This window comes from Podarcis melisellensis (assembly GCF_964234715.1).
Source record: "Podarcis melisellensis genome assembly, chromosome: 12".
NCBI lineage: Eukaryota > Metazoa > Chordata > Lepidosauria > Squamata > Lacertidae > Podarcis > Podarcis melisellensis.
Window position 1 is genome coordinate 52,696,515 of NC_138544.1, and position 71,702 is coordinate 52,768,216.

The 71,702-nt window shown below is 46.1% G+C and overlaps 1 protein-coding gene across 1 annotated transcript; it reads left to right on the plus strand.

Annotated features, from left to right (window-relative positions):
* Positions 1-23,496: 23,496 nt before the first annotated feature.
* On the plus strand, positions 23,497-52,005 carry GARS1 (glycyl-tRNA synthetase 1). Its single transcript, XM_081882784.1, has 17 exons — positions 23,497-23,866; positions 29,591-29,692; positions 32,459-32,561; positions 33,777-33,918; positions 34,645-34,733; positions 36,593-36,669; positions 38,117-38,262; positions 39,443-39,592; positions 40,316-40,478; positions 42,208-42,372; positions 42,496-42,603; positions 43,215-43,360; positions 45,071-45,156; positions 46,631-46,740; positions 47,743-47,836; positions 49,254-49,444; positions 51,707-52,005. Exons 1-17 carry the CDS (start codon positions 23,579-23,581, stop codon positions 51,830-51,832), a joined length of 2,286 nt encoding a protein of 761 aa, XP_081738910.1. The 5' UTR covers positions 23,497-23,578; the 3' UTR covers positions 51,833-52,005.
* Positions 52,006-71,702: the final 19,697 nt, after the last annotated feature.

Sequence of the window (71,702 nt, forward strand, 5' to 3'; positions counted from 1 at the left end):
TTCATTGCGCTGGGTGTCCAGTCTATGTGAGAATGGTCCAGCCATTATGGCACATGTTAAGGATTTGCTGAACTGAGATTGCCTTTAACGCAAACACAGCCACAGCCTGGAAAGAATAAAACATGTACAAGTGTTTGGGAGGGACCTTCTGTCGACCGGTGTGCACCTGTATGTTTAGGTCTTAATTCTCTCCCCTTCTGCTCTCCGAGATGATTTAAAACAAAATGATGGTTGTTCCTTAAGATGCTGGGTTTAACATGTTGGAAATGTAGAAGAAGAAGAGTTTGGATTTGATATCCCGCTTTATCACTACACGAAGGAGTCTCAAAGCGGCTAACAATCTCCTTTCCCTTCCTCCCCCACAACAAACACTCTGTGAGGTGAGTGAGGCTGAGAGACTTCAGAGAAGTGTGACTAGCCCAAGGTCACCCAGCGGCTGCATGCTGGGTTTAACATGTTGGAAATGTAGAGAGAAAGAAGGTACCTTTTTTCACATGTGGTGGACGTGTCCCAAGGTAAAAGATGTCAGAGGCTTAATGCTGTCCAGCTGGCCAGAGATAAGACTCCGGGCTCCCAGCCAGTTCCAAACAATTTGATTTATTTGACAAAGTTCAAACGTACATCTCCAGCATTTCAATTAGCGTCCTTCCCCTTGTGCGCAGTTGCTGCCTCTAATCTTTCTTCTTCCTTTTCTGCACCCAGCATGCAAGTCTGCGAAAACTCCTCCCCTTACTTCCTCTGTGCACAGAATGACTAGTTCCCAGCTCATCCTCCTCCCCCTCTACGTCAGACCCACTGTCAGACGAGAAGCCGCTGATGATCTCTTTAGGCTCTCTATAACTGCTGGTTTCTGTCCTTTCATCTTTTCCCGTTTGCCTCTCCCTGACAAAAGACTTCTGGGAAAAGATTTATAATGAATTGAAAAAAATGTTGACAAATACATTTACAGTGGTACCTCAGGTTACATACGCTTCAGGTTACAGACTCCGCTAACCCAGAAATAGTGCTTCAGGTTAAGAACTTTGCTTCAGGATGAGAACAGAAATCGTGCTCCGGCAGCGCAGCGGCGGCAGGAGGCCCCATTAGCTAAAGTGGTGCTTCAGGTTAAGAACAGTTTCAGGTTAAGAACGGACCTCCGGTACGAATTAAGTACTTAACCACTGTATTAAGAAACCAGAGGCCTTTCTACTTGGAATAATAGGAATGGAATTGCCCCACAAAGATGTTAAATTATTTTTGTATGCCACTCCAGCGGCAAGACTGCTGTTAGCTAAAAATTGGAAATCTCAAGAAATCCCAACGGTGGAAGAATGGCAGATGAAGATGTTGGACTTTTTGGAGCTAGCCGACCTGACTGGAAGAATCCGCGACCAGAAAGAAGAAGATTGGAAGAAATTTAAGGACTATTTGAATAAATATTGTAATATAAATAATTAGAAGTCACTTGAAAGTACCAAACAGGCCTAGGATTAAAATAGGACTTAATTGTAAGTAAGTTGGATTTAGAACAGTAAGAAGAGAGAACAAGATAGTTAATTGCTGGAAATAATTTTAGTTTAAGAATGATATTGGAGAGCTGTTATATGCAGATACAATGAAATTCAGAAGGGAGGGATCTGAGGAAGTCAATTAACAATGTAAGAAAAATTGGGTTTTCAAGGGATATGTGTTTAAAACTTCTTTCTCGTTTTTCTTTTCTAGTATTGTAATGTGTTTTCTCTTGTGTGTTTTCTTCTTTTTTCAATGTCATATTTGTTATAATTGTGAAAAATCTAATAATTGTTTTTTGGGGGGAAGATGCTGGGTTTATTCCCCTCCCCTCCCTTTCAACATGCCCAGGAATGACATCTAGGCTGGGAGAGTGGAAAGGGCCAAACGGCTGGCATGGGTGGAATGAACATTTTTGGGCGTACGAAGGGTTCTGCTGTCACCCGTCCAGAGCTGAAAAGCGTCCTGTTACTGCGGCCGGCCGTGTGGTTTGGTTGTAGCCGGGGAGGGGAAGAGCTGAGCTGGGCCGAGCGCTAAACTAGCTCAAACATCTGGGGGCCTCATAGAGGGTTTTGAGCGTAAGCACACCGAGCCAGCCAGCAGCGAGGACATCTTGTTTGTGTTTTTCTGCAAGAACGCTCCCAGTGGGTTATGTCAGAGGTGAGGAATGCAGGCCACCCTCGGTCATGAGATCAGCCTCGTATTTTTAGGCCGTTCAAGTTACCATACTCTCCGAACAACAAAACACTCCTTTGCATTTAGGAGGCTGGGGCCCAAGAGCAAGGAAGGATGAATCGATCCAGTTTGGGTTCTCCTGGTTTCGGAGTTTGCCAGGCTTAAGTTCATTTCCCCACGGTTCATAGCTGCAGATTTGAAAATAAGGGACCAGCAGCCTCGAAAATAAGGGATCAGCAGCCAAAATAAGGGATTTTGCTTAGCTTATACAGAAATCCGACACTGATGGAGCCGTGCTGCTTTGGCTGCGACTGACTTTGTTTTGCAGGGGGTTGGACTAGATGATCCTAAGGATCCACAACTCCCACCAAAGAAGAGTGGCAGACAAAACTGATGAACGACGTCGAGATGGCAAAGCTTACAGGCAGAATTAGAAACCAGGAAGAGCACCTCCTTATGGGGAAAGTTTATAATTTATTTGAAAAGCTGTTGTAAAGAGTTACATACATTGGTAGGATTGACAAAAAACGTGTAGTAAAATTTTGAACTATGGATGGACAAATGATTTATAAAAATAGAGTTATGAAAGGGATGCAGAGGGGGAAATCACTACATTGCTGCACTGGTTGGAAGGTATGCTAAGCATCACGTCGGGGCTGCTGTCGTCCTGCCGCAAGGAGTTCCATCGGCCCTTCCCCGCCCGAGAGAGAGGGAGGGAGAGAGAGAGACTCTCACCCACGCCATCTGCGAGCCTGGCATGAGGCGGTTGCGCCGCCGTCCTTCTGCGTCCCTCCCCACCCCCTCCTCTTCCTCCTCTCTCAGGCCACCTCCTCAGCCGCAGCCGCTGCCACCTCTGGCTTCCCCTGGCAGCACAGCGGAAGTCTCGCAAGAGAGGGGCTGCCTGCCCGCCCGCCGCCACCCGTCTCCTCACCCACGCCACCTGCGAACACCGGACGCAGATGGCCACAGCGGTGGTCTAAACCACTGAGCCTCTCACCGACCTCAGAAGGTCAGTGGGTCGAATCCCTGTGATGGGGTGAACTCCTGTTGCTCTGTCCCAGCTCCTGCCAACCTAGCAGTTTGAAAGCATGCCAGTGCAAGTAGATAAATAGGTATCGATGCAGCGGGAAGGTAAACACTGTTTCCATGTGCTCCAGCTTCCGTCACGGTGTCCCATTGCGCCAGAAGCGGTTTAGTAATGCTGGCCACATGACCCGAAAAGCTGTCTGCGGACAAACACAGGCTCCCTCGGCCTGAAAGTGAGATGAGCGCCACAATCCCATACAGTGGTACCTCACAAGACTGAATTAATTGGTTCTGCGAGTTTTTTCGTCTTGCGAATTTTTCGTCTGGTGAAGCACGGAACTGCACCTCTTCAAGCAATGCACCCTGGGTATTAACGGTTTTAAGAAAAAGGAAACAAACTTGCAAGACGTTTTCGTCTTGCGAAGCAAGCCCATAGGGAAATTCGTCTTGCGAAGCAACTCAAAAAACGAAAAACTCTTTCGTCTTGCGATTTTTTCGTCTTATGAGGCATTCGTCTTGCGAGGTACCACTGTAGCTGCCTTTGACTGGACTTGACTGTCCAGGGGTCCTTTACCCAGGACTGCCTTAAGCATATGTGGCACCGCGGTGCAAAGATCCGCCTGGTGCCCCTCCCAGGTTGCCCAGTCCCAGGCCCACAGGAGGGTGGAGCTGGCCTGCCGCCTCAGCATCTCGCTGGCTCAGTCGCCCCCAAACTCGTGGTGCAGAGCCACCCACAGCAGAAGAGTCCGCTGCGGCGCTCTGACCAACGGGCGGGCTCTTCTCTGGACTCAACTCTCAGACCCCGGACTCTCGGCTTGGTACCCCTGAGAGCCCAGCACCCGGGTGCCCCGCACCCCTAGAGCCTATGGGTAAGATGGCCCTGCCTTTACCTTTTTTACCTCTCCCTTGCCTATTGAAGACTTCCGTCCCACCCAAACAGCCTTTTAAGTGAAGATCGTTATCCCAGCCTGTCTCTGTATTGGACTGGAAACAGTTTTCACATAAGAGTGTGTTTTTGTGTATATGTGTATGTGTGTGTGTGTGTTGTTCCTTTAACATATGGAATTATTTTTCATTGTTTTTACTGTTGGCGCTTCTGCTGCGAAATCTTTCCGAGATGTTTTGTGGGAAGTGTTTCATAAATAAACTGAATCAAACAAATAAAAGCAAATTCCAACCAGCTGCAGGCGATGTGGTTGCGCTGGCGAGGGAACTGTAGTACAAAACATGGAGGGTGCCAGTTTGGGAAAGGCAGGTACTGTATGTATACCCCACCCATCTGGCTGAGTTTCCCCAGCCACTTTGGGCGGCTCCCAATCGAGTGTTAAAAACACTACAGCATTACATATTAAAAACTTCCCTAAACAGGGGTGCCTTCTGATGTCTTTTAAAAATAGGATAGCTGCTTATTTACTTCACAACTGAAGGGAGGGCGTTCCACAGGGCGGGCGCCACCACCGAGAAGGCCCTCTGCCTGGTTCCCTGTAACCTCACTTCTCACAATGAGGGAACCGCCAGAAGGCCCTTGGCGCTGGATCTCAGAACAATACAACAATAAAGTGCAATGCTCAGCTGTAGACAAATATTGCTTTACCATCCCATTTACAACCCACAGCGACTTTATTTCCTGAAGCAGCTTAGGATATACCGACTGCAATTCAGTCAGTAAAACGATAAAAAGTTCACCTTAGGTTAAACAACGTCAAAACATTGCGGAAGAGCTGCAGAGATTGCAAAGCACCGCTTGAAAACGTTCATTCAGAACGTTCATTGTTTCACAAGTCAAAAGAACTCTTGGAAACGAACAGTACAGTGGTACCTTGGTTCTCAAATGCCTTGGTACTCAAACAACTTGGAACCCAAACAGTGCAAACCCAGAAGGAAGTGTTCTGGTTTGCAAACTTTTTTCGGAAGCAAAACATGCCCTGTGTTTTGAGTGCCACACTTCCATTTTGAGTGTTATGCTGAGGTCTGTCTGTTTTTGCTATTTATTTTGTGTTTTTGTGGCTCTTTGTGTGTGTGTGACTGTGTGGAACCCAGTTCAGCTACTGATTGATTGACTGTGTGACTGCAGTACATTGTTTACTGCTTTCATTTTATGGCTCAATGGTCTCCTTAAACAGTAAAATTCATGTTAAATTGCAGTTTTAGGGCTTGTTTTTCAAAGTCTGGAACGGATGAATCCATTTTACATTCCTTTCTACGGGAAAGCGCGCCTTGGTTTGGGAAGACTTTGGTTTTGGAGCAGACTTCTGGAATGGATTAAGTCTGAGGACCAAGGTACCACTGTATTTGACACTTTCATCAAATCCGCAAGTTACCTGGGGCAGGTGACCCCATCTGAACAGAACTTAAGAAGAGCCTTGGTGCCGGGTCAGCCCAAATGTCCATCTAGTCTGGTGTCCTGTTTATCGTAGTGGCCCAGCACGGGTCTGGATTAAAAGCGAAAATCTGATAAATGGATTACACGGGATACCATTCTTGTGGTGCAAAGGGATTCGAACTCGGGTCCTTCCAATCCAGCACAAAACCTCTCTCTGTCGGGCCACGGGGCCTCTTAGGCTGCTGTGTTTCTACCTGGGAGGAATCGCCACGGAACTTGTTGACTCAGTGCGATTTACTTCTGAGCAAATGCGCACAAGGTTGCACTGTAAACCTATCACCATCATCGTGACTTGAGATTTCAAACAGTTGTGTGTCCTTTCCCCCTGCATTTATTTGTGCAGCTCCTCTGAAATAAAATTACTGCGTCTTTCTTTATGTCAGACTGCTTCACTTGTTGGTTTGTAGTTCCTCCTCGCTATCAGGGCTGGATTAACCATTAAGCCAAATAAGACCACAGAAATTTCCCATTGCCGGATTTTTAACATTCATGGCCACAGATTTCTCGGCTGAGCATCCCTTTTCCCAGTCGAAGTATATTAAAAAAAACCGCAACAAAACAACTGTGCAACAAGGCAGGCTGGGTGCCTCCTCTCTACTAAGTATAGAAGCAGAAGTGTTACATAAATTTAGTTTTTAGGATCTGATCAAAGATTTGGCAATTAGAAAAAGGAGGAGAAAACATTTTCAAGTGGAAATATACCAAAATAAACTTTATTTTCCTTCTTACTTTTTTGTTTTGCTTCATTTCGAAAAACAATAGTTTATTTTACGGTTTATTATTTATATTTTGAATTCGATATATATGGGGGCACCCAAAACTTTTAAGTGCATAGGGCCTATAAAGGTCTTAATCCGTCCCTACGCACTAAAGTGGTACCTCGGGTTACATACGCTTCAGGTTACATACGCTTCAGGTTACAGACTCCGCTAACCCAGAAATAGTACCTCGGGTTAAGAACTTTGCTTCAGGATGAGAACAGAAATCGCGCGGCAGCAGCAGAAGGCCCCATTATCTAAAGTGGTGCTTCAGGTTAAGAACAGTTTCACGTTAAGAACGGGCCTCCGGAACGAATTAAGTACATAACCTGAGGTACCACTGTATCTAGAATGCAAATTTGCGTTCGGTTCACTTTCCCTCTTGAATTAAATTTCATTTGCTTTGACTTGATTCCCTGCTTTCTTTTTTTGCAGGTGCAAGACAGCCCGCTGCCGATACCTTGTCCCCCTGAGTTCTATCACCCAGTACACTCGTATAATTTTCTCTCCCTCAATTTCTTCCCCAAGCACCGAAACCTGATTTCATTATTTACTGCTGTCTCTGTAGCCTAGGAGATAAATGAATGCCAATGTGATTTATGAACTGGGCGTTTGGAATACTTTTTTTTTGTAAGGGTTGTCCAAGTTTGGTGTAAACAAACAGAGAGGAAATTTGTGAAACGTAGGAAAATTCAGGAGCAGAAGTGGGAAGAATTCGATTGGGAGGCAGCTACTGTGTGGTTGGACCCAACTCCTACCAACCCCAGACTGTGTGGCCAAAGATCAGCGATGACATACCCTCCACCATTTCTCCATTGAAAATAGGGACTTCTTATTCCATAATGATAATTTTACAAATTGTACCCCACATATCTTACTGGGTTGCCCCAGCCACTCTGGGCAGCTTCCAACATATATAGAAACATAATAAAACATTAATATGTTTTTAAAAACTTCCCTATACAGGATTCCCGTTGTCTTTGTCCATGAAGTTTTCTTGGCAAGGATACTGGAGTGGCTTGCCGGTTCCTCCTGCAGGTGGATCACGTTTGGTCAAAACTCTCCACTATGACCTGTTCATCTTGGGTGCCCTGCTCGGCATAGTTCATAGCTTCTCTGAGTTCTTCAAGCCGCCACGGCAAGGCAGTGATCCATGAAGGGGAGAGTCCCATGGACTGCAAGAAGAACAAACCAATCCATTCTTAAGGAAATCAGACCTGAGTGCTCACTGGAAGGACAGATCCTGAAGCTGAGGCTCCAATACTTTGGCCACCTCATGAGAAGAGAAGACTCCCTGGAAAAGACCCTGATGTTGGGAAAGATGGAGGGCACAAGGAGAAGGGGACGACAGAGGACAAGATGGTTGGACAGTGTTCTTGAAGCTACCAGCATGAGTTTGACCAAACTGTGGGAGGCAGTGGAAGACAGAAGTGCCTGGCATGCTCTGGTCCATGGGGTTACGAAGAGTCGGACATGACTAAACGACAAAACAACAACAGACACTTTTAGGACTGTACTGAAAATACCCTTGTAAATACCCTGTAAATGTGATCTTTTCGAGCCCCACACGAGCCCAGAGTGTCACAACACAGTTCCGTGCTTTATCTTCTGTGCCTGTGAACTAATAATTTTTCCTTTAATTTTTTTCCTTTCCTTTTTTAACTTCCCTTCCCTCTCCATTATTGTCACCCGCGTGCAATCAACCATAAGTTCAAGGCTTTATTTCAGGCAAGACTGAGACGTATTTTTCTATCTCAAGGGCAGGACTCGCGATGCAGAAGGCTTTTAAAGCAGGGAGGGGGATAGAACAATTCTGAGAGACGGGAAGAAAGCAGTCAGGGGAGAACGGGAGCTCTCTATTTTTGCGGCGCCCTCTTTCATCTGTGTCTCTCTGCATGCGCTGTGTGCTCTGGTCCTTTTAATCTAGCCGTAGTCTCTTCTGCGGACGATTTGCATGACAAGCTTTTCAATCTGACAGCCGAGCTTTCGCATTAAAAATAGGCACTTCCACATGGCCAAAAATAAAAAGTAAAAAATGCAACTTCATTTCTCCTCTGCTTACGGGTTTGGAGCAAGGGACTGCTGAGAACAAAAGCAGATCAGGTGAAAAAAGATTATTATTATTATTATTATTGCCATGTGGAAACAGGATTACGGGCACACCAACATACTCTTAGGCACGGGTTCAGAGACAAGAATCATCATCTAAACCAGACACTGTGAACTGAGGCCTGCATCTTCCTCAGATACTTTTGACTGGCAAAAATTAGTCCTCAAACTGCAGGCCCTCCAAGTGTCCCTATTTTCCAGGGACAGTCCCAGATTTACAGAAGCCGTTCCAGTTTCTGATTTGATCATGGTATGTCCACTTTTCCTTAGGACACCTGTATTTTCCTTGGAGAAATGTTGGAGGGGATGGAAAAGGATGTCCTTATTTTAATTGGAGAAACGTTGGAGAGGATGGAATAGGATGTCCCTATTTTCACTGGAGAAATGTTGAAGGGGATTGAATAGGACCTCCCTATTTTCCTCGAAGAAATGTTGGAGGGTATGGAGTTATGCGACCCCCAAGCCATCTGAAGGCAATCCTGTATTGTTGTTGCCCCAGCACTCAGGGCTGATTTCCTTCAGAATTGAGAGGTTTGATCTTCTTGCAGTCCATGGGACTCTCCAGAGTCTCCTCCAGTACCGTAATTCAAAAGCATCCATTCTCCGGCGATCAGCCTTCTTTATGGTCCAGCTCTCACTTCCATACATCACTACTGGGAAAACCATAGCTTTAATTAAAAGTGTCTACTCAGAAGTAAATCCCATTCAGTTACACTTATGGAATGGCCTACAGAGATAAACCATGGAAATAAATTTGGATTCACACACCTGTTCACAAAGGCTGCACTGGGAGGGGGTCAAGCCATTGTCTCTCCCTACACTGGTACATTTCTTATCTTTCCTGATAACTCGCAGGTGGTACTGAAATTGGTCACAGTCTTATTTTTAGAAAGCTAAGATATTATCTGTTATATGTATAGGCATAAAGCAACTGACAGTTGGACCAAAACCATTTCAAAGGTGCCTTAGCCAAAAACCGTTAATGTGGGGTGGTGTTTTAAATTAGTTTTAATACGCTTTGCAAGGCATCCACTGTGGGTGCAGGGAATAAAGAAAGGACCTTCAGCATTGCATCTTCGGATTTCCTGCATTAAAGAGAATTCAGATTTGAATTCCTCGCCATGTGTGAGAACTTGGAGGCCGGCCAGTCTTACTATTAGGCTGTGCTTCACCCACATCATCAAAAAGACACCAAGAATGAATAAAAGATTTACAAAGCAGAGTGCTCCTTCGAGCCGAACCCTCGGAGGATTGCTGCTAGACTACACACTTTATGGATTCCGGATGTCCAACAAGACAAGGACATCTTTCGGGATTAAACTTCAGGCTCCCCAGAGTTAGTTAATTATAGACTCTGGACTTCATACTTTTGAGGGAACTGCCATAACTCAGTGGCAGAACAGTTGCTTTGCATGCAGAAGGTTGCAGATTCAATCCCCAGCATCTCTAGGTAGGTGTGGGAGACAACACTGCCTAAATTCCCAGAGAGACACTGCCAGTCAGTGTAGGCAATACTAAGCTCGATGGTTTGACTCAGTAGAAAGCAGCTTCTTGTGCAAAGGGTCCCTTTCTTTAGATGGCACTGTGCACTTCTAAAAGGTAAAGGGACCCCTGACCATTAGGTCCAGTCGTGGACGACTCTGGGGTTGTGGCTCTCATCTCGCTTTATTAGCCGAGGGAGCCAGCGCACAGCTTCCGGGTCATGTGGCCAGCATGACTAAGCCTCTTCTGGCCAACCAGAGCAGCGCATGGAAATGCCGTTTACCTTCCCACCGGAGTGACACCTATTTATCTACTTGCACTTTGACGTGCTTTCGAACTGCTAGGTTGGCAGGAGCAGGGACAGAGCAACAGGAGCTCACGGGGATTTGAACCGCCAACCTTCTGATCGGCAAGTCCTAGGCTCTGTGGTTTAACCCACAGCAGCACCCGCGCCCCTGTGCATTTGTACTTCACTTCAAAACATGGTGAGCCGGAGCTGCTGTATGGGATTGGGTGGGGGGGCTGGCATGAGGCGTTTCCGTGCGCTGCTCTGGTTCGCCAGAAGTGGCTTAGTCATGCTGGCCACATGACCCGGAAGCTGTACTTGGCCAATAAAGCGAGATGAGCGCCGCAACCCCAGAGTCGGCCACAACTGGACCTAATGGTCAGGGGTCCCTTTACCTTTAAGGTAGTCTCTATGTGAGTATATTGTATTCAATTATGGGGTATCAGAGTTTTTAGGGGCTAACCAGGCTGGGATAGTTGGGATAGCAGGCTTGTTGGTTTTTGAATGTCTGATGTTGATTTTTTCAATTTCGTTGTTCTGTATGGGACAATGACAATAAAGATTATCATATTGTATTGTATCTCCAGCTGCCCACAAAGGACATACCAGATACCCAGTCGAATTCTGAGCTGGTGTTGTCACCTCCTCCACCACCTAGGGCACAAAGATGCCAGCACTGTCTCAACCATAGAGCCAAAGACATGAAGAGTTGGAAGTGAGCCCAAGGCTCCAAACCCCTGCAATCTCAGCTAGATCATCCATAACAGATTGCCTTCCAACCTCTACTTGAAAGCCTCCAGTGAAGGAGAGTTCACCACCTCCCGAGGAGACCATTCCATGGTTGAACAGCTCTTATCATCTAGAAGTTCTTCCTGATGTTTAGTCGGAATCTCCCTCCTTGTAACTTGAAGCCATTGGTTTGCATCCTACCCTCTGGAGCAGGAGAAAAACTGCCCTTTAGATATTTGAACATGGCTACCACATCACCTCCCAGTCTCCTCTTCTCAACATACCCAGCTCCCTCAACTGTCCCTCCTAAGGCTTGGTTTCCAGGTCCTTGATCATTTGGGTTGACCCCCTCTGCACATGTTCCAGCACAGACCCAGCCCACCAGGAGTTCCCGTTTGTTTCCACACACTTTTGGCCTCTGGCTCTGCCTAGCAGGGCATGTGACCCTCAGCCAGAAAAAAAAAAACATCCCCCATCTCTGCTCTCAATGGACAATTAAAGTACAGCGGTACAGTCCTACCTCCGGTTACAGACGCTTCAGATTGCGTTTTTTTGGGTTACAGATGTGCTGAAACCCGGAAGTACCAGAATGAGTTACTTCGGGGTTTCGGCGGTCGTGCATGCGCAGAAGCGCTAAATCGCACTTTGCTGGGCGGAACTTTGCACTGTACCTCGGTTTAAGAACAGTCTGGTTTAAGAACGATTTGGTTTACAAACTCCACAAAACTGGAAATAGTGTCTTGGTTTGAGAACTTTACCTCCGTCTAAGAACGGAATCCAAGCGGTGGAAGGGCACCGGTGGCGGGAGGCCTCATTAGGGAAAGCGTGCCTCAGTTTAAGAATGGTTTTGGAACTGTAGAGGTTGTCTGGTTGGGCTATGATTCATGTCATTAGGGTTGCAGCTGAGTTGGAGGAATGTGGGTTCAGATCCGCTGCTGGTGACATCATTTGGGGGGGGGGAGCCTAGCTCACAGCAGAAGCCGAATCTGGATTTCATTTGGAAAACGGATTTGAGTTTTGATCTTCAGCGGACCAAAGCATTAGAACATAAATTACCAAGTTTTCATCAGATGTCCAGAACTTCTCACCGGGAGCTCATTCTTACCATTGAAAGCAGCTGGTCGAGAGTCAAAGCATTAAGGTAGAAGCTGAACATTCCTCTGTTCCATAAGGCCTTGGCGAAAAGCCTGGGGAATCTGTTTGTGAGCCAACCCCTCCATTCTTGGCAAGGTCCTTCATTTCCGCACAGGATAGTCCACGGCTGTGTGTAAACATAACAGTTCGATTATGATTCTGCAGCCTGCCCTATGGCTAGGCTTGATGGAAGTTGTAGTCTGATACATCTGGAGAGATGCAATAGTCAAGACAGTGCAAGTATGATGATGGGCAATTGTCAAGAGTAAATCTAGATGAAATATACTCGGAGTCAAGAGTGGATTTCATGCTCTTTATTCAGCTCATAGTGGTGAGGAGGAATGGAAGTTCCCCCAGAATGTCTGCTTTATATACATTATTTACACAATGGGCCTCACATGATTGGCTAATTCCGGGATTCTCCTGTAGGCCAATCAGGTTGCGGATTCACTTCCAGCTGGAGCTGGATTGGGTGGCTCCTGTGGACCAATCAGACTGCTGCATTCTGGATCCTATTGTTCTAGGACCAATCAGACTGCTGCATTCTGGATCCTTTTCAACTCAGTACATAACACCAGGAGTGATGTGAGATCTGATTATCCGATAATCAGAACAGGGAGAGTCAGAAGCAGAAGAAGAGCGCCGACTGGATGAGGCCAATGGCCCATTCAGTCCAGCACCCTGTTCTGACAGTGGCCAAGCCAGGAGTCAACACTGATTGGCTTGTGAGTCAGGAAGAGGATTGCCCCCAGTGTTCCAGCTCAAACAGGAAGCCAGTCTTAGTGGATGGAGCAAGGCTGAAGCCTAAGGACACTACTCAAGGATCTGCACCCAGCTACAGGCCTGGTGGGCAACCATGAGAGTTAGAGGATCCCCACATCTCTGAGCCCAATGACTCCTGATGTATGCTATGAGATAGAGAGTCAATAAGATAACTCTCCTTCTCTCTTATATATGTGTGTGTGTGTGTGTCAGGGAACTGACATCGGAGCCAGAAGTGGAGGCAGAGCTCCCAAGCGATGCCGGAGAAGGGCCAAGCAGGAAGAGAGGTGACTCATCAGCTGGGGAAGGAAATCAGCGTAACACCAGGGATAAAGGGGGGTGGATGGGGGAATCGGAGAGAGGGTTCCAGGACTCTTCGCTGGAGACCAGCGGGGAGAGCACAGGTCCTCCGCTACCCACACCCACCCTGCGCAGAAGACTTCCGCGCAGGGAAAGTAGGCGTAGACTTGGCGTCAAAGAACGTCTTTGCTGGAAGAAGTTCAAGAAACGCCCACTGACGGATTCTGCTAGCGACTGAACAGCCAAGAGGTTAAGGGCTGTCCAGCCAGGAAAGGTTTAACCAGGCTACCTAGCCAGGAGTGGCGGCAACTTACGCACGAGCAACCCCATATAACCATTACAATATATATATATATATATATATATATATATATATATATATATATATATATATATATATATATATATATAATTTACATATCATTCCCAACAACCATATAACATAATTTCTTATATTATACAGTATTTTAGACTTCCATCAACTAAATCTGAAGATTTTTCCGTCTTTATCACTTAATCTACATTTCTTAATTTCCTTATTACTTTTAATTGTCCTTAACTCACAATTCTCTTCATGATCTTCTCTGCAATATTTCGCATAATCCTCCTTACAAAACTTCTTGCAGTCCTACTAGCGTAATCTGTTTATTACAATTGCTTTTCAAATAGTTCAAATATTTACTCCAGTCCTCTGAGAATCTCTGGTCCCGCAGGTTTTGGATCCTTCCTGTCATCTTATCTAGTTCTGCATAGTCCATTAATTTCATCTGCCATTCTTCTTTTGTCCTCCATTCTTCTTGTTTCCATTTCTGTGCCAATAATACTCTTGCTGCCCTTGTTGCATATAAAAACAATTGACTATCCTGTCTGTTAATATCCTCCCCTGCAATGCCAAGTAAAAATGCTTCTGGTTTTGTTTTTTTTAATAAATGTGTATTTCAACATCTTTTTCATCTCATTATATATCATTTCCCAGAAGCTTTTCACTTTCTTACATTCCCACCACATGTGGTAAAAAGATCCTTCTTTATCTTTACATTTCCAACATTTATTACTTGTTTTGTACATTTTGGCTGATTTCACTGGTGTAACATACCATCTATACATCATTTTCATCACATTTTCTTTCAAAGCATTGCATGCTGTAAATTTTAATCCTTCTTTCCACAGTTTCCCCCAATCTTTTAACTGTATATTATACCCAAAATCTTTGGAAGATAACCCTCCTTCTCATAGTCTCTCCTCCTCCCTGCTCTTGGCTTACTGTCTGACCTTGACTCCCGCACACAATCTTTTGATATCCAAAGGCAACGCTTGACACCCAACAAATGACACATAGGGTGAATATCTGCACGCCCAGAGTGAAACTGGAGAATTCTCATCCTCAAAACTGAGTGAGGGCATCCTGGGGTCAAATCAGTTCTTTCTTTTGGTCTACTGATTTCCTTCTCTTCACCATACTTACTATAAATGCCCCTTTCTTACTTTTAAAGCCATGGCCTGCCCAAGACAATTTGCTGCCCGAGGCAAAAGTCAAGGTGGTGGCTTCACCAACATACGTAGAAAAGCCAACCAGACTGGCAACCGAATCTTACTGGTGATGATGGGTCGGCATCCACTGCACTTGGCAGACAGCTCTGTCTGCTCCCCAACCCCCTGAATCTGCCGCCTAAGGCAGCATCCTCACTCTCCCTAATGGTAGAGCCGGCCTTGTTGAAAGCTCGACGTCACGCTCCTTCCTTTCACTCCTCTTCTATTTTTCGCTCAAGTGCCCTCTTGTTCCCTTCTCTCTGCTCCATCTAATATTCGATTAGGCCTTCAATTTCCGTGTCTTTGACCTCTCCCTGCAAACACTGCTCTCTGCCTCTTAATAAAAGTCTTACCTCTACTTTTCAAAAGCTCCTTCAAGCCCTCTTCTTTGGTTCCGAGTTTCCTTCTACAAACCCTTATGCAGTACAGAACATATTCTTCCTCTCGGTTCCTTGCCTCCTCCCACTCCCTTACTTCCCCTATTGTGTTGGTTGGTGATAAATGGCTGGCCTACAAGGAGGAAATAATATTTTTTCAAAAACCTGAATTGCCTGAGAATTCCAGCAAGATCCACTAATAGTGTTGGGCGCCTGAAATACCAACATTATGACATAAGCCAGGGGTTATTTTAGGGGACTGCTGACTATTAGGTCCAGTTGTGACTGACTCTGGGGTTGCGGCGCTCATCTCGCTTTATTGCCCGAGGGAGCCGGCGTACAGCTTCCGGGTCATGTGGCCAGCATGACTAAGCCGCTTCTGGCGAACCAGAGCAACGCACGGAAATGCCGTTTACCTTCCCGCCGGAGTGGTACCTATTTATCTACTTGCACTTTTGGTGTGCTTTCGAACTGCTAGATTGGCAGGAGCAGGGACCGAGTAACGGGAGCTCACCCCTTCACAGGGATTCGAACCGCCGACCTTCTGATCTACAAGTCCTAGGCTCTGTGGTTTAACCCACAGCATCACCCGCGTCCCTGCGAGGGGTTATATGGGACTGATAACCCCATACAGGATTCACAGCCCCCATCAGCCACGAAACTCACTAGGTGTCCTTGGGCTGGTCACTGCCTCTCAGCCTAACCTGTCAGGAGCTGAGCCTACACTCGAGTAGGACCCTGGCAGAGACACATGCCCGACTGGCATGTTCTCTCCCTCCTGGTCGATCATTTGGGGGCTTCAAAAGCTTTCTTCAGCCCGAACATTACAGCGACTGATGCCAAAAGACACCGGCACACTTAGGGATCCGCAGAGTTTGTGCAACTTGAATAACAGACCTCAGCAACTCAGCATTTTGGCTAATCGACTTTATTGACATATAAACACACACGGAGCACTGCAACATGGCTCCCTCTCTCTCTAGCATCAGACAGCAAAGAGGAAAAGAACAAAGGACAATAGTCCCACTTCACAGAACACAGTAATACAAACATCCTGTCTCCGTCACTTCCCACTCTGTGGAGTCAAAACATACACCGTCATGTGATAGACAACAATCCCAGGACTGCAATCATGGAGCAGGAATTCTAACATAACCTTCCTTACAGGGTTCTTGTGAGGGGTTGAGAGAGGACGGGGAGAACCATGTATGCTGCCTTGAGCGCCTTAAAGAAGAAAAAAAAAAAGGTGGGATATAAATGCAATAGATGAATAAAATTAAACGTTGCCGAGAGTTGCTAGGAGGAACCCATTCCCCACCGAGTGCTACAATTCCCAGCATGGTTAAACCATCAACCTCTCGTCACAGGCAGCTCTGGGAATTGTAGCTCTGGGAGGAGGAACAACAAACCCATCAGCTGCCCCAGGAAAAACGGGACATCCCATTTTTTTCCTGTGAGGGGGCAGTGGCCAAAATGGCTGCAACAATCTTGTGGAATTTTGGGTTGCACTTTTTTCAGGCACAGTTCCCCCAAAACACACGTTTTGGGGCACCGTGCAAAATCAGTGTCCCGAAACAACAATTTTGGGGGGGGGGGTGCTGTAATCTTGCATGGGTTACGTGTCTCATGCAGAAATGCAGCCCTGGAAGATGGTGTTGTGGTTTGGGGCCACTTCATATTAGAATAGGGGTCTCCTAGCAACTCCCAGTATGCTTAGCAAACTACAGTTCCCAGAATCCTTCAGGGGGTGGGCAAAGACATGACTGTTTAAAGTGGTATCGTAGTGCTTTTAAATATATGGTGTTAGTGTGATCCCAATGCTATGTGTGCAAAACCACACAAATTCCCCACCCTTCCAGAAAATAAGAAGTGGAAATAGGGGGCGGCGAGGCATCCGAAGTCCTTTCCAAGAACTGCCGCAATCCATTTTGGATGCATATGGGGTGTTTTCTGTTGCAAGGACCACTCCTCCTGTGAGCCACCCCGGCATGGAAACTTTGGTATGTGTGTACATTCTGTGCAAAGTGAGGTGGGGAGCAAAACCATGCCAGATGAAATTTCAAAACCCAAAGAGGCCTCGTTAAAGGGGGAGCAGAGTTTGTGTGTATGGTTTGTGTGTAGGGGGAAAGGGAGAGGGGGAAGAATACATCCAAAAAAGAAAGAAGGAAGGAGGAGGTCTGCCATCTAGCGGCCTCGACTAGCCGCTTCACATTAGCAGTTACATAACCCCTCTTCGGTAAGGGATTATTTTTAATGCAAATCAAGCGAGGGAGTTGAAACACAAAGGAATTTTCCTACATTGTGCGGAACGACAAGTTCTTTCCATTTTTAATTCCCCCCCCAGCTGTTTTAACAGTCAGGAAGCAGCACTCGCACAAGCTCTTCGAAGCAGGACAAGTTGTGGTCTCAAAACCCTTAGAAAACAAACTTCAGAGTTGTGTAGTGCGGGACAGTTATTTGGACAAGGCGGTGTGGTGGGGGGCAGGTGCTAGTCCACAGGAAATTCAGGACTTCAGCATTGTTTTGGGATTCACCTGAGGGCGACAGTTTGCTGCGGACTGGGCACTCTGCCCATTGTGGAATGTGGCCCTGTTATTGTCTACCATGTTGTTGTTGTTGTTTAGTTGTTTAGTCGTGTCCGACTCTGGAGCAGAGCACGCCAGGCACTTCTGTCTTCCGCTGCCTCCCACAGTTTGGTCAAACTCATATTCGCAGCTTCGATAACACTGTCCAACCATCTCGTCCTCCATCGTCCCCTTCTCCTTGTGCCCTCCATCTTTCCCAACATCAGGGTCTTTTCCAGGGAGTCTTCTCTTCTCATGAGGTGGCCAAAGTATTGGAGCCTCAGCTTCACGATCTGTCCTTCCAGTGAGCACTCAGAGCTGATTTCCTTCAGAATGGATGGGTTTGATCTTCTTGCAGTCCATGGGACTCTCAAGAGTCTCCTCCAGCACCAGAATTCAAAAGCATCCATTCTTCGGCAATCAGCCTTCTTTATGGGCCAGCTTTCACTTCCATTCATATTGTCTACCATAGCAGTCAGCAACTAGGAGTCATGTGGCCAAATCCGTCCCACCTGAAGAGTACCAGTCGGCCAACCAGTATCTCATGATCCAGTTCTCATTAACCTGAACATCGGAGGGGGATATATTGGAGACCTCTGGAGGGTACCAGTATGGAGCAGGACCCCATATGTAGACCTCCTGGAGACTACAGTTCCCACCATCCCTGACCATTGGGCCATGCTGGCTGGGGATGATGGGAGTTGTTGTGTGGGCCCTAGACCAGGCTTCCTCAACCTCAGCCCTCCAGATGTTTTGAGACTACAATAACCCACCATTCCTGACCGCTGGTCCTGATAGCTAGGGGTCATGGGAGTTGTAGGCCAAAAACATCTGGAGGGCCGAGGTTAAGGAAGCCTGCCCTAGACCTTCCCAAACCAGAAACCCTTGAGGAACTAACTGTGAGGTTCAGGCACGCTTCATAAAACGGGGGCAACATTCACGCCTCTGGAAAGAGCATTGCTGCTTTGCTGTGTAATAGTTGGCATGTCTGATCTAAACACTGTGCCAGGTAGCACGTGGGGTAGCCCTAAAAGAACACACCCTCCAACATTTCACATGTGAAACCCAGATCTTGTTGTACACAGAAACGGGGGGCCATCACAAAAAAGTCCCTGCCATGGCTCAACACCAGCTGGGCAGCCCCCACTGGCAGCATTACCATTTATTTATTTATTTATTTATTCATTCATTCATTCATTCATTCATTCATTCATTCATTCACACTGTAAATCTCAGATTGTAAATTACAATATAAAAAACACAAAATACCAAACAAAAACATAACAATAACCCCCTCTTCCACAACACGTTTAAAAGGGCAACCCAAAGCCTGGTTGAAGATGAATGTTTTTGTCTGGTGTCAGGCAAACCTCCCTGGGGAGAGCATTCCATAGAGGGGGAGCCACTGCAGAAAAAGCCCTGTTCTCGTGTAGCCACCCTCCAGACCTCTCATGGAGGAGGCATGTGAAGAAAGACCTCAGAGGATGATCTCAGGGTCCAGGTAGGTTCATATGTAGAGAGGCAGTCCTTGAGGATTCACCTGCCAATCATAGTTTCCAAGACGGTTGATTTTAGGAAAGGCTCTTTTAGGAGAAAAGCACCTTTTCAAATTACAAAACAGGGACAGTGATTTATCAGGGCCAGGAGCCAAAAAACAGACTGTGCCAGGTAAAATATAGGATGCAGCAAAAAGCAACAGCAAGTGTGATGGAGATTCCTGCTTTGCAACTAGCCGTGGGACTAAAGGCCACCATTTCCTGGAACAGTCTCCCTTACCCTGGTGCACTCTAGTTTTTGGACTTCAATTCCCATCAGCCCCAGCCAGCATAGCCAATGATTGGGGATGATGGGGGTTGGATTCCAGCACCATCTAGGATACAGCAGATTGGAGGATGCCATCTTGGAAAGACATGTAACCTTCTTACCAAGATCATAATATCTGCTTGTTTCCTCTGCCACTTCAGGTTTGTAACGTACAGTGGGGATGATTTATGGCTTCACAGCAAGGTGCCCTCAGGTCTTGCTGTGATGGATATGACAGATTGATCCTGCACCAAAAAGTGGCATTTGCAATTGGGGATGCTGGAGAATATGCCAGGATTGCTGCTTGCATTAAGACTGCTGGTTTGTTTAACGCCACATCTCTCTCCTGAACATCTCCCTTACAGCATGTGTCGATCAGCGTATGTTTCCAGTCTGCAATGAGCAGATGGAGACATCAGTGTTCGCTTACAATGCAAGACACCCTCTTCTTGTGTGTTTGTGCAGGATTCAAAAACACCTGGTGGTGATGATGTATGTTCTTCTTCCTCACAATTCGTAGGGACACTTTCCAGTAGTTGTTGTTTAGTCGTTTAGTCATGTCCGACTCTTTGTGACCCCATGGACCAGAGCACGCCAGGCACCGCTGTCCTCTGCTGCCTCCCGCAGCTTGTTCAAACTCATACTGGTAGCCTCAAGAACACTGTCCAACCATCTCGTCTTCTGTCGTCCCCTTCTCCTTGTGCAACATCTTTCCCAACATCAGGGTCTTTTCCAGGGAGTCTTCTCTTCTCATGAGGTGGCCAAAGTCTTGGAGCCTCAGCTTCAGGATCTGTCCTTCCAGTGAGCACTCAGGGCTGATTTCCTTCAGAATGGATAGGTTTGATCTTCTTGCAGTCCATGGGACTCTCAAGAGTCTCCTCCAGCACCATAATTCAAAAGCATCCATTCTTCGGCGATCAGCCTTCTTTATGGTCCAGCTCTCACTTCCATACATCACTACTGGGAAAACCATAGCTTTAACTATACGGACACTTTTCAGTATTTTCCTTCAAATACATCTGTGGTTAAATATTGTACTCTTCAATTTTGCCACTGCCTTAAATTTTGCATTTCCCAAAGAGCACTTATCTCTACTTTTGTACAAGCCAAGTAATCCATACCCAGTGGTTGCATATCCGAAATGAGGAAAACTCTAGCTTTGGCAAATCCCCCCCCCCCAATAAATGAGATTTTCTTTACTGACTTTCTGAAACTGTTCTTACTTTCTGTTTTGGTCATTTATCTGTACATTGTCAGGGAATCTTAAGCTACATACTCTGATAAAGTAGGTCCCAGTGCTGAATCGCTTGTGCTACCGTAGCAATATGCCAAAAGAGGAAAGTTACTTTTGAACCTCGGGAAGAGGAAGGATATAAGCTTATAAAACTCTTTGTGATGAGAGTGAAATTTATCTCCATCACTTATAATTCAAGAACCTATTGGCAGCACAGTCAGGGGAGACAAAAGGAAAGTACTTCTTCGTACAATGCATAATTTACTTATGTAATTTGCTGCAAGGCACAGCAAATTTTGACAGCTTCTTGCTTAGATCCCTTCAAAAGATTAGAGAAATTCAAGGATAGTAAGTCCACCGGCTGGATTTGATTGTCACCAGGAAATCAGCACTGAACTGTATTCATGTCACATGGAGATACCACATGGATGACTGCCTGGTGGCAAGCAACGTCCATCTCAGGTTAAGGAGACCCCATAGCACAAAGGAGAAAGAGAGACCTCAAATCAACAGTGCCATCAACTCTCGAGCATGTGGGAAAGACCCAGGGCAGGCCAAAATCCCAACAGAAGTGCAGAAATTCCTTCAATTCCTTCCTCATTGCCACACCTCCATGGCCTCCTCTTTCGGCGTTGAGAACAAGGATCTGTGCCACAATGCAATTTTTTGATTGACTTGCCTAAGATCCAGGACAAAGCGCAGCTTTTCAGAAATCCCCCCAGATGTCAATTCTGCCTTTGAAATCCCGCTAATGTCCGGGAAAATCCAGACATATGACAGCCCTAGTACATTACTTTCATAGACCTGCTGAAGGCCTTTGACCTTGTCAGCCGAAAAGGACTCTTCACACTGCTCAACAAGATAGGATGCCCACCTAAACTTCACAATATGATTGTGTTCCTCCACAAGAATGTGCCTGGCACTCTCCAGTATGATGGCTCATCTTCAGATGCCTTTCCTACAAAGAGCCGTGTTTTCTTGCCCCAACTCTCTTTGGCACATTCTTCTTGATGGTGCTTTCAGATGCCTTCAGCTTGACTGAAGGTGTCAGGAGTGCGTGCAGGAGCCAGGCCCTGTGTCCAGTAGGGCTTCGCAGGACTGGAGCTTTCCTAAGTTTGTTCTCAAGAGTCAAGGCGTGGCCGCACAGGTGAGGCCAATTGGTAACTCACAGTGAACAGCACCTGGTGGCAAGAGCTGGGAAGGGATATAAGGGCAGCATTTCCCTTTGGCTCTTGGCCACAGCAACATGCTTCCTGCGTTTGGCTTCTTGACTCCTTGCTTTCTGATCCTCGGACCCTTGGCTTCCTGACTCCTGGCTTCCTGACTCTCGTTCCTGCTCCCACCCCGCCATCTTGCCCCAGGTCCCGCCATCCTCTACCAGGACTTTGACCGCCTGTAAACCGGACTGTGGCAGAAGGTGGTCCATACTTCCATTCAAGGAGTGATGAGGGTCTGTTTAACCTGGCAAGTCTCCACACCAACACAAAAGTGTGGTGGGTCGTTACCTGAGAGATGTTGTTTGCAGATGACGCTGTCTTCATTGTACACTCTGAGGAAGCTCTCCAGAGACTCATCACCTGTTTTGCTCAAGCTTGCAGGGAGCTTGGCCGTACCATCAGCCTCATGAAGACCAAGAACCTGGGTCAGGACGTCGCTGGCACTCCATACATCAGCACTGACGACCATATGCTTGAGGTGGAAGGCCATTTTGTCTACCTGGGTTCCACCATAACCAGAAACCTCTCCATCAACGCTGAGCTGGACAAGCCTCTCCAAAAGGGTGTGAGAGAATGACATGCCCAACAACAAGATGGTCTGCCAGTCTTGTGTGATGAGCACGCTGCTTTATGGAAGTGAGTCGTGGGCAACTTAAAACTGCCAGGATTTGTGCCACCGCATAGATCGGATGGTGGTTAAGAATGAGGGGAAACTGAACCGTGATTGCACGCGCCTGTTTGTTGAGTATGTGCATCTGATCGCCTTTGCCCTGCAACATGGACTTTGTAGTGTTTAAGGAGACCAGCGGTGTTGGTAGCAGCCAGTGGGAAGGGTTGCTGTCATGCGCCTGACCTCCCAGGAGTGGAATCCCTGCAGTTTTCAGAGAGGGAGATGGGGAGCAACGAAGCACCAAAGACTTCGGCATTGTGCAGCTGCCAGTTTTGAATGCTCCTTTATTGACAAGGAATATTTGAGCGAGGCTGCACTGCAGCATGGGATCTGTAGTCTTTGAAATGTGCTTGATGAATTCTTAAATCTCGGACTCATTCAGACTAGGGTTTCTTGCATTGGTTGAACATATGTGGTACAAGGTCATGTATCTTCTCTGTGGTGTTTCCTCCTGTCCTCCTGCAGTCGTCAGTGTTTCTCAAATTTTGCTCCCCTGCTATTCTGAAGACTACAACTCCCATCATCCCTAGCTACCAGGGCCCGTGGTCAGTGATGCTGGGAGTTGTAGTCCAACAACCTCTGGGGAAAGAACCCAAGTTTGAGAAAGGCTGAACTTTCTTTAAAAAAAACAACAACCACCCACCCCATAATATTTCCCCCTCCTCCCCAACATTTCCAGGTAGCAAGTGATACTGCTTGCCCGCCAACCCTCCGTTTATTTTTATTTAATTTTGTTCCCTCGGCCTCGCAGCGCCCCGACGCGGCCTCTGAGGCGGCGGGAGGCCTGGCCGTTGCCTTAGCAACCGGCGCGGCCTACTCCGGCCCAAGGGAAAGGCGAGGCCCGCGTGGATTAGATCCCGTGTCGAATCTGCGCCTGCCACTCCGCGTCCGGGGCGGGGCAGAGAAGGAGCGAAAGTGCCGCGTCGGAGCGGGCGCCGCGTCCGCCTGGTTCGAGGCGGGGCGAGCGGAGAGAGGGCGGCCTCGCCGGCCGGGGATTTCATCATGCTGGGGGCCGGGCCTCGCCGCCTCCGCCGCCGCCCTCCTGCGCTCCATGCCGTGGCCCCTTAGCGTCCTCCGCGCCGCCTCGCTCGGCCGCCTCACAAGCAGCAGCAGCAGCAGCATCCGCAGCCTCCTCCTCAGCCCCCTCGCCTCCCTCGGCCTCCAGCCCAGCCCCGCCGGCCGGATCCTGGTCACCAGGCGCCCCGGGTCCCCCTCCGCCGTCCCTGCCGCCGCCGCCTCCTCCTCGCCCTCCCAGTGGACCAGCAACCCCGGCGCCGGCATGGACGGGCCCGCCGCCGAGGCGCTGCTCGCCCCGCTCAGGCAGGCGGTGCGGCAGCAGGTGAGGCTGGATTGGGGGCGGGGGCTTGTTTGGAGGGGGGGTCCTTTGTCCATCAGTGGGGGGGGGGATGTCTGCCTGTGTTAGAAAGAGGAGGGGGGACTCCGCATACTCTGGGTCGGGGGCTTCCCTCTTTTTCATTCCAGGATCTTGCCCCCCACCCTCCAATCTGGATGAGGGCCTCTAGAATCTGTGCATTTCTCTCTCTCTCTGTGTATATATATGTGTGTATATATATATATATATATATGTGTGTGTGTGTGTGTGTGTGTACACACACATATACAGTGGTACCTCAGGTTACAGATGCTTCAGGTTACAGACTCGGCTAACCCAGAAATAGTACCTCGGGTTAAGAACATTGCCCCAGGATGAGAACAGAAATCGTGCGGTGGTGGTGCGGCGGCAGCAGGAGACCCCATTAGCTAAAGTGGTGCTTCAGGTTAAGAACAGTTTCAGGTTAAGAACGGACCTCCGGAACGAATTAAGAACTTAACCCGAGGTACCACTGTACACACATATAAACATAATACACATATATACACACATACTTATATACCCATACACACACACACACACACACATACATATCTATATATCTATTCACATAACACATAGGAATAGATGCACATATATATAAATAGGGATGCACACATATATCTGGAGATACACACGAGAGAGAGAGAGAGAGAGAGAGAGAGAGAGAGAGAGAGAGAGAGACAGACAGACATATAGTTACAGACACACAGGGATATGTCTATAGAGGACTTATCTTTCCCCCCTTTCAATAGGCTTCCCCTCTGCAGTTTGGATCTTTGTAGTGGGAAAGAGGTGAATAATCGCACCTGACAGCAATACTGTCAGGCTGCAAAGACGCTTTACGTAAGTGTAAGGCCCGCTGGGTGCAGTGGGGCTCGATTCCGAACAACCATGCGTATAGGATTGTCCTGGGAGCCTTCTGATCTGAGGATACCCAGTGACAAGATGCAGCTGCCCCTGGTTGTCCTTTATGCTTGGAATCTGGGTGGGATTTGCTTGGGATTCTGGGGGGATCCTAATCAACCCTTGATTTGCCTGTGGTGCTGCGGTGTCCTTTCAAAACATGGTTTAGGACAGGTGCTTCCTCTAGATCCTTCCTTTGAAGCTTTCTCATCCTAGTCATCTTTCTCTGTTCCGACTTGCGTGTCACTCTGCCCCCCATTCACGGTGTAGCTGTAGAATTAAGAGATACATACAAATACTTAATTCCTGGTTGTTCTCCAGAGCTTTCCCCTGTAGCTTTGAGGTGTGTGGGAAGTCACCGTTGCTTTAGAATAACCCCCCTTTAGTTACAGATCTGTTTCTACCTAAAGTTAGATTCATACAAACATTCCTTAATTCTGATTGAGGAAAGTCCTCATGTACATTTGAATTAAAGTGCTGTGTCTTTTTGCAGCATTCCTGTTCTCATAGAGAGCCAGGTGTGTGTGTGTGTGTGTGTGTGTGTGTGTGTGTGGCAGTGGATCCTTTCCCCAGGTTCCTGAGATTTGTCTTGTGTTACAGCTAATTTCTCTGCTGCATTTTCTTTCATATAACTAGGTTCCTATATTCCGTTTGGGTGGGTGAGGTTTACCTGAACATAGATTTGGGTCTTCTGTGAGATTCCTGCCTTCCTCTTTATAAACTCACATGCTTCTCTGCAGTTCCTCTCGCACTGTAATAAGCTGAGCTGAGAACAAGATAGATATGAACTCTTTCCCCCTGCTGTCCCATATACTGTGGATGGTCTTTCCTCTCATTTTCTTCAGCTGGATTGCTCCAGCTGTTTACTCTCTAGAGGAATGGGTTTAAGGTCCCCTTTCCCTCCTACTGTGTGAAATGATGATTCGAACCCATTTTTAGCAGAGTGGAGTCCACACAGAGCATCGTTTTCTTCTCCCGCATGTCGTACACAGCACAATGCTCTATACATATCTATTAAGAAGTAAGCCCCATTGGGTTCAGTGGTCCTAGGTTAGTGGGGAATTGCAGCCTTAGCTTTCTACAGAGTTCTTTCACTTTGAATGCATTATTCCTAACGAACCTTTACCCTGCCCCTTATGACACTCCTTTTGTAGACAGATGTGATACCTTGCAGAAAAGAATTGAATCTCTGCGCTCTCTGATTCAAAGATCTGTAGCCACTTTTGTTCATTTGAAAAGAAGCAAATTAAGCATTTTCTCATGGTCTTTTGGGTAAGATCAAGCATAATATATGTTCTTATCAGTTTAATATGCTGTTCACTGTTTTGGGGGCCTTTGGGCTGAAAAGCAGATTATATAAATTGTAGTCGTAATAATACAATGGTTGTAAGGAGTTGGGGATATATTTAGACTCCCACTAGGGATGAATGCCTATTGATAGACAGTGCTGCTTTAAAGCATTGTACTGTTAAATTTCCTTAACTTTTTGTGTGGGGGATTTCACATGGTGGAGATGAGCTTTGCTTCCCCACATACCATCTGACTTTCAGATCTGCTTGGTTCTTGCAATACTATTTTATATTTTTGCATCCTGGATGGTGTATGCCTATATATTCCAGTCTAATGCAAAATTGGATCTGTTTGATTGTTTCACAACTGAGCAGAAGGCCCTGCATACCCAGATTATTTATATACCTGATCTTTAGATACATGGTTATTTTTGTGTAAATTCCTCATTATGCCACTAAGTTCACAGTCTATTCTTGCTTAGCCTGTCATGTGAAATGGACTCAGATGGGTGTCTTTACATAACTGGATGGGTAGCATCTTAATTAGTGTATGCTTCAGCTTTGTTTTTCTTGTGAATCATCATACACCATCCCAAATTACCTGGTTATAAGGAGATCTTGCTGAATCAGGTTCTGGTGGCTTGATGCAAGAGTCGGAGGTTATCCTTTTAAAAGGAATCTCAATAGCTGACACACAAACACAGAACGTTTTCTTAAATGGGAATCTTCCTGCTTTCTCATATTTGCAATAAGGAAATGCTGAAAGTAAAGCTTGGTGTGAGAAGGGACTTTTACCAGGCACAGAGAGTGTGCTGCGTGATGTGAAATTAGCCTGGCAGAGATTAAGATCTGGTGAATGAAGGGGAGGTTGTATGGACTGTTGGCTTGTCCCCGTCATTAGGGAAGGAAGAAACACTTTAATTACACCTCTGGACAGATCTCCTTGAGTGAGAAATCAGTCCTGGGCTGGGTTAATGTTTTCTTCCTGCAGCAGTGCCTGATGCAATAGGCTTCTGTGTTAGAGGGGTGGATCCCTTTCCCTGCCATAAGGGACAAAGCTGCAGTGAAATCTGCCACATCAGTCTAGCTCCGTTGCACTTTCTTTGGGTTGGGCAGGTTCTCTCAAATAAATTGTATCCTGTCGGCATTTCCTGCCTCCCCCTGCCTCCCCCCGCCTCAATTTCTGCCTTTTTCTTGTGTGCTTTGGACTTTCTCTTTCTTGACATGTGAAACTGCAAATGCTGCTGGCTTTTTAAAAATGCATGCTCCCCCCCCCCTTTTCATTCCTGGTGACTGCAGATTTCAAATGTCTTTTTAATATTGCTTTCCTGAGGTTTTATCTCTCAGCCGACCCCCTCTTCCTCCCTTCTTTTCCTTCCCTTCTTTTCTAGCTTAAAAAAAAACCTTCAGTTCCCTCCCTTCTGCCACGTTAGCCTGCAACTGCAGTGACTTTGAGTCAAACTTTCACATTCAGAATCAAGCTCGTTGTTAGTCTGGCTGCAGCAATGGACGCTGTCGGGTTTCTCTTTCGCTTCTTCCCTGATGAGTTTGTGGTCTGTCATGCTTGGCGTGTCTGCCTCTTCTTTGATTAATCTCATAAGGATGGAGATTTCTTTCCACATCTGAAGCTCTTTCCCTCCTGCTCATATTTTCCTTTGCCCTCGACTTCTGCTCTTCCTGCCAACTGCTTGTCGGTGGAGTGAACAGTTTACCAGTGTATAAGAACTTACTATAAAAAATGCAGTCCCATTTGAGACCTTCAGTAAGGGAAATCTATTTAGGGGGAAGATTGATGCTAAACTGTGATGTGTGAAACTAGGAAGGTGATGGAGTTTATAGTCTTTTTTTTAAAAAAAAATGAATCTAATCCTTAAGGCATTCTGCTAGTCCGATGCCCTCCAGATGTTTTGGACAACAATGTTTTGGAGTTATAGTTCAAAACATCTGGAGAGCACTAGGCTGGCAAAGGCTGTCGTGGGATATATCCAGCTAAGCCCTTGCATTGGTTTCTTCAGCTCCATACAGCCTCTCTCCATGGAGTCAAGACAGTGGACTTATTGAGTGGACTTTTGTGTATGCACCTCCCCATATATGCACTTACCCACACTCCAAATCTGGGGATCTATGATTGTGACTCACCAGGGTTTGTACCCTTTGTGTATATATTCACTGCAAGACGCCATATGCATAATTTGTGACAAACTTCTTGGGAATTCTGAGTAGGCATTTCAAGGTTCTACACAGACTATGGATTGAACCTGGGACTTTTGGAGTTATATCCACCTAGTTTTCACAGTAATGTTGCCCTGCCCTGTTTTCCATGTAAGGAAAAACTAGTATTGAATTTTGTGTGGAAATTGAAGTGTGGGATATAAGACCTATGGTGGTTCTTAGCCATGGGACCCAGTAGATACAGTGTGGAAGGGAAATTTGTCATAGCCTATCCTCCCAGGACTGTTGTGAATGTGAGATAAGAAATCCTGGTGAGAATGACTTTTCTAACCTACCGTATTTTTTGCCCCACAGGGCGCACCTAGGGGTTTTTTTTTGGGGGGGGGGATAAAGAAAAAAATTTTTTCCCCAGGCGCAGGGGTGGGGGAAGCCCGAGCTTCCCCCGACCCCAGCCCCCAGAACAGGCAGCTCTCTGCAAGCCTTGGGAGACCGTGTGACTTCGCGCCGGTCTCCCCAGGCTTGCGGATATTTGCCTGAAGCCTGGGGCGCGCTGAGCTCAGCGCGCCCCAGGCTTCGGGATGCAGGCTGCTATCCGCAAGCCTAGGGAGCCTGGCGGGAACTCCCGTGGGCTCCCAAGGCTTGCGGATAGCTTCCTGAAGCCTGGGAGGGGTCCGTGCGCACCGACTCCTCTTGCTCTCCAGGCTTCAGCGAAAGCCTACATTCGCCCCATAGGACACACACACATTCCCCCTTCATCTTTGGAGGGGGAAAAGTGTGTCCTATAGAGCGAAAAATACGGTACATTCTTATCAACCCACGGTGAAACCATCCTTAAGCCTTTATCAAGATGTCTGCAGTCAGTTACATTGCTGTCTTTCAAAATCGTACGGCTTTTATTGAAATGCCGTAATAACTTGCTTCTGTCAATTTTTTGTTTTGTTTTTGTTTACTGTCACATCTTTCAGAAAATCAATGATACCGAAATCCTGGACACACTTCCTAGAAAGTAAATTGCATTCACACAGTGGGACTTGACTTCTTGGTAAACGTACATAGACTGTGAGGCACCACATGCTGTCCATTTGTTTGAGAGATTTCATCTCTCTCTCCCCCCCCCCCTACCCTCCAAAAGGCAATTGTACTGGTTTAAGCATCATTATGGGTCAGGTATCGCTTGGCCCTCAAATCCATGTGTATGTTGTGAGTTTAAGTGGCAGAAAAGTGCTGTTTCTGCTGGCAGTTCCTTCCCCCCCCCCCCCCGCTATGTTCATGGGATTTCTTCCAGAACTGAAACCGTACTGACTATTTGCAATTCTTTTTCTAGGGCGAACTTGTTCGAAAGTTGAAGGAAGAGAAGGCTCCCCAGGTGGATGTAGACAAAGCAGTAGCTGAACTCAAGGCTCGCAAGAGAATCCTCGAAGCAAAGGTGAGCCTTGGGGGTCAATTTTTTTTGTTGACTTTTGGTTCCCGCCCCCGCTTATGCCAGAATAAATGACCAAGGTTTAGGGTTGCACTGACAAGTTACAATGAACTTCAGACTTGTGCTTCCCCTCTCCTTTTCTTCCTCCATTGTGCCTGCAAGGAGGTGGCTGGAAGTTTCAGTGTCCATTTCCAGATTAACCATAGTTCAGCATTTCCTGTGAACGCTGAACTGTGGTTCTTCTTGATTATGGATAGTGATAGCATGCCAGATTCAAAGTGTTGGTGTTGACCTTTAAAGTACTAAATGGCCTCGGCCCAGTATACCTGAAGGAGCGTCTCCACCCCCATCGTTCAGCCCAGACACTGAGGTCCAGCTCCGAGGGCCTTCTGGTGGTTCCCTCCCTGTGAGAAGTGAGGTTACAGGGGACCAGGCAGAGGGCTTTCTCGGTCATAGCGCCCGCCCTGTGGAACACCCTCCCATCAGATGTCAAGGAAATAAACAACTATCTGATTTTTAGAAGGCATCTGAAGGCAGCCATGTTTAGGGAAGTTTTTAATGTTTGATGTTTTATTGTGTTTTTAATAGTTTGTTGGAAGCCACCCAGAGTGGCTAGGGAGGCCCGGCCAGATGGGCAGGGTATAAATAATAAATTGTTATTATTATTAGTAGTAGTAGTAAACTTAAAGTTGTAAGTGGGGTTGCTTTCCTCATCTGTTGTTGAGGCTAACTTCATGCTTCTAAACCGCTCCCAGCTGCACTGGGTTGGGGTTGACTTGGCCCATCTTTGTAATGGTCAACCATGGTTTAGACCAGCCTTTGCCAACTCGCATCAGCCCAGCTTGGATGTATAAGCCTTGTTTTTAGGCCAGGCATAGGCAAACTCAGCCCTCCAGATGTTTTGGGAGTACAACTCTCATCATCCCTGACCACTGGTCCTGTTAGCTAGGGATGATGGGAGTTGTAGTCCCAAAACATCTGGAGGGCTGAGTTTGCTTATGCCTGATTTAGGCACTTGCTGGGTGGCCACTGGAAACAAGAATTGCATGCCGATAAGTGAGCAGGTGGGAAATGAGTGCTCTTCTGGGTCCAGCATAGAAAGCAAATGGGCTGCTGGAGAAGCCATGAAATACTCCTTCCCTTCTTGGTCTGCCCCCAGAAGGCTAGCAGAAATTTTGGCAGACTGGTAACTTCTGTGGATTTATTCTCCTGCTCTTGAGGGTAGGACTCGAGGCAAAGGCTTCAAGTTACAAGAAAGGAGGTTCCAACTAAACTTTCGAAAAAACTTTCTGCAGCTGTTCGGCAGTGGAACAGACTCCCACGAGAGGTGATGGACTCTCCTTCTTTGGAGGTTTTCAAGCAGAGGTTGGATGGCCATCTGTCACGGATGCTTTAGCTGAGATTCCTGCATTGCAGGGGGTTGGACTAGATGACTCTTGTCCCTTCCAACTCTTTAAGATTCTGTGATTTAGAAGACAGCAGTACAGCAGTCAAATCATTGAAACACCAGCACGAGAGGACTAAAAAGCAACTGGGCCAGTTTAAAAAATAAGTTGGTGCAGCAGGAGGTTAAAGCATCTTAAAAGCCAGAGTGGGATTTTAAAAAAGTATCTAAACCTCGAAAAGAGGGGTTCTAGCTGAAACTCTTGTTGGGGAATTCCACAGTCTGGATGTCACTTGTGAGAGGCGACATCTGTGTTCCCATGAAGCTCTCCTGCAGTGGTGAAGGAACACAGGGTAGCACCTCCTATGTAGTGTGGAAAGAGGCAGTCCTTCAAATAACCTGGTCCTAAGCCATTTATAGTTTCTTAAATTCTACCTTCTCAGCTCTACTGTATTGGACTGGGTCACATATAGAAAAAAGCATTGCTTCCCCCTCTAATTTATTTCAAAGTCTCATGGGCAGAGACTGTCATGTCTTGGGGGCCGTATAAACACCATTTGCATTTTTCTTCTTTTAAACATCATTTAAGTTTTTGGAATTTGGCACCCCAGCTATGTTAGGCTTATTTAAAATTTTGCATCGTTTCCCAATGTGTAAGTCACCCAGTGATCTGCAACCACAGTAAAGTAGGGAAATATAATCACATGGACATTATTAAAAACATATTTAGCAATGTTGTTGGTGCTGTATTATCGTTTAGGAGAGCCTGAGCTGATCAGTTTCCTTCTGGTGCTAAATAAATGCATGTTAGTAATAGGACTAACACTGAGATCCCTTTTTTTCAGTAGCACCCGTGTTAACAGGAAATTTCTCAAAAGGTGTCTGTTGATTGCACCATGTCTACAGGCTGCTTTCTAAGCTGTTTTTGTAAGCTATCCTCCCCCAAGCTGTTGCCCCCCAGATGTTTTGATCTGCAATTCTCATCAGCCCTGGGTGCAAGTGCACCTGTGTTGGTGGGACTTGATGGTCTTGTAGTCCAAAACATCTGGCGAGCACCAGGTTGTGAGAAGCTTCCCTAAACACTTAACTGAGGACTTCAGCTACTTTTCTGGAGGTTTTTCCATCACTGGCTCCTTGTCATGTGCTCTTCAGAGTCCTGCCTCCGATGCAGCTGAAAGCAGCGTGCCCTATGACTGTGTTTAAAAATAGCTTTTACAGATGTTGGGCAGCTTCAGATACAAGCAGAAGACATCCAGGACTATTCTGCTTTATGCAGGGAAATGTATCTCTAAAGAGGGAGGTGTGTGTGCTATTGAGAGAGAGAGAAGGAGAATAATCAGATCAGGGAAGATCTGTTTTAGTTGAAATCTGTCATTCTTTTTTTACAGGAGCTGGCTTTGCAGCCAAAGGATGATATCGTGGACAGAGCTAAAATGGAAGATACACTGAAGCGAAGGTTTTTCTATGACCAGGCTTTTTCTATTTATGGAGGTACACAGTTTAGAATTGTAATTGTGGGCTCTTTAGAGCATGATTTCCTGTGTTCTTCACCATTTATTTATTTTTGCAGTCTTAGGCCATGATAAAATGCACAGTACAGGATGTAATGGTCAGTTTTAAACACAAGGCAAGCAGTAACATAGAAATCAGATTTAACAATAAAAATAATGAAGAATGTCAGAGATCTAGCTTACCATCTGCATTAAGCTGAATGGTGCTAAAAATTTTAGGTGGCTGTATGATACTGTCGGGATGTGGGTGGCGCTGTGGTCTAACCCACTGAGCCTCTTGGGCTTGCCAATGAGAAGATCACCAGTACGAATCCCCGTGACGGGCTCCCGTTGCTCGGTCCCAGCACCTGCCAACCTAGCAGTTCGAAAGCACACCAAAAAGTGCAAGTAGACAAATAGGTACCGCTCTGGCGGGAAGGTAAACGGTGTTTCCGTGCGCTGCTCTGGTTTCGCCAGAAGCGGCTTAGTCATGCTGGCCGCATGACCTGGAAAAACTGTCTGCGGACAAATGCCGGCTCCCTCAGCCTGTAAAGCGAGATGAGTGCCACAACCCCAGAGTTGTCTGCGACTGGACTTAACTGTCAGGGGTCCTTTACCTTTTATGATACTGTCATTCAGTGCAATTTATTGCTTGGGTCTAATTCTAACACTGCTCCATAGGACATCATGAGCAAATTCATAGGAATTTTATTGGAATTTGTAAATTCCCTTTGAGGAGAGCCTTTGCTTTACTTAAATCTGTACAAGTGTTATATCTGGTTTTTGTAGGTTATTTTAGACAGGTATTACTGTAACAGACCTTTTAATCTCCACTAGTGGAGCAAAATACTTGCAAAGTAATCCTGTGCACACTTACCTGGAGTGTGTCTCACTGATCTTGAGCTCAGTGGTGCTTGCATCCCAGTAAAAATTGCCAGGAGATGCTTCTCTCAGTGTCAAAAGGAAGTTTCTCATGGTTATTGGTAGGATGAGATAATTGCCTTAATCTGCAAAAATTGAACTGTGTAATTGCCAGCAGTAGTAAGGAGATAACAATTAATTATGTTCTATGTTATGGCACTAATAAAAGGTTGCAAAACTTTTTGTAATTCTCATGTTGTAGATTTCAGACCGGAATTCTGTTTTGTTTTTTTTACTTAATTTGGAATGGTGTGTTTGTGTGTGTGTGTGTGTTCACAGCTTTTCTCTCTTGCAGGTGTGAGTGGCCTGTATGATTTTGGTCCTGTGGGTTGTGCTTTGAAGAACAACGTAGTTCATGCCTGGAGGCAGCACTTCATCCAAGAAGAGCAGATTCTTGAGATAGACTGCACCATGCTCACGCCAGAGCCTGTTCTGAAGTAAGTAGCATGTCACCTTACTGTTGTTGTTGTTGTTGTTATTATTACTGAAGTTCTTTCAGTTCTACAAAATAAAGTGAAAAAAGAAAAAGAGTGTGATATATATGTTTCACTCTTTTTGTTATATATGTATATATACAGTGGTGCCTCGCAAGACGAAAAGAATCCGTTCCGCGATTCTCTTCGTCTAGCGGTTTTTTCGTCTTGTGAAGCAAGCCCATTGGCAGCTTAGCGGATTAGCGCGCAGCGGTCTAGCGGCTTCTAATGATCAGCTGTTAAGCGGCTTAGGAAAAGGGGAAAAAAGTGAAAAAAACCCGCGGGGACTCGCAAGATTTTTTCGTCTTGCGAAGCAAGCCCATAGGGAAATTCGTTTTGCGAAGCGCCTCCAAAACGGAAAACCCTTTCGTCTAGCGGGTTTTCCGTCTTGCGAGGCGTTCGTCTTGCGGGGCACCACTGTACATGCGCTTATATAGGTACCGCTGCAGTGGGAAGGTAGATGGCTGCTTAAGATGTTTTCTGAAGTATAACCATGCCATTTTGCAGAATGTGAATTCTACCACACTAGTATTGCTTTTGGTTTATTGAAAGCAATCCATTAAGTCTGTGATATATATCTTTTTAATCACACACTGTTTGGGTAGCTTTGCATTGTGAATTGGTTTACAAATCCGCTAATAAAATAAATATTGACGTCATGCGTGATGACGCTGCTCTTGACCATTGCAGGACCTCCGGACATGTAGACAAATTTGCAGACTTCATGGTGAAGGATGTGAAAAACGGGGAGTGTTTTCGAGCTGATCACCTCCTGAAAGGTATGCTGTGCTGCGAGAGCAGGACTGGTTTCGCGTGTCCCTCTCACCTTGCCTCAGCATTGATCTAACAAATGTTTTTAGATTGAAAGTTATAATCTCTCTCCTCTCCCAAGCGAAAGCCAAGTTATCATAATCCATGTATTATGCTGGGCTGGCATATCTTCAGCACCGTATTTTCAATATCCTCCCTCCTTTCTCTGCAGCTGTCAGGGCTAGAAATTTGCCTGGAAACAGAATGCCGTCTTAAGAGTAATTTAGAGAGTTTCTAATCCTTTTGCTAAGACATCCAGGTTGGTTGCCATCCCTGCCTCTTTTGGTAGTGAATGCCACAGTTAAACTACGTGCTGTGAAATGATGGTGCTTCTTCACACAGCACGTAAACTCCAGAATTCGCTCCCACAAGAAATAGTGACCATCCAGATACAGATACAGGTCACACTCCTACCCAACAAGCCAAGAATATGAATGAGCTGTATGTGGGATGCTGGGAGACTCTTCCTGGCCACTTCAATTCCCCCTTTGCCTAAGCGGCTGAACCAGGCATAGGCAAACTCTGGCCCTCCAGGTGTTTGGGACTACAATTCCCATCATTGCTAGCCAACAGGACCCAGTGGTCAAGGATGATGGGAATTGTAGTCCCAAGCATCTGGAGGGCCAGAATTTGCCTATGCCTGGAACAAACCAGGACCCAGCACTTAACCAGCAACTTCCTCTTATGGACAAACCCAGAAACTATGGCTTATAGCTTCAAAACAAGGCATGATGGTCACCAACTTGGGTGGCCTTCAAAGAGGATTAGACAAATTCATGAAGAATAAGGCAATCAGTGGCTACTAGCCACGACAGCTACGCTCTTATGTTCACTGTATGCCTCACAATACCATCTGCTGGGAACTGCAGGTTTGGTGAATTTCTGTTGCATCTGGTTGGCTCCTGTGGATGCTGGACTACATGGGCCTTTGGCCCAAACCCAGCAGCTTCTACTTTTTGTTCTTATTCTGTGAAAATGATACTAGAAACATTAAATTGTGCCAGCTCTGGGAGGGCTGAGGATCTTCTCTCCCTGAACATGTTGGGAGAAAGGGCAGAGCCAAATTGGTTTCCCTGATTCGGTTGCTTTCAGACATTTATCTTCAAAAATTCTTTCTACATTGACACTCAAGTTGAGGAACCCTCTATGCACTATAGTAGGGATGCGGGTGGCGCTGTGGGTAAAACCTCAGCGCCTAGGACTTGCCGATCGTATGCTCGGCAGTTCGAATCCCCGCGGCGGGGTGAGCTCCCGTTGCTAGGTCCCAGCGCCTGCTAACCTAGCAGTTCGAAAGCACCCCCGGGTGCAAGTAGATAAATAGGGACTGCTTACCAGCGGGAAGGTAAATGGCGTTTCCGTGTGCTGCGCTGGCTCGCCAGATGCAGCTTGTCACGCTGGCCACGTGATCCGGAAGTGTCTGCGGACAGCGCTGGCTCCCGGCCTATAGAGTGAGATGAGCGCACAACCCTAGAGTCTGGCAAGACTGGCCCGAACGGGCAGGGGTACCTTTACCTTTACCTTTACCTATGCACTATAGAGAAGCCTGGAGGGTTTTTGAGCACAAGTCAGGCCGGTTGGGCCTCAGGCTCACCTTGAACTGGGAGCATGGGACTCTCTCCTATAGCTGTACTTTGCAGAAGGAAGTCACTAATGATGGATATGATAGACATGTTTCTCTGAGAAACCTGTCATTACTGATCTCCGCTTTGGGGATCTTGGGGGCTCCTCGGAGACCTATATTTGGAAACTGCCCATCTAGTTCTTAGAATCTGCATTCTGGTGGGCTTTGTGGTAGGCCACGAACGCTTCTTTCTGCCTTCTCTTGCAGCTCACTTACAGAAGCTGATGTCTGACAAGAAATGTACAGCTGAGAAGAAGGCTGAAATGGAGAATGTTCTGACACAGGTCAGTATGTGGCTGTGCAAACGGAAACGGAGATGCAAGCTTTCAATTATTTACTTTGGGTCCCCTTGGAAGGATTAAGACACTGGACGAACTTGGAAGTTGACACCTCACAAATGAGTTTTCTACAGGGCGAATTCATTTGGTGGCGTGGCTGTGTGCTTTGCGTTGTGGTGTGTAGATTGTAAAGGTTTGTTCCGCATACCTGCTGGGAATCTATTACAGTTGCACAGTGGTGGGCAATTGGTTCCATGGTTCCATTACAGGCAAATTCAGAGCTCCACATGTAGCGTGAAGCCTATCAAGTAAGAAACTTTCTCCTCCCCTGTTTCTGACCTTTGAATAATTTCTAGTCCTGCTTGTCCAAATCTGTGCAGCTCCGTCGATTGAGCAAAGCTGAAAGGGAGCTCTTGGCTGATCCATGCCTATTTATTTGTTTTCTTTTGCTTTGGATAAAACAAGGTGGATGCTGGGATAATAACAACCTGGTGGGGGAACTGAGATTTGTCAAGCTGTAGCTGTGACACCTGCCTGTGTTGAGCGTGGCCCAAGATTCAGTTGGCTTGTGGCACTTGGCCCTGGCTCACTTGGCCTATTCATTTTTTCGTTGACCCAATGTGAGTAAGAAGGGGAATGAATGGATATAAGCAGCTGGAGCCCCTGTGGCCATGTCTGCTTCCTCAAAGAGAACTCATCATTTCTCAAAGCAGGTGCAAGAGGGGTGTGTGGCGGAAACACACACTTGATAGCTGCAGTGTAGGCAGTCGACACTTGCACTGCTGTCGCCCATCCTCTCCTGATTGGGTCCTCCTGTAGAAGTAGCTGTTGGCCAGAGAAAGGGAAAGACAGACCACCCTCCTCCTTAGGAGGCATTTGCAGCAGTTCATAACCTCGCAAGAGAAGGAAAAGGGGTTGTTCCTCCTTGTACCCATTGTGCACTAATCTCAACGTCCTTCAACTTGCAGATTTGGTTTCCTGATCCTCACAAACAGCTGACATTGGGTTGGGGCATGAAAATATAGAAGGATTGTGGGCTTTTTAATTTACTTTCTGAGGCAGGGAGAGGGGGAACCTGTGGCCCTCAAGATCTGGTTCACATTCACCTGGTCAGCAGTGAAGGATGATGGGAGTTGTAGTCTGGCAGCATCTGAAGGGCCACAGGTTCCTGCTCTTTCCCTGCCAGCCCTCTTCATAGCACACTTTGGGAAACGTGTGACAGTGTTTCTGTTTGTCTGTGTTGCTCTGGACCCTTATCCCATCAGCAGGATGTCCTTGTAAGAGGCTGCGCTGGCAAATCCATGCTTGTTGCTTCCTCCAGTAAAATGCCAGGATCAATGCTTTGCAGTTTCTCATAAGGGGCTGGTGTCTTTTTAAAGAGGAGAGAGGGTGGATAGAAGTAAGTCTTTGCTGCAGTTTCCTGTGTTAAATGCCTTTCATGTTTTGCTCCTAGTTGGACAACTACGGCCAGGAAGAGCTTGCGGATCTGTTTGTGAACTACAACGTGAAGTCTCCCATTACTGGAAATGACCTAAGTCCTCCGGTGTCCTTCAATCTTATGTTCAAGACCTCTATCGGGCCTGGGGGAAACATGCCAGGGTATATATTAAGCATGAATGTTGACATATTTATTGTGACCTGCTGGGCTTGGCAAGGGTGACTGACTCGTGCTACAGTTGAATACATTCTATTGTGTTCTGCTTATACCCTCCCCAAGAGGAGGTATTGGAGATCTTCAATTTGTTTGGGGTGGTGTGTGTGTGTTGGTGAACCTACTAGTGATGGAGGAGGGACTGGGGTAGTGATGTATAAAACAATTAAGACTGCTTCCCGCACCCCAAACCCGCAGATTCTCAAGAGTAGTGGTGTTTTCCCACATGCGATTTGGGAATTCTGGGGTTGGAAGATTTACCAAGTCATGGAGCTAGGAATGAGCTAAATTAAAAAAAAAATCGTTTGGGAATCGATCCTGAGCCTTTGACAGGAAATATTTGCACCAGGCCATGGTAGTCAACTCAGCTCAATATGGGGTGTTTTTGTTCTTATCCTAATATAACATAAAGGTGACCAAATTTACTGCTGAGTGGGTTATTTGCAGCATCTCTCTTTGGCTAGACCAGCCTTGCAATCTTTAATTTTATAAGCTTAGAAAAGTATCAGAGTTGGAAGGGGTTCTGAGGGTCATCTAGTCCCACCCCCTTCAATGCAGGAATTTCAGCTAAAGCATCCATGACAGATGACCATCCAACCTTTGCTTAAAAACCTCCAAGGAAGGAGAGTCCACCACCTCCCGAGGGAATCCATTCCACTGTTGAACAGCTCTTGCTGTTAGAAAGGTCTTCCTAGTGTTTAATTATGTGGCCATAAGACAGATAAGCAGCAATGATGCCTCCGGCTGTCAGCTACTTGTATCATAGGGTGCAGTAAAGCAATAAAGTGAAAATTGGTTTAAAATCGAACAGTATTTAGTGTTCCTGTTCCTAGAAAAACAAGCACAGGAGCAGGAAGACACTGAGAATATGGAACCAGATGCAAGCCCTGATAATAAATTTGGGGGTGGGTCAGGGGGAATTATTGAGGCTCAGAACCTTTCCCCCCTCAAGCCAGCAAAGGGAGTCTGAGCAGTCGGGGGAGAGATGCTGGTTGTACTTTTCGATTGCAAGACAATTTGTCCCAGATAAAAAGTTGGGGAACAAGGCCCCTCTGCTCTCAGAAGAGTTATTTTCTCTGCTTCTCAGTTGCTTTCATTGTTGTATTTTATTTGTGTGTGTTTTTTAAGTTACCTGAGACCGGAAACTGCACAGGGGATCTTCCTGAACTTTAAACGCCTCTTGGAATTTAACCAAGGCAAACTTCCTTTTGCTGCTGCTCAGATTGGGAATTCCTTCAGGAATGAGATCTCTCCTCGCTCAGGCCTCATTAGAGTCAGGTACTGTAAGCAATCTTCTATGACAGAGTTTGTGAAAACTACACACAGACTTTATCTTTTTCTCCCTCTCTCTCAACTTGTAAGGGAATGGAACCATGGGTGTGTCTTCCTAAAATGATCCCCATGCAGTTACCTCTCTACATGTTGATTTCTAAAAAGACCCTGTTGCATAATCATTGGAAATATCAACAGAACTGTCTGTGGCATATCATAAATTTGTGAATATTTGTCATTTTTACTTTGCTTTCCCACATTGACTTTAACTGGATCCCCAGAAGTAGAAAATTCCACAATGCAGATATTTGGTGTGGTTTTTTTTGCGAGGGAGGGGAAATGGTTTTAGGTCGACTGGTTACTGTTGCAACTGTCTTGAGATTTTCACTGCACTTATTTGTTCTTTGGGTGGCTTTTATATATTCTCTGTTCTGTTTGTTCTCTTTACAATTGAATATATAATTGTATAACTTATACTTGTATAATTTATAATTGAATATATGGTGCCAAGTGCTTGCAGCTTTAGCATGAACTTTGCCCTTGGGTTCCCTATCCCAGTGTCCACTGGGTGACTCCAGCTCTCTGAGTCTGGGACGCCACGAGACATTGAGATGGCTTGACATATGTACGTGGTGTTGTGCTTGTGGGTTATCTCACCTTTATGGGAGATGCTATAGTGGCTCTCAGACAGAATAGCTACTAAACCTAGGACATGCCTTTGTCTTTTAGAGAATTCACAATGGCAGAAATTGAGCATTTTGTGGATCCCAGTGAGAAGCATCACCCTAAGTTCCAGAATGTAGCAGACCTTCACATCCTCTTGTTCTCTTCCAAAGCCCAGACCAGTGGGCAGTCGGCTCATTCCATGCGTCTGGGGGATGCTGTTGAGCAGGTATTGAAAGGTTGTTTTGCAGTAGAAGCGTGTGAAGGAAATGTGGAAGAGAACACCATGAATTCTGTGGAGAACTAGATGAGGTCTGCGTATTGCAATTTCTGAACAAGAAGCAACACAGATTACCGTATTTTTCGCTCTATAAGACGCACCAGACCACAAGACGCACCTAGTTTTTGGAGGAGGAAAACAAGAAAAAAAAATATTCTGAATCTCAGAAGCCAAAACAGCAAGAGGGATCACTGCGCAGTGAAAGCAGCAATCCCTCTTGCTGTTCTGGCTTCTGGGATAGCTGCGCAGCCTACATTCGCTCCATAAGACGCACACACATTTCCCCTTACTTTTTAGGAGGGGAAAAGTGAGTCTTATAGAGCAAAAAAAAAACGGTAATTCTGTATTCACTCTACAAGTTTAGCCTTAACTATGATGTAAAGTATCTGGTATCTGAAGAAGTGTGCATGCACACGAAAGCTCATACCAATAACAAACTTAGTTGGTCTCTAAGGTGCTGCTGAAAGGAATTTTAGTTTGTTTCAACTACGACAAACCAACACGGCTACCTACCTGTAACTATGATGGAAAGTCTCAGCACCTTTCCAGAACTAAAATCCTGATTTTCCAAGACAGAGACATGTTGGGTTTGCCGTTACTACACGTAGGAATCTTCACCATGTTGACAAAAAATTGGCCTTCTGATAACCATTGTTGAGATTTGGTTGTGGGCCCCACTGCTCAGCTGTGAACAAGCCCTTAAAACACCTCGGCATCAAAATCCTGTGGAATTGATAAAAAGATTGGTCCTAACCTAACTTTCCTTATTCAATACATGGAGGATGCAGTTGAAATTTAATGGGAAAGGGCCCTGTATTTCGTACCACAACTCAAGCAGTGTTCGAAACTCCCTAGGCACCAGGTATGATTTGCTACTGGCGCAGGTCCAGTTGCAACCATGTGGAGATCTCTGGTTGGTGACTGTGGAAAGGAAAATGCCACTCAGGAGAATCTGAAACACTGTCCTCGAAGCTTGAATTTGTTTAATTCTGGATCGTTCAATTTGAAGTATGAATGTGTTATATACCGCTTTGAGATTTATAAATATAACATATAAAGCGGTATAGAAATGAACAACAGCCACAATAACAACTGCAATAGAAAAAACTCTGTTGTAAAAAAAGAGGCACCTAGACAGTCCATTGTGGTAACCGCAACCTAGGTTTAAGGTGCCATTTGGCAATTAGCTTATATAGTACATCTGAGCTTCTAACAGTGAACACAAGGTGTGCAACACTGTTGTTGTTTAGTCGTGTCTGACTCTTCGTGATCCCATGGACCAGAGCACGCCAGGCACTCCTGTATTCCACTGCCTCCCGCAGTTTGGTCAAACTCATGCTGGTAGCTTTGAGAACACTGTCCAACCATCTCGTCCTCTGTCATCCCCTTCTCCTTGTGCCCTCCATCTTTCCCAACACCAGGGTCTTTTCCAGGGAGTCTTCTCTTCTCATGAGGTGGCCAAAGTCTTGGAGCCTCAGCTTCAGGATCTGTCCTTCCAGTGAACACTCAGGGCTGATTTCCTTCAGAATGGATAGGTTTGATCTTCTTGCAGTCCATGGGACTCTCAAGATTCTCATCCAGCACCAGAATTCAAAAGCATCCATTCTTCAGTGCACATTTACTTAAGGAAGCAGTTTTTGGCTTTTGGAATCCCATCTCTCTCTCCCTCTCCTTTCAGGGTGTAATCAATAACTCGGTGCTCGGTTACTTCATTGGCCGCATCTACCTCTACCTTGTCAAAGTCGGCATCTCTCCAAACAAGCTGCGCTTCCGACAACACATGGAGAACGAAATGGCCCACTACGCCTGTGACTGCTGGGATGCAGAGTCCAAAACATCCTACGTAAGTGATTTGATAGCTGCAGAGGCTTCTGTATTAATCGAGGGGAAGCAGGGAGAGGAGAGAGTTTGGCTAACTCACGCGGCGGTGTGCTGAACAGAGGCAAACCCTTTTTTCTTCTTTCAGGGGTGGATTGAAATTGTTGGCTGTGCTGACCGCTCCTGCTACGACCTCTTATGCCACGCCAGAGCCACCAAAGTTCCTCTTGTAGCTGAAAAGCCTCTGAAGGAACCCATATCCTTTCAGAAATAAAACAGTTCAAACTGACGGGGAATTGGGCTGGAAGTATGTGCGGGTTCACCTAATGGGTTTCCGTTTGTGAGGCTGCTGGGAGTAAATTCAGAAAGCTCTCTTGAAGCCAGGGGGGCGTAAAAATCGATGATATTTTACATACACACACAACACACACAGATACGATTCTTTTTTTAAAAAACAGATTTTTTTAAAAAATTAAATCGCATTTTAAAATAAAATGCTTTTGCGGGAAACATCTTTCTAAAGATACAGTGGTACCTCGGGTTAAGTACTTAATTTGTTCCAGAGGTCCGTCCTTAACCTGAAACTGTTCTTAACCTGAAGCAGCACTTTAGCTGATGGGGCCTCCTGCTGCTGCCGTGCTGCCGGAGCCCGATTTCTGTTCTCATCCTGAAGCAAAGTTCTTAACCTAAAGCACTATTTCTGGGTTAGCGGAGTCTGTAACCTGAAGCGTATGTAACCTGAGGTACCACTGTAGTTTTCTATTACATTACATTAGAGTCCAAAGCCTGTTCATCTGGAAATAAGGATTTGTTTTAAGTTTTTCATGTTCCTCCTGTTCCCTTGGGATTCCTTAACGCAACCTGCACAAAACAGCCAACGTCGTTCAGTTCGAAGCAAATAAGGGAGCCATTGGCAAGGCTTACAAGAAGGACGCCAAACTGGTGCTGGAATACCTTTCCATCTGCGATGAGTGCTACATCAATGAGATGGAGAAACTGTTGAATGAAAAAGGGTAAGTGTTTGAGCCTGAGGGAGGTGAATCAGGCACTTTTCACCCACCAGCTTGTGCTGCGATGCTCAGATTGGAGCACAAATAACTTGCGACTGAATTGTCACCCAGAGAGTGCTTTGGTTCCGGGGCTTTGCTTTCTGATCTCAGGCTATCTCGGGTTTTGTTGACGATGCGGCTAGCAAACTGTCATTTGTGTCAACTCTGTAGCATGTCTGCAGAAATCTATTTTTCGTAGATGAAATTTGCTCTTGGATCACAAGAACCAGTAGTACATATATCCTCTTCCAGCACACCCAAGAGCTTTGGCAAGGGTGAAAGAGCATGTGAAAGATCTGAAAAAGCCTGAGCAATTTTTACTTAAAAATTTGGATTAGAAGATGTAAGGAGACTGAATCGGCCACCAATCAGCAAAGGCTCCCAGTTGACCCTCCTTTTTCTTCATTAAAAAAATATCACAAAATCCACAGAAGTATGCTCATTTGCCAAGGGGTCAGCAAACTTTTTCAGCAGGGGGCTGGTCCACTGCCCCTCAGACCTTGTGGGGGGCTGGACTATATTTTGAAAAAAATAAAAATGATTCAAGAGCACCACGAGCCCTGGTGGCTGCTTACCTGTGTCCTGCGAGTGACAGGGGCTGACGGTGGTGGTGGAGGGATGATGAGCAACACGTGAAAGGGCTCTGGAGAGGGGCTGCTTAAAATGGTGGCTTCTCGATCGCTGCTGCTGCTTGCTTCAACAAAGCCCAGCCTCCTTCCTCCTCTAGGCAGGGCAGGGAGAAGCTGGAAGGGAGGAGGCTTCTGCTGCCGTGTGAGGGAGAGGGAAAGAACGCGTGTCCTGGTGATCCACGCGGTGATTCCTGGACCATCCACGGGCCGGATCCAGAAGGCAATTGGGTCTGATCCGGTCTGCGGTCCTTAGTTTGCCTACCCATGGCCTACATCCGCATTAGAGCAACACCTTTATTAGGCTAATCAGTATGTTGCAAAATTGATTTGACTGGGTCTTTCCCACTCTATATTCTCCATCTGCAATACTTTCCTCCAATTCCCATAATCCCCTTCATTTCATGGATTGCGTTTCCCTACTAGTTCCTTTTAAAAAGAACAAAACGTAACAAATTTCTCCCCAAACACTCTCAGAACAAAAGGGAGAAATAATTTGATTTGGCCTTGGTTCTGTATTTTATGAGACGTTAATGATTTTATTGTACACCACTGTAATATTTTGAGTTGGAGGTTTATAGTAATTCCTATAGATAAATACGTAACCACCATTTTTGTTAGCATTTGCTATATTTACTTAATTTCTATAATCCCTGATCTCAAGATGCAGTACTCTAAACTTCCTGAGCATAGTGATCGTAGAGGTTAGGGGTTGGCAACCAAGCGCCAAGCCTATGGAGATGATGATGGACTGTCTAAATCCATTGAATGAAGATTGCAGAAAAGGATTACCTGCTCTTCCTCAGCTGTTTATTTTCAGGAAGTATAAACCTAGTTAGGATGTTGTTGGGGATCCTTGAGCTGACCTGGTTGTTCATTCATAACTATTTTTTGAAATACCTTTGATGACCTTCAACTTCTCCTGGCATCTGCTGGACCTGCTTTTTGGACTGGAAGGTCACTGCTGCTGCTGTTTTCCTTTAACTCCACAGCGTCCTCTGGAAGGAAAAGAGCCTGGTATTGATTCTGAGTCACCTTTTCTTTTCAGGGAATTTACTTTTGAAACGGAAGGGAAAACTTTTCAACTAACAAAGGACATGGTCGGCGTGAAGAGGTTCCAGAAAACCTTACATGGTAGGTTTCCCTGTGATGTTAGTTTCTGTTTGCCACTGTGCAGTGCTTTGGAGTCACAAGACTCTGTTTACATTCCAGAGACATTCCAGGCTGTTGGAAGTCTCATGGGAGACGGGAGATGGATGTGTCATTACTGGTTTCATGTTCCTTTGTTTTTTTCAGTTGCTTTCACAGAGAGAGGATGTATTTTTCTGTCTGCGTAGCTTAGAAAATAAAGCATAGCGCTGTAGCCATAAATCTCATCACTTCCACGTGCTGCTTTGATTCTCTGCTGAATGGGAATGTGCCCGGAGCCTCATCAAAGGCTCAGGTCGTTAATCACGTCAGAGGGTGATTCCAGAACATGAGCTTTATCAACTCGGTTGAACGCAGATTCCAACATGTACCTGCTGCTATAAAATAGTAAAGATCACAGCCAGAAGACTGTCCCCTGCCCCAAATCAGTGGGAGACTTCCTTCCCATTCACTGTATCACATCTAATTGCAGCCTTATGCAGTGTTTCTTCTGCAGCTATAGTTGGACTACAACTCCCATCTTCCCTAGCTACCCAGGACCCCAGCAGTCAGGGATAATGGGAGTTGTAGTCCATCAACAGCAGGGGACCCAAGTTTGAGAAACGCTGGAACGGCTGTTTTTCATCGGCAGCGTGACAAGCACTGAAATGGCTTCCTTTTGATCAGGGGGCACAAACCACCATTATAAATGTGATCAGACGCCATTCACTTGGTTTGACTGGGATGCGCAGTTCCCATGGCAGTGCCTTACCTCTGCTGGGGCCACTGGCGTTGATATAATTCAGGCTTCCTCAACCTCTGCCCTTCAGATGTTTTGAGACTACAGTTCCCATCATCCCTGGCCACTGGTCCTGCTAGCAAGGGATCATGGGAGTTGTAGGCCAAAAACATTTGGAGGGCCAAGGTTGAGGAAGCCTGATCTACTGAATTTTTCGCCCTATAGGACACACCGGCTCATAGGGCGCACCTAGTTTTTTTTGGGGGGGGGGAAATAAAGAAAAAAAATATTATCCCCCCCCCCCCAGGTGTGGGGCTGGCGTGGGGGAAGCCCGAGCTTCCCCAGCCCCCAGAACAGGCTGCTATCCACAAGCCTTGGGAGCCCGGCGGGAAGTCACGCCGGGCTCCCAAGGCTTGCGGATAGCTTCCTGAAGCCTGGAGAGCGAGAGGGGTCAGTGCGCACTGACCCCTCTCGCTCTCCAGGCTTAAGCGAAAGCCTGCATTCGCCCCATAGGGCACATTTCCCCTTCATCTTTGGAGAGGAAAAAGTGCATCCTATAGGGCAAAAAATACGGTAATTACTCCATACGGTGAAATTGAGAGAGTAATGTTTGTGCGCGTTACAGTGGCAACCTTGGAGCCCTGTCACTGTTGGACAGAATTGTTATGAACGCAAAAAGCTTCCATGGCTTCCAACCTGAGTTGGAAAAACATACCCTTTTTTTGCCTATCTGTTTTCTAGTGGAAGAGATTGTCCCCAATGTGATTGAGCCTTCGTTTGGTATCGGAAGAATCATGTACACGATATTTGAGCACACGTTCCGCATCCGGGAGGGAGATGAGCAACGGACGGTAGGATTTCCCATCTGTGACTTTGGTCTGGTTTCAGAGTTGATGCATGTCGATGGCTTCCTATGGGAGGCTCTGCGGATTTTGTAGCCCCAGCATTGTAGGCTGGATTTGGGCATTGCAGACTTGGCTTAGAGCCTACTCAGCCCCCAGCGGCCTTGAGTCATAGCTCTTTCTCTCCGCTCCCTTTCTCCCGTCTGTAAAATGGGAATAAAATTAACCTCACAGACAAGCAGCAATTGTGTTAGGCTACCTGACACAATTATGACTTCCTGCACACAATTCATTTCCAGGTATGCACATAACTGCCTGATCAGTTTGTTTGGGGCACATGAAACACTTGCACCCCAACTCCACACTCCACATGTCATGATAAGCATTTTCCTACTCAGAATATTTCTTTGTTGGAAATCTGAAATGTATGAAATAGCTCTCTAACTCCGGAGTCTTGTAAAAAAAGTTAGGCTTCCAGCCTTATTTTTGAAGTAGAAAACAAATAATTTGTTGTCTGTTAAATGGTCATATGTTTCTATGCACATATCCAATATTTGTATATATGGAAGGAACAATTTGGTCACCTGGAGAAGCTTGTATGAACACAAACATAGGTTCTAGCTTTCTGTATTTAATTCCCCCCAATCCTCAGTACCTTCCATTCTGCCTATTCTTCTGTGCCCTTTGCCCCACTTAAGATTGAGGTTCAGCTTTTCTTTTCCCATTAATTTGCGTGGGTGAAGGAATCTGGACTTGGCAAAAAAGAAAGAAAAGCATCTGCAGCGGAAGGTCCAAATTGCAAGATCAAAATGAATGTTCTTTTCACTACTTAATCAGAGCACAAAATCAGAGTCTTCTAGTCACATAGCATACGTAGAGCAGAATTGATTGGGGCGGGGGAACCTTCCAGTTTACCCCTAATTCCCATCAAATTCAGATGAATACTCTTCCACTCTGGATCTGTCGGTTTCCCCTGCCTGATCACCTGTTTTGCTTTTCTCTCTCCACCAGTACTTCAGTTTCCCTGCTGTGGTGGCGCCGTTCAAGTGCTCTGTCCTTCCCCTGAGCCAAAACCAGGAATTCATTCCGTTTGTGAAGGAACTATGTGAGTAGCTTCCTGGCTTCCCTGTGTTAACAAAGCTGTGATTGCATCAATGAATTGAGGGTGTTCAGTAGGAAAGGGGATTGACCAGGTTTTTTTACACGATTTGTTTCACTGATGCGACTTCATTGTGCTTGAGCAGAGGTGGGGAACCTCAGGGGCAGGGTCTGAATGCAACCCTTTGGGACTCTTTTATATGTCTCTCAGGACTCTTCATCCCAGACCTTGCCCCTCACTGGCCTTGCCTTGCCCTGTCCTGGAGTGCTTTCAGCTGACCAGCATGAACTGTGATCATGCCTCTTGCTTGCTGGATGGAGAGAGGTGTGGATGCAGAAACCAGTGGCACAAGTGTGGAATGTAGCCTGCAGTTGCACCTGTTGCTCTACTTGCTTTTGCCCCTGGCTACATCCATCTGCAGGGACGCGGGTGGCGCTGTGGGTTAAACCACAGAGCCTAGGGCTTGCCGATCAGAAGGTCGGCGGTTCGAATCCCTGTGACAGGGTGAGCTCCCGTTGCTCGGTCCCTGCTCCTGCCAACCTAGCAGTTCGAAAGCATGTCAAAGTGCAAGTAGATAAATAGGTACCACTCCGGCAGGAAGGTAAACGGCGTTTCTGTGCGCTGCTCTGGTTCACCAGAAGCAGCTTAGTCATGCTGGCCACATGACCGGGAAGCCATACGCCGGCTCCCTCGGCCAATAAAGCGAGATGAGCGCTGCAACCCCAGAGTCGGTCACAACTGGACCTAATGGTCAGGGGTCCCTTTACCTTTTACCTTTACCGTACATCCATCTGCTGGCATGTGGCCCTCAGGAGGTTAACTCAGAGGGAATGTGGCCCTCGGGGTGGAAAGGGTTCCCTACGCCTGTGGTTGAGCATTCCCCGACAGGAAAAAAAACCACAACTGGCCATGGAAACTGGTTCATATTTAGGATATACGCTTCCCTTTTGGCTTCAGGTGCCCTTTGCTCAGTTATTAGAGCACAAGACTCCTAATTTCAGGGGTTGTGGGTTTGAGTCCCACATTGGGCAAACGATTCCTGCATTGCAGGACTAGATTAGCCCCATTGGCGAAAGTGCTCCTTAGGTTACAACCTGTTTTGGTTTACAAACGGACCTCTGGAACGGGTTATGGTTGTAAACCAAGGTACCACTGTATTCTAGTTCATGGCAACAACACTGAATTTAGTTTCCAGTTACAGCTGTCTCTCTCTGTGGTTTAAATTAGACATTCCACCCAATTATCAAGGGCTGTGCAAATATCCAACCCTTTAAATAAAACAAACTTGGGCTGGACTTTGATCCGCTGAGGTTTCCAGTCATCCTTCTGTGGGGGACTCCCATTTCTTCTCTTCTCCCATTTAAATTCTCTATAAAGCTAGCCGACTCAATAAAACAGTACACACCTTTGTTTCCTCTTGCAGCCGAAGCCCTCACAAGAAACGGGGTCTCCCACAAGGTGGACGACTCCTCCGGATCCATCGGCCGGCGCTACGCCAGGACGGATGAGATCGGCGTGGCTTTTGGGATCACGATTGACTTTGACACGGTCAACCGGTCGCCGCACACGGCCACCTTGCGAGACCGCGACTCCATGCGCCAGATACGAGCTGAGGTAGGCTGTGCCCTTTGCGCTGGGGCGGGGGACAAGTTGGAGGTTTGAGGCAAGCAACCGGAAGAGAAAGGTGTGGAAAGTCCTGCTTGCTTTGAACTGTGGCCTGATTGGGGCCAGAATCGGTGTGGGCGCAGGTAGAAGCAGAAGGAGCTAAAAACACGCCATGTTGAATGAATAGAATGAGACGAGTCCCCTCTTACAACCAGTGGTGGTTGGGAAACAGTATAATGCAGCTGTCCTGTGTTCTCATCCTAAGTCAGGTCATTAGTCCATCTAGTCCAGTATTGCTTACACTGGCTGGCAGCAGCTCTCTAGGGTTTCTGGCTGCGTCCATTTCTGGGCCAGCCTGAAAATGCTGGAGTCCTTCTGCGTGCACAGTGTCTGGAGGTGGTTAGAGGATGGATGGCAGATTGAGGTTGAATCCTGACAAGACAGAAGTATTGTCTTTGGGGGAACGGGGCGGGCTGGTGTGAGGGACTCCCTGGTCCTGAATGGGGTAACTGCCTCTGAAAGACCAGGTGCTCAGCCTGGGAGTCATTCTGGACTCACAGCTGTCCATGGAGGCGCATTGTGTGTCCAAGGGAGCTGTCTACCAGCTCCATCTGGTACACAGACTGTGAGACCCTACCTGTCCGCGGACTGTCTCGCCAGAGTGGTGCATGCTCTGGTTATCTCCTGGTTGGACTACTGCAATGTGTTCTATGTGGGGCTACTTTGAAGGTGACTCAGAAACTGCAACTAATCCAGAATGCGGCAGCTAGACTGGTGACTGGGAGCGGCCGCTGAGACCACATAATACCGGTCCTGAAATACCTACATTGTCTCCCAGTACGTTTCCGAGCACAATTCAAAGTGTTGGTGCTGACCTTTAAAGCCCTAAATGACCTCGGCCCAGTATACCTGGAGTGTCTCCACTCCCATTGTTCAGCCCTGACACTGAGGTCCCGCTCCGAGGGCCTTCTGGCAGTTCCCTTTGTGAGAAGTGAAGTTGTAGAGAACCAGGCAGAGGGCATTCTCAGTAGTGGCGCCCACCCTGTGGAACGCCCTCCCATCAGATGTTAAGGAAGTAAACAGCTATCTGACTTTTAGAAGACATCTGAAAGCAGCCCTGTTTAGGGTAGTTTTTAATGTTTGATGTTTTATTGTGTTTATTCTGTAGAGAACTGTCCAGAGTGGCTGGGGAAACCCAGCCAGATGGGCAGGGTATTCTTCTTATTATTAATAATAATACCTCTGAACCATGACCCTTCTGTGTTCATGGGAGAGCAAACACCAGCTGCAACATGCCTGTAACTTGAGCCTCAACAGATACAGTGGTACCCCGCAAGACGAACGCCTCGGAAGACGAAAAACTCGCTAGACGAAGGAGTTTTTCATTTTCTTAGCCGCTTCGCAAGACGCATTTCCCTATGGGCTTGCTTCGCAAAACGAAGTTTGCCCCGCAAGCTCCGGGGATAGCGGGGAAGCGCAGCGCGTCTTCCCCGCTGTCTCCGGACCTCTTTTGAAGCAAGGGGCGGCGGGGAGAAGATCGCTTCTCCCCGTTGCCAGCCCCGCAATCTCCGGGGACAGAGGGGAAGGCGCGCGCGATCTTCTCCCCTCCGCCCCTTGCTTCAAAAGAGGGGACAGAGGGGAAGGTGCGCGGCGCTTCCCCTCTGTCCCCGGACGGTCTCCATAAGAACGCATTGATTGATTTTCAATGCATTCCTATGGGAAACCGTGCTTCGCAAGAAGAAAAAACTTGCGGAACGAATTAATTTCGTCTTGCGAGGCACCACTGTACCTTTATTTCAAGGGTAAGGATAGGATTTTCCTGGGCTCCTTATTATAATCCAGAAATATCCTGAGAAAAAGGAAGCAGTGCCCGCGCAGTGAGGCTGATGGGAGTTGTGACCAGTGAAGCAGAGAATGCACACAAGAATCTTAACTTGTGGTCTGGCGTGTGTTTATCCTGTCCAATGAGCCTTTGAAGGCGTAGCTCAGTCGGTAGAGCACAAGACTCTTAATCTCAGGGTGGTGTGTTAAAGCCCCACATTGGGCAAAAGATTCCTGCATTGCAGGGCGCTGGACTAGATGACCCCTGTGGTTCCTTCGAACTCTACAGTTCTAAGAAGGAGCCCACCCATTGCTGGGTACAACTGGCTGCCTACATTCTGCAACGGTTCAGTCTCAAGGGGACTAAGCCCCATAGTTCTTCTGAGAAAGTTGATTAGCTCTGTGTTGATCCTGGAGTCTGAAAGTGCCCTTTCTTCTTCCTGCTTCCAGATCTCTGAGCTTCCCACCATAGTTCGGGACCTTGCAAATGGCAACATAACCTGGGCTGATGTGGAGGCCAAGTATCCACTCTTCGAGGGACAAGAGACTGGCAAAAAGGAGACAATAGAGGAATGAAACGAACTCCCCGGAAACTTAACAAGAAGTCGACTTTTTACTGTTCATGTTAATATGAAATTTATCATGTGTATTATTCAAAACAGGGACTGTCTGGTTATCTCCCCCTTCACTTCCAATTGCTGCCTAATTTTAACTCCCCGCTCCAATAAACACAGTTAAAAGACTAAAAACACTGCCGCATTAAGCTTGCTCTCTCTTTCTCCTTTCTCCTTGGTGCTGTCACCATCAGATATTCAGTGGCCTGGTTTGCAGATAATATTAAACCATGGTTTATATTACTTTATGGTTCATATTAAACCATGGCTTACCATGATGAATGAGCCCTGGTTAGCAGCTCAGCTATGGTTTGTTTACTGCCAGCAATCCATGGTCTAAAGCTGTGGTTACTAGCTCGCAAAACCTTGGTTTGTTGTAACAAAGGTACAACATGATGTGGTTTATTTGGTCACTCCACCCCAGAAGCTGACCAAGCTACAAAGGCAGAAGGTAAGAGCAGATGGGGGGAAAACCCAAGCTTTGGAGAAGCCATACTTTGTTCATCTGTGGGCGAATTCCATGGTTAACTCGTGACTTGCTAAACCAACCATAGCCATGGAAAAAACCCAGTGGCATAGTGCTAATTTTTAACCAGGCGAGTCTAGTTTTGGACTGTTTTCTCTGAACTATAAAGAAATGCTGTGTGCTCCTTTGCTCAACCATCCCTTTACCCAGTCTTATGTAAACATCCATTTAATTATTTTACAGATAGGATACCCCCCAAAAAGCTCATCTCATTACCTCACAGGGTCACTGGTTGAACTGATGTGTAAATCTAGGGTTTGTTGTGTTTATGCTGTGTACTGGGATCAGTGCATTTATCCTGTCCCAAACTCTTTAACACACTTTCTGAAGCTGGTATCATGGTTACTGTGGATTTTATTCATAGTTTCTGAATTTTCTGTCTCCTTTCCTTTCTAAACTCATCACACCCTCCACACTGATTCTTTCTGCTCTGGAAGTCCAAACGACTATTTCAGATGTGCAGGTGTAGCAGATAATAGAGGGCTATATTCTTCAGTTTCCAGTGGTTTGCTGAAACTGGAATGGATCTTAATACATATGGACTTAAATTGAGTTTGCAGCGTGTCAAACTTTGTAAAAAAAACTGTTTCAATGCAAATATCCTTCAAATTCAAACTCACACTAGAGCTTTGATAGGTCTTGAGTTTGCACCTCGAGATTTTGAGATGGGTTTCAAGCAGGTAAATGCCATAATTTGGGGGAGATTTTCCTTCCCTCTTGGGAGTGACACCAGTTACAGATTAAAACATGGGTCTCAACCCACCTTCAAGGGGATTGACTAGATGGCACAAACCTCCTCGAACCTTCCAATAGCTTAGTCCTTATTCTTGGTGATTTCACACTCAGGTTTGTTCTTGTCCTAGTCCAGGGGTCAGCAAACAAGTGGCTCAAAAAAATAAAACCGATAAAATGATTGAAAAGAAAAGTATCAGTGAGAAAAATTAACAATCTAAGACTTTCAGAAAGTTTGAATAACAATGGACTGAAAGCAGATAAAAACTTCCGTTCTTTCTAAATATCTGGGTAGGCTGGTCTAAACAAAAATGTTTTAGGTGCCGAAAAAAGTACAGTGGTACCTCTGGTTAAGTACTTAATTCGTTCCGGAGGTCCGTTCTTAACCTGAAACTGTTCTTAACCTGAAGCACCACTTTAGCTAATGGGGCCGCCGCGCCACTGCTGCACGATTTCTGTTCTCATCCTGAAGCAAAGTTCTTAACCCGAGGTACTATTTCTGGGTTAGCGGAGTCTGTAACCTGAAGCATATGTAACCTGAAGCGTATGTAACCCGAGGTACCACTGTACAGCGAAGATGCCTGCCTGGTAGCAATAGGCAGGGTGTTCCCAAATGTAAGTGCTGACACAAACTCCGAAAGAGGAATTTGCCAAAAACTCAACCTTATCAGCCTCTTAGTTCTGCAAAATCGTGAAACTGAGCCTTTCACTTACTTGCCAACATCAATTATATGCCAACTTCCTGTTGCCCATTTGCTTCTGGGGGGAATTCAATGCTCCTCTGCTCTCTGGTAACATTGCAATACAATTTCCACTGATGAACTGTTTTTCTGAGAAGTGGATTTCAAGTATGTGCACAAACACAAAAATTAAAGACAGCCGACCAAACAAACAACAGTTGCATAAAGTGAAGCAGCGCCCAGCATTTATGAAGGAAAATCTCTATTTGTTTAGCATGCATAATTATTTTTTTAAGAAGCAGCACACTCTGAAAAAACAAGGCTAAGCTAATAAACACTATCAGTAATAACTAGTAATATAAACTACTTGATTTTAAAAGATGCCCCTGGATTATTATTTTTAAAAGACTCAAAATGTTCAATTGACAAAGCAAGCAAATTAATTGTCTTAAAAATTTCCGTCCTATTTGACAAAGGATGCCTGAAGTTGAGAAGTGTATTAAATCTATATTTCCAGCAGAGGGAGCTGCAGACCTAAATGTATAACACTAAGCAACAAAAGAAAGATTACAGGAGTCCTGAATTTTGAATTTGAGAACATATACCCGAAGGCTGGACTTCCTATGGGGATTAAATCCTTAGCTCTTGGGTCCTTTCCTTTCTCTGCACAAGCCGGTCAGGGCTCAATATTAAACATGAGCCAGTAACAAATATGTAAGTCTCTGAGCAGAGATGGCACATGCTGACAAGGTCTCACTCCTGTCAGGAACCATGCTGCGTCATTTTGCACTAGATGCAGTTTCCAGGAAGCCAGTTTCCAGAAAGAGTATATTGCATTAACCCTGTCTTGAAACCACCAATGCCCGAACGACTGTAGTCAAGCTATCTCCGGCGAGCAGTCAAAAGATAGACTGGGAGATGCTCTGGAAAATAGACCTGAAATTTACGGCATGTTCTTTACTGAAAGAAAACTATATGAAAATGATGCACCCCAGTTAAATGAGCAAACATGTGTAGAACATGTACAAATATAGGCTGGAAATGCAAAGAAAAATAAGGTACCTTTTATCGTATGTGGTGGACCTGTAAAGGAATTAAAAAATTCTGGGAAATGATATACAATGAAATGTAAAAATTTTTTAAAATAACTTTTGCTAAAAAAAAACCCACAAGCTTTTTTTTATTAGGAATTGTAGGTATCGAGATCCCAAAGGCCCATAAAAAAACTGTTTATGTTCGTGACAACAGCTGCACAGACGCTACTAACCCAGAGAGGGAACCAGGACTAGAGAAGAATGGCAAACCAAGTTGATGGACTATGCTGAAATTAACTGGGAAACCAAGAAGACAAGAACTTTAAAAATGAATGGGGAAAGTTTATAATTTATATACAAGATCATTGCAAGCAGGTTAAAACATTGGCAGGATTTTAAACACACTTGTAATGTAACGGAATGTACGGATATTTTAGAAAGATTAAAAATGGGAGAAGTATTGATATGCAGTGGAAAACAATATCAATAGGATCCACGGAAGCGATGGGGGGAAGTAAGGAGATTCAGAGTTAACTCGATATTTGAATTTGGAATTGTTTTTGTTATATAGATTTTAGTTTCTTGGTCTCCATGATCACTGCAGATGGTGACAGCAGTCACGAAATGAAAAGACGCCTGCTTCTTGGCAGAAAAGCATGACAAACCTAGACAGCATCTTTAAAAGTAGAGTCATCACCTTGCCGACAAAGGTCTGTATAATTAAAGCTATGGTTTTTCCAGTAGTGATGTATGGAAGTGAGAGCTGGACCATAAAGAAGGCTGAATGGATGCTTTTGAATTATGGTGCTGGAGGAGACTCTTGAGAGTCCCATGGACTGCAAGAAGATCAAACCTCTCCATTCTGAAGGAAATCAGCCCTGAGTGCTCACTGGAAGGACAGATCCTGAAGCTGAGGCTCCAATACTTTGGCCACCTCATGAGAAGAGAAGACTCCCTGGAAAAGACCCTGATGTTGGGAAAGATGGAGGGCACAAGGAGAAGGGGACGACAGAGGACGAGATGGTTGGACAGTGTTCTCGAAGCTACCAGCATGAGTTTGACCAAACTGCGGGAGGCAGTGGAAGACAGGAGTGCCTGGCGTGCTCTGGTCCATGGGGTCACAAAGAGTCGGACACGACTAAACGACTAAACAACATTCTTGTAAATCAAAAATTTATTTCAAAAGAGGGAAAGCCCCTCCAGAAAGGCAGAGGACCCCCATGAGTGGCATCTGATGCTCTCCCCGGCCATTGCAGAAGGAAATGAGCACCGACAATGTCCTGATGTGCTTGGCAGCGCATAAGAAGCATGCATTCCCGGGAAAGCGATAAGAGGGGAAGGCGGTGTATTTCTTGGTCCAGGGAGCATCGTTGGAGCCAGGGGATCAAATGCTACCGATCTCAAAGGGGAACATTGCAAAACAGGCAGCTGTACCTTGGAAATCCAGGTTTGCTCAACCGTAATCCCTTTTCAATTCCTTTATTTGCTCAGCCTGCTCCTGTCCCCGCTCAGGGGAGGGATGAACTCTTCCATATGCATAAGAGGCTCAAGACAGTGCAGTGCGCTTCTGCCAATGCGCTCCTTCTTTATTCATGCGCTGGGCGACTGTGTATCATGTCTTGCTGTCTGCTTTAATCCACAGCTGGCTTCCCCTCGGAGTGCGTGCGACTGCGCCTGTTCAGTCCTCACCTCCTTCTTTTCGGAGAAAGCCGCTGAAGGATTAAATGTATCAACGGCCAAAAAGGACAGGCGCTCCTCCGAAAACAGGAGTGCGCTGCTCAGAAGGAGATGGCGATGGCTGAGTCAGGCAGCAGGCCATCTGTGTTAGGAAGCCTCTGGTGGCCTGTAGCAGCTCTTGGTGCTGGCTGTTGCTGCTCCACCCAGCAATCTTCAGTCTCGGTCACCAGCATCGGCATCCACACACGTTTCCTTCACAACAAGGTGGCATTTATGGAAGCAAAGAGGAATAAAAGAGGCCCAGAGGCAAAAGCTTGGGGGCGGGGGGCATGTCACTTGTGTGACGTGTTGTCCCATTGTTGCGTGCATGACATCAAGATGTTGGGAGGAGCCAAATGTGGTGACCACGTGCAGGGCCAGATTTAGGTTTGATGAGTAATGGGGCCCTTTATATGTCCAGCTGTCCTTTGTCAACAACAAATTGTCGCTTTTTTTGTGTTGAATATATGCTATATGGCCATTTATGGACCTAATAGGTATCTCAAGCCATTTGCACATACCAAAATATGTATTTTATCAAAGTAATTGTTGCACTGAAATACAATTAAGAAGAAGTATATTAATAGTGAAATACAATTAAGAAGAAGTATATTAATACAGTGGTACCTCTGGTTAAGAACTTCGTTCCGGAGGTCCGTTCTTAACCTGAAACTGTTCTTAACCTGAGGTACCACTTTAGCTAATGGGGCCTCCCACTGCTGCGGCACGATTTCTGTTCTCATCCTGAAGCAAAGTTCTTAACCCGAGGTACTACTTCTGGGTTAGTGGAGTCTGTAACCTGAAGCGCCTGTAACCCGAGGTACCACTGTAGTGAGATCATTATTAAGCTCTAACCTAGAATGTAGTCACTCTATATAGATAAATGAGCAAACCAGTGATGTTTTAGGGAGCAGGCTAGCAGGCGGGGCTGATCATTTACATCATAGGAGCCAACACAACACAAAACACTTGCTGTATGTAGGTTTTATTTTATTTGTTTTCTATCTTATATTTTGGAAATGTACCTCCAATGTTTTTTTCTCCTTTAATTTTCTGGGAGCTCCCAAGAGAGTGGGACCCTAAGCTATAGCTTGTTTAGCTTATATGTAAAACTGGCACTAGCCACATGTCACTGGCCAGAGGCTCCTCCTCTTCCTGGTGCTGCTACCGGCAGGCGGTTGCTTCCACCCTTCTTCTCCTCTGGGGGAAGAAGGAGGAGGAGAAAAAGCTGACCACTGGAGCCGCCCAGCCTCCTCCACCCCCTCAACATTGGAAGGGCATGCCCCCCCCCAAAGATATCAAGGGGGGCCAAAACACCTCAGCTCCCAGAAGCTGGTACCCCTGGGGAGCCATAATTTGCTTGCTCTGTTTGGCTGCAAGAGACCAGGTACTTCCTGAGGGAGTGGAAGGCATCAGGCATCGTTAAAAGAGACAGAAGTTCGATCTATAGATAGCAGGCAGCAGCAGCTACAGGCACTTGGAGGCTTCTGATTGTGTCCACCAACTTCTGTGTGGCCAGCTCTAAAATGTGGCGCCTATCATAGAAATTTGGTTCACAGGCACCTTGTCTTTTATTTTTAAGAGGTCAACCTGGGGACGCAGGTGGTGCTGTGGGTTAAACCACAGAGCCTGGGACTTGCCAATCAGAAGGTCAGTGGTTTGAATCCCCACAATGGGGTGAGCTCCCATTGCTCGGTCCCAGCTCCTGCCAACCTAGCAGTTCGAAAGCATGTCAAACTGCAAGTAGATAAATAGGTACCACTCCGGCGGGAAGGTAAACGGTGTTTCCGTGCGCTGCTCTGGTTCTCCAGAAGCGGCTTAGTCATGCTGGCCACATGACCCGGAAGCTGTATGCCGGCTCCCTCGGCCAGTAAAGCGAGATGAGCGCAGCAACCCCAGAGTCGGTCACGACTGGACCTAATGGTCAGGGGTCCCTTTACCCTTTAAGAGTTCAACCCAAGTTGCTTTCTGTTCCCCCTGCCTTATAGACGTTCAATCTCTCCCACTCTGCTGGCCACTAGACGTCGTGAACTATAACTCCCAACAGAGTCGATTACAATTATCTACATGCTACTCAAATGCAGACTGCTAATATGGATTTATTCCACTTCATCTGCTCCATGACCATTCCAGATGTTGTTGGGACTCCCAGTTGCCATCAGCCTGAACGTTCAGGGCCAATGATGAGGAATTAAGGGAGCTGTAGTTGTCTAACCTCTGGACATCCATCCTTGATTTCATCAAACACCCTAGTTAATATGTGAAAGTTTGTAATCCTACTCAAACCGCAAAGTGACTGTGGCTCTAGAAAACTTGTGGGGAAAGCCAGCAAGATGTATTTGCTGTAGTAAAATATGACTAAATTCCAAATTGACAAGCGCCAAGGAAATAAGAGTTTTCTCTCTTCCCAGATGATGGATTATGATGTTCCCAACGTTAATCTAATGTTAATCTTGTCCAACGTTCAAGCTCAGAGGACAAAATGTTTCCGAACAGTTTAGTCCTCTGCGTTATCTATAGAACATGATTGAAGTTACATAAAGGCAACCTTTATTTTCAAACATGAGACTGTTTCCGTAAGCAAAGGAGCCAGAATGGGACAGAGCACGTCGCTCATCGAATATTCTCGGTTGGGAGGGATTACACAACTGATCTGCTGGCCTTAGCGATCCTGGGCTTTCACCCTCTTGATGTGCTCCATATTTATTTGCTTGATATCTGACTGCTTGCACCGCTTGCGCAGCCGATTTATTTTGCAAATCAGATGGGGAATTAGCAAACGAGATTCTCTCGACCCCCTTTGATTGAACAAGTCATCCATTTGCTGTGTTTTGGATGCTAATTAGTTCTCCCTGGGCCTTTTGTTAAACTATGCACAATCTTTACTATTCACAAACTGAATGCGCCCTTGAGGGATGAGTCAAACTTTTGCATAAGAACATTTTGGAAAGTGAAAAATGAAGTGCTTTTTTTTTGGGGGGGGAGGGATTATATTCACATTTTTTGCACACCAGACTGAGATTTGTGTTGGGACTTATTTTGAGTTGGATTTCTTCTTCTTCTTCTTCTTAAGTAACGGAAACGCCATTTACCTTCCCGCTGGAGTGGTACCTATTTATCTACTTGCACTGGCGTGCTTTCGAACTGCTAGGTTGGCAGGAGCTGAGACAGAGAAATGGGAGCTCACTCCGTCGCAGGGATTCGAACCGCCGACCTTCTGATCGGCAAGCCCAAGAGGCTCGGTGGTTTAGACTGAGCTAGATGCATCAGTGGCCTCAGATGATGTGAGGATTTTTAATGGCAGTTTTTGTTATTGCTTCCATAAACGTAAAATGAAATTTAAAGGTAAAGGTAAAGGAACCCCTGACCATTAGGTCCAGTCGTGGCTGACTCTGGGGTTGCGGTGCTCATCTCACTTTATTGGCCAAGGGAGCCAGTCTATAGCTTCCGGGTCATGTGGCCAGCATGACTAAGCCGCTTCTGGTGAACCAGAGCAGCGCACGGAAACACCGTTTACCTTCCCGCTGGAGCGGTACCTATTTATCTACCTGCACTTTGATGTGCTTTTGAACTGCTAGGTTGGCAGGAGCAAGGACTAAGCATCAGGAGTTCACCCCGTCGCGGGGATTCGAACTGCCGACCTTCTGATCGGCAAGTCCTAGGCTCTGTGGTTTAACCCACAGCTCCACCTGCATCCCTTAAATGAAATTTACTGCCACACTATAAATGTAAGACACTTTCCAGATTTTTCAACTGACGCTGGTTCCCAACAAAGAAACCTTGGGAACTATAGTTTTATGAAGGGACTAGGAATCCACGGCAGCCTTGCAAAAGGGGTGCTTTGGAGACGTTCTTCATCTATATTAACATTTCCTAGAGGCGTTGTCTGTTGAAGCTCAAAGAGCGGCCCTGTGGCCTTAAAGACATACACATGTATTAGGGCACAAGCTATTGTGGACTGGAGTCCCTTCCAGAGTCTATAAAAATAACCCTGTTAAGTCTTGAAGGTGCAACAAGGTTTCTTGCTGTTCAAATACAGTGATACCTTGGTTCTCAAATGCCTTGGTACTCAAACAATTTGGAACCCAAACGCTGCAAACCTGGAAGTGTTCCGGTTTGCAAACTTTTTTCAGAAGCTGAACGTGCCCCGTTCTGAGTGTTACACTTCTGATTTGAGTGCCATGCTTCCATTTTGAGTGTTATGGATCCAATTTGAGTGTTGCGCTTCTGTTTTGAGCGGCACACTTTTGTTTGGAGTGCCACACTTCTGTTTGGAGTGGTACACTGAGATCTGTCTGTTTTTGCTATTTATTTTGCGCTTTTGTTTTTGTGGCTCTTGTTTATTGCCTTCATTTTATGGATCAATGGTCTTGTTAGATAGTAAAATTCATGTGAAACTGCTGTTTTGCGGGTTGTTTTTAAAAGTCTGAAACCGATGAATCCATTTTGCATTACTTTCCAAGGGAAAGTGCACCTTGGTTTTGCAACGCTTTGGTTTTGGAACAGACTTCAGGAACGGATTAAGTTTGAAAACCAAGGTACCACTGTATATCGCACTGGTGAGCCTTTAGTTGGCTAAACAAAAGCCTAAGGGTTCTCAATATAGAGTCAGAGATCATAGAATCAGAGAGTTGGAAGAGACCACAAGGGCCATCGAGTCCAACCCCCTGCCAAGCAGGAAACACCATCAGAGCACTCCTGACATATGGTTGTCAAGCCTCTGCTTAAAGACCTCCAAAGAAGGAGACTCCACCACACTCCTTGGCAGCAAATTCCACTGTCGAACAGCTCTTACTGTCAGGAAGTTCTTCCTAATGTTTAGGTGGAATCTTCTTTCTTGTAGTTTGGATCCACTGCTCCGTGTCCGCTTCTCTGGAGCACCTTTCTCCCTCCTCTATGTGACATCCTTTTATATATTTGAACATGGCTATCATATCACCCCTTAACCTCCTCTTCTCCAGGCTAAACATGCCCAGCTCCCTTAGCCGTTCCTCATAAGGCATCGTTTCCAGGCCTTTGACCATTTTGGTTGCCCTCCTCTGGACACATGGTGGAAGCATGCATGACACTGGAGGCCTTTCCCCTGTTTCAGTCTAGGTTCTCCTTTGCACTTTATGGTGGTACCTCGATTTTCGAACTTAATCTGTTTCAGAAGACAATTTGAAAACCGAAAACTCAGTAGCCGACAGCTAAGCCTAGCAGAAGTTACATGGCATGTTCGACTTCTGAGGTGTGTTCGAAAACCGAAGCATTTACTTCCGGGTTTACAGCGTTTGAAAACCGAAATGTTCGTCAATGGAGATGTTCGAAAACCGAGCTACTGCTGTACATTTAAAGCACCCTGATACCACTTTAAACAGTCATGGTGTTCCCCTGGGAGGTATAGCTTGTTAAGCGTCCTGAGAGATGTTTAGGAGACCCCTGTTTCCCTCACAAAGATGACGACGACAAGAATAATAATTTATATTTATATGCTGCCCATCTGACTGGGTTGCCCAACAAAATATTAAAAAACACAATAAAACATCAGAAATTAAAAACTTCCCTGTACAGGGCTACCTTCAGATGTCTTCTAAAAGTCATTGAGTTATTTATCTGTTTGACATCTGGTCCTTTAGGGGTACAATTACCCCATTCAGGACCAGGGAGTCCCACCCCCCGCCTACTCCCCCAGAAACAGTAATTCTGTATTGTTGGGATTCAACCTCAATCCATTAAGCTACAATTCTGAGTTTGCTGGGAAGTGCAATTAACGGTTAAACTACTTTGGGAATTGTTGCGCTGGAAGCAGAATGGTTATTTTTATTATATTTTTATTTTTGGACTCCTGGCTTTCTTCCTTAGTTCTGAGTCTCTGGCACAGATCCTGGCTCACCCGGACAGCTACCTGCAGCTCAGCCTTGGCACTGAATATTGCTGTCAATGGTCAAGGACCATTTTGCATTGAGGCAAACGAAATCCACTTTGCCCCTTTAGCAGAACAACGCAGGCAATCAGCTTCCCAAGCAGTTAGCACCATAGATACCACTTGGTAAATGGGCAGCAATGTTTGTGTATGCAGTAGTTCATTTATTTTTTTAAAAAATGTAGATGCTGCATCTGTGCCATCCAAAGTGCATGCCAAGAAAAATCAAATTCTGGCCAATCCTGCATAAATTATGCAAACGGGGCACATTTGTATAAAACATCAACAGTTTTGCATAATCTATTCCGTTCTTGCTAGCCATGGGGGGGAAGAGTTAAGGAGTTATGCAAGAGAGTGAAGACACAGGTCCCCTAGCTGATGAAAGTCTAATACAGTTGTTGTTTAGTCGTTTAGTCATGTCTGACTCTCCGTGACCCCATGGACCAGAGCACACCAGGCACTCCTGTCTTCCACTGCCTCCCGCAGTTTGGTCAAACTCACTTCGAGAACATTGTCCAACCATCTCGTCATCTGTCATCCCCTTCTCCTTGTGCCCTCCATCTTTCCCAGCATCAGGGTCTTTTCCAAGGAGTCTTCTCTTCTCATGAGGTGGCCAACGTATTGGAGCCTCAGCTTCAGGATCCGTCCTTCCAGTGAGCACTCAGGGCTGATTTCCTTCAGAATGGAGAGGTTTGATCTTCTTGCAGTCCATGGGACTCTCAAGAGTCTCCTCCAGCACCATAATTCAAAAGCATCAATTCTTCGGCGATCAGCCTTCTTTATGGTCCAGCTCTCACTGCCATACATCACTACTGGGAAAACCATAGCTCACTTGGCCATGAAGCTCACTGGATAAGCCTTGGCCAGTCACTGCCTCTCTCAGCCTAAACTACCTCACAGGGTTGTTGTATGGGATTAAATGGGGAGCAGAACCATTAATGACGCCTTGGGCTTCACGGATGAAAAGTTGGGATGTTAATGCAACACCGTAGGTAAATATATATATATATATATATATATATATATATATATATATATATATCCGGAACTTTCCACCCACAAAGCACATTCTTTTTCTTCTGTAGCAGTTTTTATTAATTTTTATTTTAAAAACATGGTTGCACTGAGATCTATTTTCTTTACCTCCAAGCTACAGGAAGAATATCACTGGATTACTGGTTCTAACATATTAAAAGGTAAAGGGACCCCTGTCCGTTAGGTCCAGTCGTGGCTGACTTTGGGGTTGCGGTGCTCATCTCGCTTTATTGGCTGAGGGAGGCAGCATACAGCTTCCGGGTCATGTGGCCAGCATGACTAAGCCGCTTCTGGCGAACCAGAGCAGCGCACGGAAACGTCGTTTACCTTCCCGCCGGAGCGGTACCTATTTATCTACTTGCACTTTGACGTGCTTTCAAACTGTTAGGTTGGCAGGAGCAGGGACCAAGCAACGGGAGCTCACCCTGTCACGGGGATTCAAACCGCCGACCTTCTGATCGGCAAGTCCTAGGCTCTGTGGTTTAACCCAAAGCGCCACCCGCGTCCCTTTATAACATATTATGTTTGTCCTAATATGTTATCCCAGGGTCAAGCGTTTGAAATACTTTAAATGCATGACACAGATACCCGCCCTGTGGAACATCCTCTCATCAGATGTCAAGGAAATAAACAACTATCTGACTTTTAGAAGACACCTGAAGGCAGCCCTGTTTAGGGAAGTTTTTCATGTTGTTGATTTTTTTATTATTGTTATTGGTGTTCTGTTGGGAGCCAACCAGAGTGGCCGGGGAAACTCAGCCAGATGGGCGAGGTATAAATAATAAAAACAAAAACAATTGTTGTTATTATTACTCTGATGGTGATAAGAGAATAATTGGGTGCACTCTTCCCACCTTGGATCAAATCTATGCTTCCAGGTGTCACAAGAAAGCTGCAGAGATAGTGCAGGATCGTGCGCACCCCGGAAACGATCTCTTTCAGCTTCTGCCTTCTGGAAGAAGGTACAGGGTTATAAAGACTAGGACTAGCCGCCTGAGAAACAGTTTCTATCCAAATGTGATTTTGGTTTTAAACACAGTGTAAGGTAGTCTTTATGTGAGTATATTGTATTCAATTATGGGGTATCAGAGTTTTTAAGGGCTAACCAGGTGGGATAGCTGGGATAGCTGGGATAGCAGGCTTGTTGGTTTTTGAATGTCTGATGTAGATTTTTTCAATTTTGTTGTTCTGTATGGGACAATGACAATGAAGATTATCGCATTGTAAGGAACATTCAAAAGGACGTATCATTAAATGTTGCTGATTTTGTGAATTGATATTAAACATCTTCTAATTTCATTATAATGATTAAGGGTGCAATAATTATTAAAAGAAGAGCTTTGTGGAGTTAGGCCAAAGCTCCCCACCCCACCCCACTGGTCTAGCCCAGCGTACTGTTCCCATAATGGTTCCCATAATGACATCCAAGGGGATGTCCTGGGATAGTTCAGTGTGTTGAGAATGAGGCTCTTAATCTCAGGGTCGTGGGTTCGAATTCCACGTTGGCCGAAAGCTTCTTGCATCGCAGGGGGTCAGATGACCCCGGGTTCCCTTCCAACCGTACATTCTATAAAAGCGGGACTCTCTTCATTGGGGATACCCAGCCACCGATACACGGTGTTGCAATCGCTAGCAGATGCTGGGATCATGTGGTTGCCAGGAGCCCCTTTGATAAAAACTGGGGAGTTGTGGACTCTCTTTCCAAAGCGCAACGTAGCGATGGCCGAGGAAGCAGCAATTGCGCCCCAATCCGGATGCGCGCAGAGCAATTGTTGCAATTCTGTGATGCTCTACACTGTTGGAGTCGTGCTGCAGGATGAATGCACGACCCGACGGGTCTGAATTTTTTTGCTTTTTCAAAAAAACAAACAAACACGCTTTTTGGGGTGTGTGTGTGTGTGTGTGTGTGTGTGTTGTGACGATGGTCAACTTGCTCTCTGCAAAGGTCCAAAGGAACTCTGCGGCCAAATCAGGGAAAGCTACCGGAGGAAGGAATCTCTCGCCTGCTTAATTTAAGGGATGCGGGTGGGAATCTGACTTTAGAAGAGCAACGCCTGGGAAGGTTTTTTTTACCCTCATCCTCCAGCTTCGAAATCCAGGAATGCAAACGCAGGCCGATAAGAGAGGAAGAGCCTCTACCCCGGGAAAGAGTTTTTCTTTCTTTCTTAATTTGATAGAGTTGCATGCATTTAGCATTGGAATGGTCTCTGCTCGCAAGGCTTTCTGGGAGTTGTAGTTCACCAGCGCAATGATTCCCTCTCCCCAAAGAGAGAGAGAGAGAGAGAGGGAGAGTGTGAGTGAGAGTCTCTCTCTCTCTCTCTCTCTCTCTCTCTCTCAGAAAAGCGTCTTTGAGATCTGGAGCCTGTTTCAGAATTTTGTTTTATTAGGCAACGACAAAAGTGGCGTCTCTCCTCGCTGATCAAAAATAAAAAGATTAAGAGTCAAAATCCTTAATCCAATAAGAGTCTGCTAACCTTAAATTGCACATTTGTAGGGGTTGTTTGTAATTTTTAAAAAATGAATTTAATGCCCCCTTTAATCAAATAAGCAACTAACCATGTCTATTGCGGGTTTTATTGGATTTTGAAAATAAACTTAATGCATTTAGAAACAAAACAAAACATGCAAGTCAGTTATTGTTGCCTTTTTAATTTGTTTCTGTTAGGGATTGACGATACATGTTACAGAAATGTGCTCTTTGATCGTGTGTTACCTAATTTTTGATTAAAAACGGTTCGCAGAGGTGATGGGAAGAGTTTGCGAGAGGGGGAAATTGTATCGATAAGTTTGGTATTGAAAGTGTCTAGTAGGATGGTCTTATTTGCAATAAATCGCTGTTAAAGCATTTACCAACTAGATTGGTAATGGTAAAAGCAGAAATCTCTGACGCAGAGATTTCCCCCTCCCAAACTCCTGGACCATGAATATCACTGTTATGTACTGAATTGAATAGGATCCAAAATGCAGCAGTCTGATTGGTCCTAGAACAATAGGCTCTGGAATGCAGCAGTCTGATTGGTCCACAGGAGCCACCAAATCCAGCTCTAGGTGGAAGTGAATCCACAACCTGATTGGCCTACAGGAGAATCCCGGAATTAGCCAATCACGTGGAGCCAATTGTGTAAATAATGTATATAAAACAGACATTCTGGGGGAAGTTCCATTCCTCCTAACCCCTATGAGCTGAATAAAGAGCAGGAAATCCACTCTCAACTCCAAGTATATTTCAATCACTATCCTGCGGACATCTACTCAGAAGTAAGTGCCATTTATTCAGTAGAACTTACTCCAAGAATAGTGCATGATGGATTGTCACCTAAGAGATGCATGAACATAAAGCAATCCTTGTGCGGTGGGATTCTGTTACAAGGTGCTAGACAGAAAGGAACTTTAGAAGACAAAAAAATGTTTCAAAGACTTGAAGTTGAATCCTGACAAGACAGAAGTTCTGTTTTCAGGGGACAGGAGGCGAGCAGGTGTGGAGGACTCCCTGGTCCTGAATGGGGCAACTGTGCCCCTGAAGGAGCAGGTGTGCAGCCTGGGAGTCATTTTGAACTCACAGCTGTCCATGGAGGCGCAGGTCAATTCTGTGTCCAGGGCAGCTGTCTACCTGCTCTGTCTGGTACGCAGGCTGAGACCATACCAGCTTGCAGACTGTCTGGGAGCAGGAGACACGTTTGTAGGGTTTCCTTACAGAATGACAGGGCCTGTTTTGGGTACTACCTTGGCTTGCCATGGAGATGGGTCCTGTTTGCTGCTTCATTCCAGGCAACGGAATGTCTGAGGTCCTGCTTTTCGGAGGCAGGGGCCATTGTCATTTGGTGGCCACTGTCACCGGAGGGGCTGGGATTTTTGCTCTAATCCCACGAGGCCCATTTCTTCTATTTATATGTCCTTGGGTAAATACAAAAATAATATTTCTCCAGGGCAGCTTTGTGGTCACTGCATGGATTTGGGAGTGCTTACGACTTCAAAGCAGCTTTTGATCTTCCAGAAGATGGGGCACCAAGGAGCTTTCATCATCCTTAGAGGGACATCCTCAAAGCACGGAAAATGGTGCCCAAATCTGACTAATTTAAGGACATGAAAGGGTTGGTTCTTTCCCAACCTCCTGCTGCATAAAAGTAATCTTTTGTCAGTTCCCAAGTGACAGCATCGCTAATATTCTGATATTTGCTCCCAGTATGAACCATATATGCAGACAGACTGCAAAGAAAAATTGCTGAGCCATGCATCCCAAATTCACTTTGTCAAGCTACATAAAAAAAACACAACCATATTTTTCCATGTATAAGACGACCCCTATTTTTTTGAAACCCAAATTAAGATTTTAAACATCAAACAGAACAACTCTGAGCTTTTATCGGGGAGGTCACCCAAAGTCATTGAGCTTTCTTGAGGGAACTTGACCAAAGCTGAGCCTATATTTTTATTTTTGCAGAGGTCGCCCAGAGTTGGGGTTACCATATCTCAAGAGCTCGTCGGCTCCCTCAGCCACTAAACCGAGATGAGCACTGCAACCCCAGAGTCGGCCACGACTGAACCTAATAGTCAGGGGGCTCTTTACCTTTACCTTTACTATGGGAAAGCGCACCTTGGTATTGGAATGCTTTGGTTTTGGAATGGACTTCCGGAACGGATTAAGTTTGAGAACCAAGGTATGATGTATGAACCCTCCAGGTTTTCCTTGGCTTCCGGTTTCCCTTTCTCCAGGGCGCTTCGTCACGTTGCTGCACCCCAAGCTTTGCCAAGGTCTCTTCTACTCGAGTCTTAATTGATTCTGAAGTCAAGCAGTGTGTGGAAAACAAGAGGCCTGATTAGATTGAACTGGGGTGCTTGAGAGCTCTTGGGGTAGAAGAAGGCGCTCTGGCAATTTGTGAAATGGAAGAGAAAGAATTGGGGCTGGGTTGTTGTTTCTTTGGAAAAAGGATTGTGTGGGAAATGTACATTAAAAGTGCAATTCCCTCAAGTGTTCCTGAAGGCCTTTCCCCCTGCTCTGCTCGCTCTGCCTGCGGTGCTGTGTAGGCAAAGTCCCTTGATTAGCAGGGAAAAAACGGCGTTTCCCTGGAGAAGTGAAGGGTACCCAGAGATCTGTGGATGATTCAGTGGCTGCAAGGCTGGTTTTGGGTGGGCAATAAGCAGAGACGCCGTGATCCAAAGTGGCAATTATATTTCCATTAAAGCCAAGGGCACGCTCTTACGGCGTGTGGCTAAAGGACCCCTTCCCCCTCGCGCTTCTATTCCTCATTCTCTTAATTGGAAATCAGGGGAAGAAATGCAGAACGCTCATTAGCGGCTCAAGAGCATCTGTTCCGCAGGTGCATTTCCGTACGTTGACATTCGTGCCGCTGCAAAAATTGGGTGGTGGTTCAGAACGAGGGGAAACTGAACCGTGATTGCACATGCCAATTTGCTGAGTACGCACATCTGATCGCCTTTGCTCTGCAACATGGACTTTGTAGTGTTTAAGGAGGAGACCAGCGGTGTTGGTAGCAGCCAGTGGGAAGGGCAGCTGTCATGCATCTGACCTCCCAGGAGTGGAGTCTGCAGTTTTCCGGGAGGGAGATGGGGAGCGACGAAGCACCAAAGACTTTGGCACCGTGTGGCTGCCGGTTTTGCGTGCTCTTTTATTGACAAAGAATATTTGAGCGAGGCTGCGCTGCAGCATGGGATCTGTAGTCTTTGAAATGTGTTTGATGGATTCTTAAACCTGGGACTCATTTGGACTAGGGTTTCATGCACAGGGTGAACATACATGGTGCAAGGTCATGTATCTCCTCTATGGTGTTTACTCCTGTCCTCCTGCAGTGTTTTTTAACAGTCATCAGTGTTTCTCGAACTTGGCTCCCCTGCTGTTCTTAAGACTACAAATCCCATCATCCCTAGCTAGCAGGGGCAGTGGTCATGGATTCTGGGAGTTGTAGTCCAACAACAGCTGGAGACCTACATTTGAGAAACACTGATAGTACTCTTCCCTCAAAAGTTAGCACCAGAGAGGGGAATGTGTAGGTACCTGATCCCCAGATCCCTCAGGATCAAGGTCTGTGGTTGCCCTGGAAACATGGGGATTTCTGTGTTGACTTTCTGCCTGCATTGTTACTCTTGGAATAAGCTATCCAGCTGATCTTTGTTGTCTGAAGCATCTGCAGCTGTCTTATACCTTGTCAGACAATCGGTCCATCTGTCTCAGTACACTGTCTACATTGACTTGCAGCATCACTTCATGGCTCCAGAAAGGAGTCTCTCCCAGTCGTACCAGGAGATGTCAGGATTCGAACCCGTGGTGCTCTACCACTGAGCTATGGCCCTCCCCTGTCAGGGATGCTGTCCTTCTCAGCTCTCTGCACTGAGCAGGATGTGGGGGAGAATGGATGGCATCAAAGGTTCATTCTGACTCCTACAATGCCCCATAGTTGAGTGGAACATTTCCTGTAAGAAGGGATCATTCTTGGTGGCTTTCTGCCTTCCTTGATCATTTCTGTAGATGTAAGTTAACAGATGGTTCATCTCACTGACCTTGAAAATCTGCATAAAAGCTGAGAGAAACGAAGGAGGAGGAGGAGGAGGAGGAGGAGGAGGAGGAAGAAGAAGAAGAAGAAGAAGAAGAAGAAGAAGAAGAAGAAGAAGAAGAAGAAGAAGAAGAAGAAGAAGAAGAAGATTGGGGGGAAGCCAACTGCTATTCAACTGATACTCAGCGATTCAACTTCAGATAATTAAAGCCAAGCAAACAGAATAATTGCAGGAAACAAAAGATTTTCCTTCCCTTTTTACTGCACTTTTATTGAATGGGAAATTAGAGCAATTATATGTTTTAGGCTCGGGGTTCTTCTATTTCGTTTTCTTTTTTGAAAATGTTGTTCAAAAGGCTAAGTGTAATTATGGAAATTCTTTTGAGTGGTCAGAAAAGGCCTGTCATATGAAATTGCTCCTCGCAATGTGTCATGAAATAAATTAGCTCCGCTCCCAAGTGATACCTCTGCGAAACCAAATGCTGCTTTACTGAGATGAACCAAGGATGAACAGCAGTCGCAGAGTAAACGTTACTTTTAAATAAAACACACACACACACAAGAGCTGTTGCTTCATTAAAAGAAAAGAAATGTAATCATATGATAATATAGTCTGCCTGCGATTATCTAACCAGCACCCAAAGGGACTGCTGTTGAAAAGATTGAACCTGAAAGCAATTCACAGGCTATGGTAAATAGGGCTTCAAATATCTTATAAAAAGTAAGACACATGCCCCCTTCCAGAGGCTTTTAATTGCTGTTATGTTGTTGTTGTTGGGTTGGGGGATGAATGTTCAGACCCCTGGGCTCTCACTTCTGGGGTGCTTCAGGGTTCTGTCCTCTCCCCCATGCTTTCTAACATCTATATGAACCCTCTGGGAAAGATCACCAGGGGGTTTGGGCTGGGAGTTCATCAATATGCGGATGATACCCAGCTCCACCTCTCTTTCAAATCAGAACCAGCGAAGGTGGCGAAGGTCCTGTGTGAGTATCTGGAGGCGACTGGAGGATGGGTGTCGGCTAACAGATTGAGGTTGAATCCTGACAGGACAGAAGTACTGTTTTGGGGGGACAGGGGGCGGGTGGGTGTGGGGGACTCCCTGGTCCTGAATGGGGTAATTGTGCCCCTGAAGGACCAGGTGTGCAGCCTGGGAGTCATTTTGGACTCACAGCTGTCCATGGAGGCGCAGGTCAATCCTGTGTCCAGGGCAGCTGTTTATCAGCTCCATCTGGTATGCAGGCTGAGACGCTACCTGCCCATGGACTGTCTTGCCAGAGTGGTGCATGCTCTGGTTATCTCCCGCTTGGACTACTGCAATGTGCTCTACATGGGGCTACCTTTGAAGGTGACCCAGAAACTACAACTAATCCAGAATGTGGCCGCTAGACTGGTGACTGGAAGTGGCCGCCAAGACCATATAACACTGGCCCTGAAAGACCTACATTGGCTCCCAGGTCATTTCTGAGCACAATTCAAAGTGCTGGTGCTAAAGCCCTAAATGGCCCTGGCCCAGTATATCTGAAGGAGCCTCTCCATCCCCATCGTTCTGCCCGGACACTGAAGTCCAGCTCCGAGGGCCTTCTGGCGGTTCCCTCTGTGTGAGAAGTGAGGTTACAGGGAACCAGGCAGAGGGCCTTCTCGGTAGTGGCGCCCGTCCTGTGGAACGCCCTTCCACCAGATGCCACGGAAATAAA

Coding starts and splice junctions, on each gene's coding strand:
- GARS1 (XM_081882784.1), top strand. CDS start 23,579: ATGCCGTGGCCCCTTAGCGTCCTCCGCGCCGCCTCGCTCGGCCGCCTC. Junction 38,263..39,442: donor CCTGGGGGAAACATGCCAGG/GTATATATTAAG, acceptor GTGTTTTTTAAG/TTACCTGAGACCGGAAACTG. Junction 42,373..42,495: donor CAGAGTCCAAAACATCCTAC/GTAAGTGATTTG, acceptor TTCTTCTTTCAG/GGGTGGATTGAAATTGTTGG.